The 67,644-nt window shown below is 61.6% G+C and overlaps 3 protein-coding genes and 1 long non-coding RNA gene across 12 annotated transcripts; 2 read left to right on the top strand and 2 right to left on the bottom strand.

Annotated features, from left to right (window-relative positions):
- Positions 1 to 4,492: 4,492 nt before the first annotated feature.
- On the bottom strand, positions 4,493 to 11,410 carry LOC120406354 (probable N-acetyltransferase camello). Of its 8 annotated transcripts, none has more exons than XM_039541094.1 (4): positions 11,278 to 11,307; positions 9,430 to 9,498; positions 8,204 to 8,280; positions 4,493 to 6,150 (listed from the first exon to the last, which is right to left on the bottom strand). In XM_039541094.1, the coding sequence occupies exon 4, from the start codon at positions 6,142 to 6,144 to the stop codon at positions 5,479 to 5,481; it is 666 nt and encodes a 221-aa protein (XP_039397028.1). In that variant the 5' UTR covers positions 6,145 to 6,150; positions 8,204 to 8,280; positions 9,430 to 9,498; positions 11,278 to 11,307; the 3' UTR covers positions 4,493 to 5,478. The 8 variants fall into 8 exon arrangements, with proteins under 8 accessions (XP_039397028.1, XP_039397029.1, XP_039397027.1 ...); XM_039541095.1 differs by lacking the exon at positions 11,278 to 11,307 and adding an exon at positions 10,247 to 10,615; XM_039541093.1 differs by lacking the exon at positions 9,430 to 9,498 and having other exon boundaries at positions 11,278 to 11,330.
- A 2,533-nt stretch (positions 11,411 to 13,943) lies between these two features.
- On the bottom strand, positions 13,944 to 35,330 carry CPXM1 (carboxypeptidase X, M14 family member 1). 2 transcript variants are annotated; one of them, XM_039541062.1, is made up of 14 exons: positions 35,093 to 35,330; positions 33,063 to 33,170; positions 28,112 to 28,221; positions 27,154 to 27,293; positions 26,866 to 26,950; positions 24,980 to 25,130; positions 23,702 to 23,790; positions 23,443 to 23,566; positions 22,083 to 22,279; positions 21,009 to 21,188; positions 20,231 to 20,528; positions 18,598 to 18,737; positions 16,526 to 16,628; positions 13,944 to 14,942 (listed from the first exon to the last, which is right to left on the bottom strand). In XM_039541062.1, exons 1-14 carry the CDS (start codon positions 35,307 to 35,309, stop codon positions 14,680 to 14,682), a joined length of 2,205 nt encoding a protein of 734 aa, XP_039396996.1. In that variant the 5' UTR covers positions 35,310 to 35,330; the 3' UTR covers positions 13,944 to 14,679. The 2 variants fall into 2 exon arrangements, with proteins under 2 accessions (XP_039396996.1, XP_039396997.1); XM_039541063.1 differs by lacking the exons at positions 18,598 to 18,737; positions 20,231 to 20,528.
- Positions 35,331 to 55,052: 19,722 nt separating this feature from the next.
- On the top strand, positions 55,053 to 56,730 carry LOC120406358. Its single transcript, XM_039541103.1, has 3 exons — positions 55,053 to 55,317; positions 55,713 to 55,949; positions 56,532 to 56,730. Exons 1-3 carry the CDS (start codon positions 55,058 to 55,060, stop codon positions 56,725 to 56,727), a joined length of 693 nt encoding a protein of 230 aa, XP_039397037.1. The 5' UTR covers positions 55,053 to 55,057; the 3' UTR covers positions 56,728 to 56,730.
- Positions 56,731 to 61,873: 5,143 nt separating this feature from the next.
- On the top strand, positions 61,874 to 65,083 carry LOC120406360. Its single transcript, XR_005599231.1, has 2 exons — positions 61,874 to 62,074; positions 64,688 to 65,083. It is a non-coding gene; the product is annotated as an uncharacterized LOC120406360 (long non-coding RNA).
- Positions 65,084 to 67,644: the final 2,561 nt, after the last annotated feature.

Raw genomic sequence — 67,644 nt, 5'->3', positions numbered from 1 at the left:
GCTCCGTGGGGAAGTGGAGCTGGGCCCGGGCGACCTGTCGAGGGCTCCGTGGGGGGGACGTGGAGCTGGGCCCGGGCGACCTGTCGAGGGCTCCGTGGGGGGGAAGTGGAGCTGGGCTCGGGCGACCTATCGAGGGCTCCGTGGGGGGGAAGTGGAGCTGGGCTCGGGCGACCTGTCGAGGGCTCCGTGGGGGGGAAGTGGGGCTGGGGCTGGGCCTGTGGGACCCATTGAGGGCTCAGCGCTTTCCCCTCCCTGCGTTCCCATTTCAAACAGTGGGCCACGTGGGGGGCAGAGGGTGCGAGTGGCACTGAGCCCTGCCCTCCCCCTTCTCCCCCCGTGTCGTGGTTGTTTGTACCTCAGAGGTGGCCTCTCTACTCCCTCCTCCCCCGCCCCCCCCCAGCCTGCCTGCTGTGTCGGTTTGGGACTCACCTGGACCCATCAGCATCACTGTGGGTGCTGTAATGCCAGGCTGCTGCGGCTCAGAGCCTGACACCCATGGCCAGCCCACAAGCATAACGGTCTCACCCTGGCTCCACAGCCTAATCAGGGTCCCAGCGTTTCAGGGGAGAGCTGGGACCCTGTTCACACCAGCGCTTTTCGGTGGTAAAACTTTTGTCGTCCAGGAAAGAGCTTTTTCCCCAAGCCCATAAATGACAAGTTTTACTGACGAAAGTCCAGTGTAGACAAAGCCAAAATATCAGCGTCTTATTCTGAGAACCTTTCTTTGCTGAAAAGGAGGTGGTTAGTTTTGCTCTGTCCTGATATGAGGGGCAGTGTCCGATCCTGTTCTCAGCCAGCCAGACACAAGAGACAAGATAGAAACAATGGGAGAAATATGCCTTTTGTGGATGTTTTTAGAACACTGGACCGCTGGTTAATTGAGTGGATGCTTTGGCTGGCAGATTGACTGAGAGACCTGCTGCTTGGACCCTGATTAGTTACAATCAGGTTGAATCTTTTCTCTGCAGACAAGGCAGGTTTGGCTGACTGCAGTAGAGTTGACTTCAGGACTTGACAAAAAGCCAAGAGTGAGATAGAACAGGAGGAAATACAGTGGGGCAGAAACCAACATCACAAGGGAAGGGAATACGATACAGGATCTGCCCTGCCTTTGCAGTGCTCAGCACTGGCAGACTGAGGACTGGATGTCATGATTGTGGTTAGATGTTGAGAGATGTTTGGCTGCATGTGTGTGTTCCCTCTGTGTGCTGCCCCAGCCCTGCACAGACAGCCGACCTGGTGTGAGCTGCCCAATAACCACAAGATCTGTTAAGGGACAAAGGCACCCAGCCAGGTTTATTGTCAACAAAGCGCAGTACTAGTATCCCACAGACTCTACCAGACCACTAATACACGTATGCCCGTAACAATGGACTGGCTCAGTGAACAGCAGGACTTTCCATGCCTACCTGGGCTAGACAGATACTCCCTCTGAGATATAACTTTATACCCCAATACAAACAAGTTAGTACTGCCCCTCTGACATAGTTACTTACGGCTCTCTGGCGTGGCTAGTTATCACTCATCACCTTGCACATGTTGGTTCAATCAAAACATCTTTACTACGTACTGTCATCCTGACTGTACCTTTTCGGAGGTGTCAGCATGGTCCCATTATCCTTGGGGAATGTTATTGTCCCATCCTTGATATGGGGATGTGTTTGCGTGAGCACTTGGTGATTAGCACTTCTTAGGAATGTACATTTCTGCAATAGCAGCCGGCTTCTTGCCAGATTCTGTCAGCAGGTCCTGCCTCAGACCAGGCCTCTGGTACAAGGGCTTATGGCTCAGGCTCTCTTCCTGCTACAAAGATAATGTGATGACTTCCCGCACGCACAGGGGAGAAGGAAGTTCCTCAAACAAGAGCGAGGCCAGACGGCCTCCTCTCAGGGCAAGTCCTGTCGCTGAGCTGAGACTCCTGGCAGGCGGACGGATGAAGACGCTTTTCTCCCCAAAGTCTGTTTTTAAGAATTCCCAACTGTAGTAAAAGTGGGTGGGATATTTTATCCTCCGTTGTTTGTCCCCCAGTCAAATCCATTTCCGTAAGGCCTGAGCTGGCAGAGGTAACGTTGTTCCCACCTTTTCTTGTTTACCAAGGATCATCTCACCCCAGCCCTGGATTTATACCCACAGGCCACTGTGCTTGGGCTAAGAGTTTCACGGGCGGTTTTCTTGCCTCTGTTACAACATTCATCACTAAAAACCACTCGACTGATTTTTCATGGTTAGGGCAACATCTTACAGACTTTCACAGGCTTTTTACAATTCAGTTTAGGGTGATTATTAGACCTACCACATTACACCACCTCCATGTCTCCAAGTACCCCCTCAGCTTCCCCCTGCCCCCAAATCCCTCTCTGCCCCCCCAGCCTCCACCCTGCCCCCAATCTGCCTCTGCTCCTCGCAGTGCCACTCGTGCGCCCTGCCCAGCCCCAAGGTGGCAGCCATGTTGCCAGGGGCCGGGTTTCAGTCCCATTACCATCTGTGGGACGTGGCCACCTCCCTCCCCCTGCAGACAGACCAGAGGCCATGGCGGCATCCTGCTGGCTCCAGCCCCACTGACAGTCATGGCCCACAGCGGCCTGTTTGGCTGAGGGAAAATTGGCGACTTGCACAATATTTTTCTCCTGTCTCATGAAACTAGCCCCCAAATGGGTGGAATGGGGAGAAAATCGTCCAGGTGGCCGTTCTACTGCTGGTGCCAGGGACCAGAGCTGGACCTTGAAGAACTGACCTGCGGGGGACACTGGACGAGAACCCCACCCCCCACTGCAGTCCCATGCTGCCCTCCAGCCCACCCAGGCACCTTGCCCTCTGTGCCCATGGGTGGGACACGCTGCTGCTCCGGGAAAGGGGGAGAGCAAATAGAGCCACTGGTGCTGGCCACCTCCTGCCCTACTGCCAGCCCCAAGGCTGACATATGATACCTAGGGGACCTGGGCCCCGTGCCAGGAGAATGGCTCCTCCCCCACCCCCAATGGAGCAGCAGGGCAAACCTTGCTCCCTCTCTGCAACCCTGTTTGCACGTGAGAGCGACAGCAGGGCCAGGCACAACCGCCAGTTCCTCCAGCCACCCTGGCAAGGCGAGGCAGCTTTGCAGCAAGTCTGTGCACAGCAAGAAGAGGGAGACCCTGCCACACGTCCCTCCGGCGCAGCGTGTCTGCCAGAGCTCAGCAGCTCACTCTGCAGGGGCTAAGCGTTCGCACGGGGCTAGAAGGGACACGCTCAATTTCCAAGTGCAACTCCAGGCTCGGGTGCTAGAGCGCAGTGCCGAGCAGGTGCAGGAAGCGGATACTTCCCCCCGAGGTGAGCACTATCCCTTAACTTCACCCCACTATCAGCAGATGAGCACGTTTGACTGCGATCCCACACGCCGCCATGAGTCGGGCCCCTTCGGCGTTTGTATCATCGCCCCACAAGGGCGGGAAAACGCTGCCGTTCTACTCAAGCAACTGAGCGGCACCTTCGTGTCTCCTGGCCAGGTCTGCAGGGCTGGCGTATCTCTCCTGCTTCCTGCCCCATCTAGCTCACTGCTTCTGTCGAGCAGAGGCTGCCATCTCCAGGCAGCTGGCTGGAGTAGACATTCCTCTGCAGGGTGGCAATCTGGGATCTTAGTCTTACTTGTAAAGTCAAGCCACCTTCACCTCTAAACTAAAGACAGAGGGTCACAGGAGGACAGGGGCAGCAGGAGTGTTAAAGGACAGCCCTGCACTACGCAGCTGGGTGCGTTCCCCTGGGGAGGGACAGGAGAGCTGTCTGCCCGCTGGGTAACACAAGGGCAGAAAATGCCAAAGGAGAGAAAGAGCAGGGGGGAAAAACCAGGGAAGAGCTAGACAGAGAAATTCCCAGCACCCGAGTCACTTGAGTTGGGGGAGAGTCTCGCACCAGGGGCTGAGAACCTGGCAGGACCAGGGGGTTTGAGTGCACCCATAGCTGGTTGTGGGGAGGGGACTTTGGGGCTGTGTGAAACATGCACAAGTTGCATCTCAGGCATCTCCAAACCTGCTGCATCTGGGGTTTCCTGCTGTAGCAGTAATGGGGAAGTGTCTCTGTCACAGCAGCGAGTGATATACAGATTGTCACACTGGCTGCTCTCCTTAGCCCTAATGATACCTGATGAGCCTGTGGCCTCAATGATACTCAGCTTCCTAGGGAGAGTCCAAGGCCAGAAGGGACCGTTCTGACCATCCAGTCTGACCTCCTGCGTGTATCCAGTGGCAATGAGTTCCACAGGCTAACTGCACACTAAGAGGAAATACTTTCCCAAGCAGATTTAACTGGGTTGCCTTTCCACGATAGGGGCTGTTCGCTTGTTTACATCCTATGACAAGGGGCTGTGCTATTCACCCTGTTGCCGCTTGTTGTGGTGTTACATATCGCACACACAACCCGATACAAGATGTTTCCACTCTCTGGGCTCTTCTTACACTTCACCCAAGGCAGAGGGGGTCAACAGTACCAGGGCGCAGAAGAGAGACGTTTGCATCAGAAAGCGATGTAGCAATTTCTTTATTCACCAAAGTGCCACAACACCAACACTACAGCAACGCAGCACTGGCCCAGAGCTGGGACTCCCAGCCCCTGGAACCGCTGCCTCGGCAGCATGCTGAGCTGAGTGCCGGATGGAGGGACTCCGGCCCACAGGCAGCCTGCTGGGGAGAACGACACAAATGCCTGTTCAGCTTTCTAGGTGGATTTGATGCTAGGAAGAAGGGCTGGATGAACCTTCTTCCAGCAGGGGTGGAGACAGGTTCTGCTTACAAAGAGGTTCCTCCAAACAGGAGGGGACTTCAGTCCCCACGGCCCACTCAGTCTAGGGCTTCTGACGGTGATGACGACACCCCATCCAGTTAGATCCAGGTGTGATACCCCACCCCAAGACCGCTTGGTGTCCTCAAAGGCCACTGAAAGAACACAATGCACGTGGATTCAACGCCATTCCCACCCACGTGAGCTGGGTTTGAACTAGTGATTTACCAGCATCTCACCACGACCCACCCCCCAGAGTCATCCCGTCCCAGTGGTGAGCATGGAAACCTCCCTGCCGAGCGAGTTTCCTGTGCACGCAGACTACACGGAGCCCAGCGCGCTCAGCCTGAGGAACCCGTCTGAACTGCGGCATCGAGGCAGCGGACTGAACAGGCCTCGAACGCACCGGGCCCAGCTCCGAGCCCTTGGTGCAGACAAGGCCGGAGGTCAGCGGGACAATGTCGGTGTGTCTGTCAGGCCAGCGCCCTGGGAAACACACCGTCTGCGTCTCGAGAAGGCAGCCAGGCAACAGGCCAAAGCGGATCCGGTCGGCTCTCCCCCACTGCACAGAGCAATCAGACATCGGTAGCATAGGCCAGTAAGAGCGAGACACCACTTCCTTCAGGGCAGCGCTCTGCAAGGTGACCAGTCAGCTGTGTCTCGCGCTCTGTATGCTCCGGGGCGAGGGAACAGGAGATACTGGTTCCAGCCCTTGGCAGCAGCGCGGAGTCAGCTCCTGCGGGGGACGCTGTACCTGTACTTGGAGATGGTGACGTTGGCCAGTCTCCCGTAGACGGTGGGCAGCACATCATCACGGTACTTCGCGAAGCCCACGCGCTCGTACATCAGGCGGGCCTCGTCCTGCACCATCAGGGTGTTCAGCACCACGGCGCGGCAGCCCTGCTGCTGGGCGAAGCAGATCACCGCCTGGCACAGCGCCCTGGCAACGCCCAGCCCCCGGTAGTCCTTCCGCACCGACATCCGCTTCAGCATCAGCTCCCCCTCCTGATCGTCAGACGGCCTGGCAGCCACGGTGCCCACCACACACTCATCCGCTTCTGCCACCCAGAAGCAGGAGCCCTTGCTACCCATGTAGGTTGTCCTGATGTCCAGCAGGTCCTCCTTCAAGCAGTGCTCGATATACATGGTCCAGAAGTAGCCGAGCAGCTGCCGCCCCGTAGCCAGGAGCAGCGTGATGGCCAGGATGGGCAGCAGGAGGGACTTGGAGCTGGTGAGCAGGATGCAGAAGGTGCAGGCCAGTACCAGGATCACCCAGGGCTGCTTTAGCACGTGCACACACAGGGCAGGGACGTACTCGCTCATCCCAGTGGCAAACAGCTCGCGCACCATCTCGTAGTCCTCGTCTCTGTACTCGCGGATCCGATAGTCCGCCATGGCGCCCTGGAGAGAGGAGAAAGCAGCTCAGCACAAGGCCGGGGGTCAGCAGAGCCGTAGCAGTGCAATGAGCACAGGCCTGCAAGCCATCAGCTCCCGCTCTGGCCTCAGGCAAGTCACTCCCCCCCTCTTGTGCCTCAGTTTCCCCAGCTAGAAGAAAGGTGCATGTAGTCACCTCTCCCTCAGCTATTTATTGGTAGCCCCTACAGCCCCATCTGAGAGCAGGGCCTCACACTGCTAAATGCTGGGCATGGACCATATTACGAGTCCCAAAGCGCGGACAGTTTAATCAGGCTCCGGGAAAGGGGGAGAGAGACCCAGAGAAGGGTCATGCTGCAGGTCAGCGTCAGGAGCAGGCCGAGATCCCTGGGGGCGGGATTCCCAGCCCGGTGCCATAGCACTGCACTGCCGTCTTCCAGGCTTCCCTCTGACCCATCTGCACAGCGCCCCACAGCCCCATCGCCTCCACCTCACAGACGGGGAAGCTGCGGTGACCGGGCCAGAGACAGTGGCAGAGCAGAGACAGGGACGCAGGACGCCAGCTCAGCTCCCACCCAGTACCAGCCTCCTTGTCACCCCCCACAGCAGCACCCCTAGCTGCCCGCTTCCCTGCCCACGGTCGCACACACCAAAGCAGGGGTCCTCAGTTAGTTTGTGTCAAGGTCCAGACTTCACACTGCCAACGCCCCTGTTCATAAACACATTCAGTGCTGGGTGAGGCAGCCTGGGGCTACTGCGTAGAGTTTTACCAACCCACGAGGGGGTCGGTGTACGGGGAGGGATTTTGTTTGGTCAACCCTGAGGGAAAACATTCAACCCGGCAGGCTGCTGAGGCGGTACACAGCGGGATAGTCAGTGACACTCCCGCTCACAACTACCCATCGGTGCATCTCTCTGCCTCAGCCCAGGGCTTCAAAGGACGGAAGAAGGGGAGTGGGGAGAAATCAGTGAAGGACGGGGAGCTAGGATAGACAATGGCCCTTATGCTGCAAAGATGCACACACTGCCGGTAGCTTCACCGAAGCAACGGGACTATTCAGCGTGTATAGATGAACCATATGCTTATGTCTTGGCAGGATTACGGCCAGTATTACGAAGTTAGCACCCAATTCTACAAACACTTTCGTGCTCAACTTTATTACTGGGAAGTTCCCTCGATTTCATGACAGTAAAGTTAAGCATGGGCAGAAGCATTTGCAGGATTGGGGCCCGAGGTAACAAGTGCTCCACCCGGTAATAAGTGTATTCAGGATCAGGCCTTTATTTAATATACTGTGTGTTACATTATTGTATCATAGGATTTTACTCCATTATTCTTTGTATTGTCATTTTATTATATTATTTCCAAATTATTATTTTATTTGGGGTTTTTGCTATTTTATTTGCTCAAGAGTTGGCTGACAATTTAAAAACAAAATTGGTAACAAAAAAACTCAAAGTTGTCTCCATTTCACCAGCTCTGAAATTGAACAATTTCTTGCTATTTTTGTGATTGGTTTAAAATCAAAACACGGCATGGAAACGTTTTCATTTAATGAAAAACTGGGGTTTTCAGTAAACAAACATTTTCCATAACCCCGTCATTAATGTTTATAACAAAATTTTTGAAAAAATAAATTGCAAAGTTGAAAAAAAATCAACTTTCACCGTTTTCATTTCCCAGAGAAGATCACTTTTCAATTAAAAAACCTTTGTTCAAAAACTTTTCTACCAGTTCAAATGTTTCCCTTCATTGTTCCCTGTTATTTATGATATTTCTATTTTATTTTCCTTTAGGACATTATTTTATCCGCTACGCAGCTATTAAAGCCCAGGCTGATCCCAGCTCCAGGCACAAGATCCAAATCATCTGAGCTAACTGCATCAACTCTGATCTGCCACCATTTATTCAGATGTGGTCACGCTCCTGTCAAAACAGAAGGTTTCACAGCACCCTACTCTGATCCGGCTCCCTCTAAAGTCCATGGAAAAACTCCCACAGACGTCACTGGTGCAAGATGAAGCTCTCAGTGAGGGCAGGGTTCTGGGCTACCAGTAACCGAAGAGCTTTCAGTTTTACCTGTTCTGCCCCCGATTTGTATCTCAGCTGGGAAAGGCAATGGATTGGAGCCTCAGTTCCTCTCCTCTCACATGGGGCTGGGGGAAAACAGACAGTGTGACCGTGACATAGAGAGAAACTCCCTGAAAGTGACAGTAACACAAACTCTCAGGCTATGGCTACACTTAGCGCTGCACAGTGCTGCTGCGGGAGCGCTCCCGTGGCAGCGCTTTGAAGCGCGAGTGTGGTCGGAGCGCCAGCGCTGGGAGAGAGCTCTCCCAGTGCTGTCCGTACTCCACCTCCCTATGGGGATTAACGTACAGCACTGGGAGCACGGCTGTAACGGGAGCGCTGGGGCTCTGATCACACTGGCGCTTTGCAGTGCCGCAACTTGCAGCGCTGGAGGGGGTGTTTTTTCACACCCTGCTGCAGCGCTGCAAATCTGCAAGTGTAGCCATGGCCTCACTGTCCCCACAAGAACAGAACAGAGTGGGGGACAGTGAGCTCGGGGGGCGAGGCCAATGAGCAGAGGGAATGGGAGGGTGATTGAAGTGACAGAGAAAAGCAGCTGCTCATTCCTCAGAGTCAGAGGCTTTGCCCATTGCAGGATCGAGACATCAGGAATATAACCCTCCCCCCCACTCGCCCCCCAGCTCCCCACCCAGAGAGGCTCCCGCTGCCCCACTCACTGGGCCCGGATGCCAGTGCCTGCGCTGCTGCTGGACGGTGGAGGAGAGAGCTGGTGGGGGCAGCCCCCTGGGGACACTGCACCCTGCAACCCGGCCCAGCTGCCTGCTCCATGCTGGGGGCGGACCCAGACCCGCACACGCAGCCCTGGCTCTGCTTCAGCCCATTTGATCTTTGTGGCCCATTCGGAAGCGTCTGGCAGTCCAGATTTGGCCTGCGGTCTGCTCTTGACTACCCCGCCCTAAAACGTCCTAATCCAGAACCCCCAGGTGGGCTACAGGCAGCGTGATCCCAATGGGGATCCCCATTCTCCAGGACCCGAGCTCATCCTTTGCTCTCTCGTTCGCCCCAGGGCTGAAAGTGCTGCAGGTGCAAGGAGGGTTATATCAGCACCTCCCATGGTTCGAGTGACAGCTGCCCTCTGGGACAGAGCTGGTGGGGTCACCTTGGGAGAGAGGGCACGCACAGCCACAGCACAGAGCCAGAGAACGAAGCCTGGGGAGGAGAGAGAGAAGGGGAACAATTCCAGAAGGCTCCTTGCCTCCCATAATAAACCCCACCTGATCAGCTAGAGCTCCATCCCCACTGCAGGGGCCTAGGTGGGGCAGCAACCAGTGCTCGAGTAGTGTCTAGAAGTAGAACATAAGCCAGGCTCAAACCTGCATTCTTATGAGGGGAGTGTGCAAGTATCACAGTTAAGGTTGCAAGACCTCCCCAAGAAAGAACCCCCCACCTCTGGATCTGACTCCCACGGGACTTCCTACGGGTCTCCACGCCTGAGCTCAGCCAACAGGGGAAGTGTCGGAAAGTTTCAGCCACACATCCCTTCCCCCACACTCTACAAAGCCGCCAGCGGCTTTCCACCCAGAGAAGTGAGAGCTGCACTGTGAAACCTGGCACAGAACGGGGGTTCGTACAGCCACCACCCAGGCTGGGGAACAAAAATACAGGAGATTCAAAATAACCTCCACATGCTCAGGAGGATCTGTCTGGAGCTGCACCCTGTGCGGCACAGTTCACTGACCATAAGATATCCAGGGGGCTCAGCCCTGACACTGCAGTTACAAGAAGCAGCTCACACTCCACTGAGGTGAGTAACTGGGATCAGTAACTGCTCTCTTTCCCCACCTCGTTAAAAAAACAGCCGTGAAATGCAAATAAGCAGCCCCCTCGTTAATGCAACAGTAAGGAAGGGGTTACATTTGAAAGGGAAGGATCCCACAGCATTTAGGCTTCAATCAGACCCATGAACCGATGCAGAGTTCCAGGGACCTCAGTCAGACTCACAAGGGTCTGCAATGCTGACCCCAGGGCCGGCTCAGCGCCTCAGCCCAGGAACCGGTCACCTGTTTCCCGTGACATGTCTGGCACACTTACGTGTGCTGCAGAAGAGAATGAATTGAGCCCCGGTGTTCTTAGCTGCTGGGCAAGTGTCTGGGTGTAGCCTGTTGTATTACCGAGGGGCAGGAGGGCAGGGAACGGGGCCCCGCCAGAGCGGGCAACGCCTCCCCCCGTGGCACAAAGCGCACAGCCGCAAGCAATGCCACTGCCTGCAACTCCGCTCCCTTCGTGGCTATTAGGAGTCGCCCCCGCACTGAGGGGCGGCTCCAGCGGGGTCCCAGCGTGGGTCGGGGCTGGCTGTTGGCAGCGCGGTACAGTCACACCCTGGGACGGGCACCCGTGGGCCCTGCCAAGCCCTTGGAGACACCTCAAGCCCCAGGACAGGCCATCACGGGAGCCTGCACCAGTGGCTGCAGTGTCCCGGGAGCGGGACCCCGGCTCCCCCCCCAGGCTGGGCTCTGCGGGAGGCGGCTGGGGTGACCCCCTGGCTGAAGGACACTGCACCAAGGAGCTACCAGCACGTGCCCCAGGGAACCCCCGTCACGGGGGCTGCTGCCACGGACAGCGGGGTCCGGGGAAGCTGGGTTTGGAAGCTGCAATCCCGCTACTGGAGCCCCCGGGTCCCAGCCCCCCAACCCCTGCTCCCCTCCACCCCCCCTAACGTGCACTTGGGCCCCCAGCAACCCCCCATGTCCCCCCAACCCCCACCGTCCCCCCAGCACCCCCCGGGCACCCCCCCGTATGTGCACTTGTGCCCCAGCCCCGCCCCCCATGCACCCCCAGCCCCGCCTCCAACCCAGCCCCTGCCCCGTGCACCCCCAGCCCTGCCTCCAACGCAGCCCCTGCCCCGCGCGCCCCCAGCCCCGCCTCCAACGCAGCCCCTGCCCCGCGCGCCCCCAGCCCCGCCTCCAACGCAGCCCCTGCCCCGCGCACCCCAGCCCCGCCTCCAACGCAGCCCCCTGCCCCCGCCTCCAACCCAGCCCCCTGCCCCCGTGCGCCCCCAGCCCCGCCTCCAACCCCGCCCCGCCCGGGAAGGCCCCGGGCCCGGCCCCAACGCTCCCACTCACCGTCCGCCCCGGGCTCCCTCGCTCAGCAAACAGCAACGCCACTTCCGGGGGGGGGGGGCACCCAGAGCGCCCACGTGATGTCGCCCGGACCCGTTGCTCATTGGACGCGCTCCTTCTGGGGACACGCCCACAAACTCTCCCCAGCCAATAGGCGGCCAGCGTGGCGCTGGGCGAGGCGGGAACGGCGTCCACGGGGGCGTGGCCTTACCCGAGGGGTCAGGACGCACGTTAGAGGGCGGGGCCTACTGTCACATGGTTTCACGTTGGGAAAGGGGGAGGAGCTCTGCTCTCAAGGGGTGGAGCATAATCCCCTAGACTAGCCCCTCCCACCGGTGGGCGTGGCCTAAAACCAGGGGCGTGGCCTAAGCACCAAAGAGGTCAGTCACCCGTTGGGGCAGGAGGGACAATGGAAACTGCCTGGAAGGTGCCATGGGGTCACCCACCCCCACCTGTTCCCCACCCCACCGGGCTGCCCCCTTGCGCCGGCTCCAGGGTCCAGCCCTGCTGTGAGTGGCCCATGCAAGGGGCTTTGCACACACCCAGTCTCTGCCCCCCGCAGTTCCCCACAGAATTAATAATGAAATCAATGAAATGAAGAGAAAAGAACCTACAGCCCCACGCTCTGGAAGGTAAAAGAGTGAAGGTTTATTGCTCCTGAGGATGTCACTTGCCTGGCAAGGACACCGAACACCTGCATTTTATCTTTAGCTCATCAGCTCCTCATGCTGAGTCCGAGTGCCACCCAAGCAGTGGTCCCTTCCTCGCCGCCCCCGTTAGGTCGGAGCCGCGAGCCATTGCTCCAATGCTATTTACACGCCCTGTTCCGGTCAGGTCCCGCCTGCAGAACGAAGCTCCCACTAGCCCTGGGTTTGCACACAGAAGAGCTGGAAGCTCTGAATAACATTTGAAGGCCCTCAGCAGCGGCTGTTCCTGGACACTCTCCTCTGTTCGCTGAGGGCCTGACCCTAGAGTGGTGCTGAGACCCACCCACAGCTCCTGGCGGATGCACTGTCACAGCTGCGTTTGCCCAGCAGCTGTCAGCGCCTGGCCCTGGGAGCCCGTCCGTTTTGCACAGTCTCAACCTCTGACTGTGACAGCACAGGCCAGTGCCAAGGAAACAATTGTGACATCTCATGCAGAGGAGGGTGACATCACCTGGGGCTCTAGGAGAACAAAGAGCTGAGGCTAAAGTCATCCCTAGGGTAACTCCAGTGTCTTTACCGGAGGCGCCCTGGGGAGGAACTGTATTCACACAAGCACCCCTGACAACAGAGGCTGAGGGGAAAGGAAGCTACAGGAACCATTCGCTGCACCAAGGGAGTCATCTCTGCCTAGGATCTGGTTCATGGCTCGGATGAGGTGCCAGCTGGCTCTTTAGTAACAGCCCTTTAATTGTAATGCCCAGGGAACCTGGAGCGAATACGAAATCCAGCCCTGTGTCCCCTTAACGTGCTTCTGCCCTGCCCTGGAGGGGCGCCTCACAGCTGAGAAGGTTGTTGGTATCTCTTGGGTTGGCCCTGAGGAGACTGCCAACGGGGGGACAATTGGTGCCAAAGGCGGTGGTTTCAGTGAGGGTGCCACGGCCACCCCTCTGGCCAGGAATTGGCTCCCCCCGATGTCTCCTGTGGTCCGGTGAAGTCAGATGCGGGAAGGCCAAACGAGCGGGTGCTGGCTATTCTACAGGGCCCATCCTTGGGAACTGTGATGTCATTACCAATGGGGAGGAACAAGGTTATCCCTGATGCACCAGGATCCCTCCCCGCAAGGGATCTGGGAATCCAGCCAGCGCACACCCTGCCATGGTTGGTACTGACTGACTGATGTATGTTTGCCCTGGCTTCCTGCCCAGCCAGACCCCGTGCCAGGCAATCCAAGCCCTGCTTGCGTCATGCCCATGGTGTGCCAGGAGCTATTTTTAGGGCCACGCTGGAGTCTCAGATGCAGACTCTGCGTGTTTCGAGGAATCAGTGGCGGCTGCTCGCTCATGCCCAGGAGACGCGAATGGACACCACTCAGGGCATGTCACGGGGCCAAACGCTGCTCTTGGGGATCGTCACAGGGCGCCCCCGTCGCTACCCAGTGTGCTGCACTGCCTGGCCTGTTTCCTGATCTCAACCAAACACACCCCGGTCTGTTCCCCTTTCACTACGTGTGCGATTCCTCCCCTACACCGCATCACAGAACCAGCGCAGGCTCACGGCAGAGATATCCCCGCAGCCGGATAGCCCCTCACCTACCGAGCCAACTGCTTTGTTAGCCCAGCGATTGCCACCCACGTGTCAGTAACCCCCCAACGGAACGGATTCACTGGTTTAAATTAAGGCAGTACAGCTGATTGAACCCCCTCGGCCGGGCGATTTCCCCCTCTTCTGATCTCACCCCATTCAGGTAGAGAGAGGACAAGACCCTTCCTTGCCCATCGCAGTCGGGAGCGGAGAGTCACAGCCCAGCTCACGGACCAGGGCCGCCCGGGGGGGGAGGGGGGAAGGGGTGCGAGTGGGGCAATTTGCCCCAGGCCCTGGGCCCCATAGGGGCCCTGCGAGCCCTGGCCCAGTGGTGGTCCGTGTCTTTGGCGGCATTTCGGCGGCGGGGGGCCCTTCAGTGCTGCCGAAGATGCGGAGCGACTCAAGGGCCCCCCGCCGCTGAAATGCCGCTGAAGACTCGGACTGCCGCCGGGTGAGTACAAGCACCGCAGCTCCCCTGCTTTGCCCCTGGCCCCCTGAATCCTCTGGGTGGCCCTGCCCAGGACCAGCTCACACTCCTGAGGCCCTTCCCTTTTCTGCACGCCCTGGGGCCTGCTGTCGAAATGCCTTGTGGTTACTGCTGCCTCCAGGCAGAGCAGAACGGAACCAGTTAGCAGACGCCTCTGTTGGGTGGCTGGACCGGGACCTGCAGGATCCCACTAAGCAGGGGTCTCCCTGGTCTGGCTTAGACGACAGCAGCCGTGCTGAGACCCTCCTGGGGGAAAGCTGCTCTCTGAGGTGTTATAAAGTCCTCTTCCGCTGGCAAAGCCCATCCCGGGTGCCTGTCGGCTGCTTGTGCCCCTAGGGAACACGCCTGCAGCTTTGTCTGCGCCACTGATTTCTGCTGTCTTCTTGCCACGCCCAGGCACCCCTCCCCCTGAACTGGGAGCATCTGGGTGCTCAGAAGCAGGGTCTTGAGGCTGCGGGCTGGAGAGCAGGAGGGTCAGGGCAGGAGGTAGGAAGGGACAGACGAGACCCCAAGAGGACACTGGGCCGGCAGTCACACCCCGCTGCAGACTCACGAGTCAGAGCCAGAAGTGAAACTCCTCAGAGGAGCAAGAAGCTGCTAGACTAGAGAGTGTGGGGGAGGGACTGCGAGCCGCACAGAGCACATCCCTCTTCTACGTCCCCACACAGTCCAGAAGGGGTTAATCCCCTCTCACCGGGCCTGCCGCTGGGCCCTCAGCTTGCGGAGCCGCAGCTGCCGGAGCCGCAGGATCAGGTCCTTGGGGATCTTGCCCCCCTTGGCCAGGATCTCACGCAGCCGCTGCTTGGGCGTCTTGGTGAGCTGGAAGTCGCAGAGGGTGGGGTTGTCCTCGTAGGAGACGCGGCAGGTCCTGGTGACGGGGTGGTAGCCTTCGGCCGCGGCGGTGACCTCGTACTCGCCCGGGTTCAGCAGGCGCCAGTAGTCGCCGTCGAAAGCTGCCGGGGTGACAATAAAGGCCGGGGTGAGGGCCGAGGGGCGGCAGGGTCACAGGGCCGGGTCTGTTAGCGCCTGTCTCTGCCGAGCCCTAGTCCACAGAGGGCTGGGCTTGTGCTGCCACCTCAGCGACTAGCAGCCCTGTGTAGACAAGGCCTGGGCCCTGCCCTCCCCAGGGCCAACACCGCGCTGCTCCCCCCAGTGCTGTCCGGGGCTGGGGTGACCGGTCCCATGGCACGGCTCCCACTGCTGGGGCCGGCCCCTGACTGTCAGCATCCATCTCCCTTTCCCTGCTTTCACACCATTCCTGCTATTTATACCCATCCAGAGCCCACGCCACCCAGCTCCTTTCCCCCTGGCGCCCTAGGTCCGTCCGTCACTGGCCACGGTCATCCCCCGTCCCCATGGGCTGAGCCACCCAGACAGATTTAGTTCATCGGGACATCCCTGGTGGGAGGTCAGTGGGACTGACTCCAGGACCTGCGTCTCTGAAGGCATGAGCCTCGCCCCAGCTCCGCAGGCTCGGAGCCAGCAGCGCCCTCGGAGCAGGAATCCCCAGCCCCACCGAAGCTGGGAGCTTTGCCACTGAGTCCATGGAGTGAGGACTCCACCCACAGGCCGCTGGCTGGTCCAGCCGCTAGACGGGGGAGAGCGCGGCCTTGTGCGAGCGCCGGTTACACAGACGCCTGCTCCCAGGGCTGCTCCCCTAACGTGGGCCACGGACCCCCACCCCCCCCGGGGCCGCTCCCCTAACGCGGACCATGAACCCCCCTCTCGGGGCCGCTCCCCTAACGTGGGCCACGGACCCCCCCCAGGGCCGCTCCCCTAACGCGGACCATGGACCCCCCCCCCGGGGCTGCTACCCTAACGTGGGCCACGGACCCCCCCCCTCCTGGGTCCGCTCCCCTAACGCGGACCATGAACCCCCCTCTCGGGGCCACTCCCCTAACGTGGACCATGGACCCTCTCCGGGTCCGCCTCTAACACAGACCACGAACCCCCTCTCGGGCCACTCCTAACGCGACCATGAACCCCCGGGCTGCTCCCCTAACAGGGGCCACGGACTCTTCCCCCCACCCCGGGCCGCTCCCCTAACGTGGGCCACAGACCACCCCCCCCTCCCAGGACCACTCTCCTAACGCGGGCCCCGGGCCCCCCCGTGCCCCGGGGCCGCTCCCCTAATGCAAGCCATGGACACCCCCCCCTTCCAGGGCCGCTCTGCACGGACCCAGCTCCTCCCACCAGGGCTGCTCCCCTAATGTAGGCCAGGGACCCAGCTCCTTGGGGCCACTCCCCTAACATGGGCCACAGACCTGGCCTCCCCCACCCCCGGGGCTGCTCCAGTAACGCAGGCCATGGACCCGGCTCCCCGTGGGGCTGCTCCCCTAATGTCTCCCCACAGCTGTCCAGTAGAGGCTAGCGCTGCCTGGCTCACTGGTCACCCCGTGCCATACAGCTGGGGCTGGCACTGCCCTCCCCCCCCGTCCCTCTGCCCCGCAGCCCTGGCAGGTCAGACGCCATGTTCTGCTCTGGCTGCAGTGCGAGGGGCGTCACTGGGACTAAGAGGCTGCAGCGCCTGCGATACCTGTTCTGACGTCGTGGTTGATGCCGTCCACGGCAATGATGGCGTCTGCAATTCCCTGCTCGGTGTCCTTGTCCCGAACGACCCCTTTAATGCCCCGGCGGACCTGGGCAAACACAGGACAGAGCACACCTCAGAGGGGGCTCCCAGGCCCACATGGTCCACAAGGCACCGCCCCTCCCTGGGTACAGCGGGGAGAGTGAGCCGGCCCCCCAGCCCAGGGTTATGGGGCACCACCGTCCACGTGCCGCCTGCTGGGCGGCTCCCTGCAGTTTGTCCAGACTCGGGTTAAACATCCAGAGCGCTGGGGGTTGTGCTCCTTGGCTGGGGCGGCTGCCTGTCCCGCAGCCGAACGCCCTGGTGGGGATCCTGGATCTCCCTTTGCTCCATCGCTGCTCAGCGCCCCAGCAGGCCCCAACACCTCCCCTCCTCCCAGGGCGTTCACCCTCGGCCAGTCACACGGCGCCGCGCTCACGGACTAACCCCGCGGAGAGGGCTCAGCGTCACCACCCCCGGTTCCGGAGGAGGTGCGGTTCACCCAAGGCCGCGCGGTGAGCCAGTGGCAGAGATAGGGTTAGAACCCAGGCGTCCTGAGCTCGCCCCACAGCTCCACACAGCCTCTTGTATCAGCTACGGCGGCTGTTTCATTCGTCACCCAGCGGCTCTCCTGTCCGTGTGCGCAGAGCCCAGCTAGACGGGGAGTTTTCAGCCTCTCCCCAGAGAGCGGTGCCTTCAGCCGCTGGCCACCCTCGCTGCCCTGGGGCTCCCTTCCCTTTGCCATTCTCTGAGCCGCCCAGCGCTGAGCCCCAGGGCACCAGCTGTGAGAGCCCAGAGATTAACAAGCCAGCCCCTTACACGGCCCGGCCAAGCCCCTGTAGGAGAAGGGTGTGAAACGCGTGGGCTGCCCACACTGGTGAGAGGAGAGCCGAGGCTGGGCCCCCCGAGGCACACGCCGCCCAAGGGACCGAGCTGGCACGGAGAGCTGACCCCAATTACCCGCTATTCCCCCCGGCGGGTCATTGCCCCACGGTGACCTCTGCAGCCCCCAGCAGCTGCTGGTTTACGGGCCGTGCGTGTTTCCAACGTGCGCTCAGCGAATCTCGGCAAGCGCCCGGCCCCGGGGACGTGGGACGGTGTCAGGACTCGTCTACCCTGGGGTTTGAGCCACTGGTGTAATTTGAAACAAGGCTCAATGGGGGGGAGGGATAGCTCAGTGGTTTGAGCATTGGCCTGCTAAGCCAGGGATGTGAGTTCAATCCCTGAGGGGACCATTTAGGGATCTGGGGCAAAAATTGGTCCTGCTAGTGAAGGCAGGGGCTGGACTCAATGACCTTTCAAGGTCCCTTCCAGTTCTAGGGGGTTGGTATATCTCCAATTATTATTATTATTTTAAACTGCACAGGTGCAAATCACACTGCACCGTACGAGTAGTGTCTACACTAGGCAGTGCACACAGGCTGCTGCGTGGGCAGGGGTGAAAGTCCCAGTGTAGACAAGGGCGAATGTCCCTTAGGATGGCGTCGCTCGCCCCCGCCGGCCCCCCAGAAGCCGGATATCACTATTTATTGTTTGGGGGCCTCCCTCATCTCAATCTTCCATGATCTTCTGACTAGCCTTTAAAAAACTGTCATCAAGCCCTGTGTACTTGTGCATGCATGTGCATATTGCCCTCTGCTGGCTGGATTCAGAAATGCTCTGTGTCATTGCCCCTACACTGCTATCAGCTAATGGTGAGTCTCCTTTAGCTCAAGGGGTAGGGGATTGGGTTTTGTCCTGAGTGACACCAGTTCCATACTCTAACCACTGGGTCTCCCTCCATCCCAGGTGGGTAAGTGCTGCCCCATGTCTCTCCAGCCTTGGCGCCGTGACGGGTTCAGCGCCAGCACCAGCACCCAGCCAGAACCTGCCTTGGCCAGAGCAGCCGCTCCTGGGGCCTTGCCCAGCTCCCACAGGGCCACGTGACCTCTGCGGAGAAGCTCCAGGAGGCGCTGCCCTAGATACCCACGTGCAAGAGCCAGGCAAGGCTCCGGGACGGCCCTGGCCCCGGAGCGCCCCCCTTAGGCCAGAACATGCACCTGCTCCATGAAGACCAGCAGGGACTCCTTGTTGTTCTCCCACTCCCTGGGCAGCTCGGACTCGTGCGGGAATTTGTCGCAGGACAGCTCTACAGTGACCTCAAAGCAGTTCGTGTGCAGGTAGCTGAAGTCGTTCATACCTGCACCGGGAGACAAGCACGGGGCGATCTGGTGCCACGCCAGAGAAGGGAGCTGAGCTCCTCACGGCAGCCTGCACTTGGAATGGGAAATACAGCAGGGTCTTGGGCCCTGCAGCTGGTTTGTTATTGTAGGGTCACTCGGCAGCGACAGGCCCCGCGCCCGGGTTGGTTATTGTAGGGTCACTCGGCAGCGACAGGCCCCGCGCCCGGGTTGGTTATTGTAGGGTCACTCGGCAGCGACAGGCCCCGCGCCCGGGTTGGTTATTGGAGGGTCACTCGGCAGCGACAGGCCCCGCGCCCGGGTTGGTTATTGGAGGGTCACTCGGCAGCGACAGGCCCCGCGGCCCGGTTGGTTATTGGAGGGTCACTCGGCAGCGACAGGCCCCGCGACCCGGTTGGTTATTGTAGGGTCACTCGGCAGCGACAGGCCCCGCGCCCGGGTTGGTTATTGGAGGGTCACTCGGCAGCGACAGGCCCCGCGCCCGGGTTGGTTATTGTAGGGTCACTCGGCAGCGACAGGCCCCGCGCCCGGGTTGGTTATTGGAGGGTCGCGTGGCAGTGACAGGCCCCGCGCCCGGGTTTGTTATTGGAGGGTCACTCGGCCGCGACAGGCCCCGCGCCCGGGTTGGTTATTGGAGGGTCACTCGGCCGCGACAGGCCCCGCGCCCGGGTTGGTTATTGGAGGGTCACTCGGCAGCGACAGGCCCCGCGCCCTGGTTTGTTATTGTAGGGTCACTCGGCAGCGACAGGCCCCGCGCCCGGGTTGGTTATTGTAGGGTCACTCGGCAGCGACAGGCCCCGCGCCCGGGTTGGTTATTGGAGGGTCACTCGGCAGCGACAGGCCCCGCGCCCGGGTTTGTTATTGTAGGGTCACTCGGCAGCGACAGGCCCCGCGCCCGGGTTTGTTATTGTAGGGTCGCGTGGCAGTGACAGGCCCCGCGCCCGGGTTGGTTATTGGAGGGTCACTCGGCAGCGACAGGCCCCGCGCCCTGGTTTGTTATTGTAGGGTCACTCAGCAGCGACAGGCCCCGCGCCCTGGTTTGTTATTGTAGGGTCACTTGGCAGCGACAGGCCCCGCGCCCGGGTTTGTTATTGTAGGGTCACTCGGCAGCGACAGGCCCCGTGCTCCGGTTGGTTATTGGAGGGTCACTCGGCACCGACAGGCCCTGCGTGCAGGGTCACTCCTGAGTGATGGACACAGCGACAGAAGCTGTTTCAGCCGGGTCTGGCCAGAGGGCAGCTGGGCAAGGCCTGTCTGTGTCCTGAGCCAAGAAGCTCCGTCCCAAACACAGTGAGGCCTCCCCACCCCCTAGTGCCAGCCAGTGCAATGCACAGCCGGGATCGCTCCCAGCTCGGGGGCCTCGGGACACGATGGGGCTGCAACCCAGAGACCCCACTCCCTGTCCAGCGCAGGGCACGTGGGCTGCCAGGACCTCCCTGCCCCAGAGGATCCAACAGCCCTTCCCCCCGGGCTCCGGAGCGGGGCCACCTACTTCCTGGCACCGTGTGCCAGTTGGCGCCGTTGATGATGTTGCCCTCCCTGGTGAAGTCCTCGTAGTGGCAGAGGCGGCGCTCGGAGTCCACCATGGCCAGGTTGGTGGTGGCATAGACGGTGGCGAGCCAGCGGAAGACGGCGTCGTCGGGCGTGGGCGTCAGCTCCTGGGCCTTCCAGTAGGTGCGGGTCATGTCATAGGGGTAGGTCACCACGAGCTCCCCGCCGTGCAGGTTGGCGCTCAGCACAAAGGGGAGCTTCTGCATCCAGTTGATGACGGCGCGGGTCTCCGGGGCCACCTGGGCAGGGACAGGCCTCGGCCTCAGAGCGCTGGGGGGACAAGTGCCCCCAGGCGCAGAGGGCAGGGATGGGGCGTGAAGCACGCGGCCTGACCCTCGGCTGGGACTGGCTCCCGTGCGAGGTGCTGCTGTTCTGCCCGGGCAGCATCTCGCACCCGCTTGGCCCTGGGGGGAAGGGCTGCAGGAGGAGCAGGGTGCGCATGGTGTCTGCAGGCCCCTGGCCTGAACCCCGGCTCCCCCTCGGGGCCTGGATCGTCCCACTGCCACTGCTGGCACGTGAGAGCCGCTGGGCAGCAGGCCCAGAACACCCCGGTTCGCATCCGTCACCCCAGCCCCTGCCCCTCTGCCTGACAGCAAGGAGAATCCCCAGGCCTCCCAGCCCCATCCATCCCTGCACCCCAATGCGCCCCCTGCCCCTGCACCTCACAGCGCCCCTATGTCACCCCCCGCTCCCCCCACGGCGTGGCCGGCAGGGCTCACCGTGGCGTTGGCGAAGGTGTAGTACTCCGGGATGGGGAGATAGTGGTTGGGGAACTTGTGAGGAACCAGCTCGTTGTCTTCGGCGTCCCACAGGGCCGTGTTGAGGTCGGCGAAGTTGTGGTTGAGGTCGATGCCTTCGTAGGTCCAGCGGCCCACGGCCCAGCCCGCCAGCTCCGAGCCCTGTGGGGAGGAGGGGCTGCAGGAGAGCTCAGCTCCCCCTCCCCCGCTGCCCCCCACTCTCTGGGGCTCATTCAGAGCATGTGGGGCTCAGAGCCCCCCACAGGTCAGAGCCCCCCAATAACGGCTGGGCCGCCGTGACATCCCCTGGCCTGCCACGGCCCTCCCACCCCCGTCTGCCTCCCTCCCTCCCGGACAGCCCAGCCCACACCCGCCAGAGGGGCCCCCACACTCCCTTCCGGCCCCCTGCCCCCCCTCCCGTCTCGCTCCCCACTTCCTCCCTGTGCGTCTGGGTTGCAAGAGAGCACGACGACGTGAGGCTGACGGCCCGGGATCCCCATCGCCCTCACTGCCCTCAGCCAGGGCGCTCCACGGCCAGCCCCTAGCGCAGTTCGTGGGGCCGTCCCCCTAGAGCCCGCCAGGCCCCTCTGGCCCACTCCCTGCCGGGCCCCTGCCGCTTAGCTGCCTCACCGCAGGAGCGAGCTGGGCTAAACCTCCCGAGAGCTCTGCCCGTGTTCCCGCCTGGGGCTGGCCTCTGCCGTGCCAGCAGCACTGAACAGTGCCGGCCGGGCGTGCTGAGAGCGCCTCCTGCTGGCTGCATGGGAGTGGAGGGTGCGGGCGTTCAGCAGCCGCCCGGCCCTGCATCAGCAGGGTGCAGAGAGGGACCCAGCCCCACCGCCAGGCCGGGATTCCTAGGCTGCCCCACTCGGAGCCAACCTGGCTGGTGCCCGGTGCAGCTGTACTGCCTGCTTCCCTGAGCCCGTCAGCGGTGCCGCCCTGCGTCCGCAGGGGCCCCTGAGTGGCGGTGAGATGATGCCCATGGGTCCCCCGGGCCCTGCAGTGGCGACGCCCGGCCGGAGCTGCCCTCCCTTGGGCGCGGGCCCCCGCGGTCCCTACCAGCTTGTAGGCCGTCTCGTAGCCGTCGGGGTTCATGGAGGGCAGCAGGTGGATGCGGGTCTCGCTCACCAGCCGGACGACGCGGGGGTTGCCCCGGGTGTACTCGCCGCACAGGTACTGCATCAGGTTGAGCAGGAGCTCGCGGCCCAGCACCTCGTTCCCGTGCATCCCGGCCACGTAGCGGAACTCCGGCTCCCCTGCCGGCGACACGCAGCCAGCTGCCCACGGAGCCTGCTGCCTGCCCACCCGGTGCCACCCTCCAGGCACCAGGCTGAGAGCGCAGCCAACCCCGCCCGCTCCCCGGGGCAGGCTCAGCGGGTGCCCTAGACTGGAGGTGCCTGGGGGCAGACCCAGTGGGCGCCCTACACTGGGGGAAGCAGCAAAGAATCCTGTGGCACCTTATAGACTAACAGATGTTTTGCAGCATGAGCTTTCGTGGGTGAATACCCACTTCTTCGGATGCAAGCAGTGGGGGGCGTCTGGGGGCAGACCCAGTGGGCGCCCTGGCTCTAGGGGGTGTTTGGGGGCAGACCCAGCGGGCGCCCTGGCTCTGGAGGGAGGGAGGTGTTTGGGGGCAGACCCAGTGGGCACCCTAGACTGGGGGGTGTTTGGGGGCAGACCCAGCGGGCGGCCTGGCTCTAGGGGGCGTCGGGGGGCAGACCCAGCGGGCGCCCGAGCCTGGGGGGGGTCTGGGGGCAGACCCAGCGGGTGCCCTGGCTCTGGAGGGGGGAGGTGTTTGGGGGCAGGCTCAGCGGGTGCCCTAGACTGGGGGGTGTTTGGGGGCAGACCCAGTGGGTGCCCTGGCTCTGGAGGGAGGGAGGTGTTTGGGGGCAGACCCAGTGGGCACCCTAGACTGGGGGGTGTTTGGGGGCAGACCCAGCGGGCGCCCTGGCTCTAGGGGGCATCTGGGGGCAGACCCAGTGGGCGCCCTAGACTGGGGGGTGTCTGGGGGCAGACCCAGCGGGCGCCCTGGCTCTGGAGGGGGGAGGTGTTTGGGGGCAGGCTCAGCGGGTGCCCTAGACTGGGGGGTGTTTGGGGGCAGACCCAGTGGGCGCCCTGGCTCTGGAGGGGGGAGGTGTTTGGGGGCAGGCTCAGTGGGTGCCCTAGACTGGGGGGTGTTTGGGGGCAGACTCAGAGGGGCGCCCTGGCTCAGGGTGGAGTTGAGCCAGGCCAGCCTTGTTGCACATGGGGCAGCAGAGCAGCGGTGCAGATGGACGTCCCCCCAACCAAAATGGGACTCTCTGCGCGTGGCACGAGAGGCAGGAAACCGAGCTCCCCCCTCCATCCGCCAGCGCCAGGGGTGCGACCGGGAAGCCGTGCCGGTGGCGTCTCTCCTCGGCCCCGTGCTGCGGGGACTCACCCAGCTCATGCTGCCCGGGGTTGTCCGAGATCTCCATCACGTACATCTTCAGGCCCTGGTAGCTCTTGCCGATGCTGTAGACCCGGGTGATGTTGGGGCACTCCTCGTTCACCTCCTTCATCAGCTGTGAAGGGCAAGGGGCACGGCTAGCCGCTCCTGCCGGGGCTGGCCGACGCGTGCCTGCCTTCCCTGCCGGCGGCGGGCACCGCGAGGGGCGGGCACCGCGAGGGGCGGGAGGCAGGGAGCGAAGGGAACGTACCTTTCTCATCTCCTTGTAGTTGTGATGCCTGAAGTCCAGCTTGTCGGTCGGCACCGGCTCGTTCTCCCAGGAGTAGATGTTGTTGGGGTCTGCAGGGAGAGACGGGCGTGAAGTTCGGGGCTGGCATCAGGTCCAGGCACCAAGCGTTCCCATGTTCGCTCGCGGGCCGCCGGCCCCCATTCTCCCCAGCTGGGGCCATGGGACGCTGCCCTCAGCAGCTGGATGAAGGCAGCGGCCATCTTGGCTAAGGGCAGCCCGCTGCCTCTTTCCGGTCTGAGAAGGCCCTTTGCGGAGAACGGCTTGCGTCCCCTTTAGAACAAGGGGAGGTGGCCGCCATTTTGGAAAGAGGACAGTTCTCCCCGAGCGTCGCTAACGGAGATTATTGTGCAGCCTCCCGCTTATGGCGAATAACGGGGAAAAAATGACCAGTCAGCCTAGAAAGTTATGTACAAATCTATCCCTTGCTCCAGATCCACCTCTCAGCCGCTCGGTGTGTAAACAGCCAATACCTGAGCTGAGATCAACAGGGACAAAACGGGTCTGACGCTGCAGGCTGCGTTGACCCATTTGCAGAATTAAATTTTGTTCACAACCTAATTCCCGGATCGACGTGCAACCCCTCAGCCCGTGCGTGCTGGGCTCAGAGTCTGGGCTGCCCGGCGAGGGACGATACACAGTCTTTTTCCTACGTAACAGAGGCTGTATCCCTGCTCCAAGTGCAAAACTCACCCTGAACTACAGGGCATGGCCAGCACCTCCAGGAGACATCCCAGAATTATACCAGTAAATATGTAAAAATACCCGAGCACGCCGGGAGGGACAGAAATGTTCATGCTTCAGGGCTTGACCTGGCCTATAGCTCCTGGGGGGTCAGGAGGGAACGCTGCCATCGGCAGGTTAACCCTTCCCCAGGGACTCTCTCAAGCAGCTGGTACAGGTCACTGCCAGAGCCCGGGTTAAAAGGACGTGGGTCTCATCTGGCCCAGCGGTTCCTGTGTTGCTGTGCACGACCCGGCAGGGCTGTTGGGTGAGAGGCATTTCTCGGACAGCCGCGTCCCAGGCCATTTGGGGTTTATGCTCACAGTGCCAGCCCGGCCCGGGGACCAGGTGCTGCTAGCGCGACAGAGGGTTGCGGAGGAGACAGGCCGGAGGGACTGAGAGCAAAGGGGCCCGGCTTGATGCCACACAACAGAACGAAGGGGAAGATGGACGGGCCTGGCCAGACGCCCTCTCGGAGGGAGAGCGCAGGGACAAGCCCACCCCAGCAGCGCGTCCTACCTGGCAAGGGGCAGCCCAGGATCTCCGCCCTCAGGCAGATGGTGCCGTTCTCAAACCAGGTCTGGGGGTTGATGCGGATGTAGCGCGCCACCACCGGGGTGGGGAGTGCATTGAGCACGGGCGTCTCGGGGTCCTTGTTCCCCAGGAACACCTAGAGACAGACAGACGGACACGGCCCTGGCCTTCGGCTGCTTGCGAGGCTCATTCTCATCCCCGTTAGAAATACTCGTCCTTCTGGGGGAGGTGGGTGCTGGTGACAGGGGCTGGCGTGCCAGGCCTGGGGCCTCCAGCCCTGCACGCCCCTAGCAGCCGGAGCAGGGCTCCCCCCTGCTGCCCCCTGCCCTTGGAGTCACTGAGCTCCCGCCTGCGCCCCAGACCGGATCTCCCCCTGCTCTGAGCAGTACAGCGCCCACTCGCCTCGCGGCCTGCTGCCGCCATTGCCCAGAGCGCTCTCCAGCCACACGCCCAGCCCTCCTCCTGGGGCAGGAGGCTGAGTCCGTCTTCGAACACAAGCCAGGGTTCTCCCAGGCTCCCGGGACTCTGGGAACCAGGGCTCTTGGACTGCCAGGCAGTGAGAGCCGCCCTGTGTCGCCTGGCACTAGAGAAGCAGCAGCTGGGTCCAGTGTCCGCATTGCCCGGCTGGCAGCTCGGAGGGCCCGGGATCAGAACCCAAAGGGTTACATCCGACCCAGCCCCCGCCTGCTCCCCCTGGCTCCCATTCAACCCGAGCTGCTTGCGTGAGGCTGGAACCTGCCACCAGACCCAGGCTTGTGCCAAACCCCAGGGAAAGCAACAGCTGCTCTGCCCCGGGCCATCAGGGCTCGAGGCGCCCGCCGGGACCCGTGCCAGCTCCGAGCTCCCCAGGGAGAGCGCTGCAGAGTGCAGTGTGGGACTCTCACAGAGACCCACTCACCGCCCGGCCACAAGCCCACCCCCACTGCCCTCCCCAGGGGGGCCTGGCTCCCTCTCGGGGGCGCCAGTGAGATGGGACGAGCCTTTCCCCCTAGTGCAGAGGGGGCTGGGAGCTGCCGGTTCCTCCCCCACGCTGACTGCTTTCTGCCTGTTCACGAACTCAGTTCTTTCCCAAAAGATTGGGCAGGAGGGACAGGGAGAGGTCAGAGCAGAGCTAATTCTATAGCGCAGACACACACACACACACTGCACGGCCGTACACACGCACGGCACTGATTTATTTACACACACCCCCCCCACACTTCTGTACACACGCGCAGACACACCATGTATTCACACACACACACACACACACACACACACACACACACACACGGAGGCAGGACTTTGGCCTGGGGCTGGGGGCTGCCAGGGGAAGCAGAGCTGTCCTGGGGCTCTGGCCATCCCCCCACCCCCCCAAACAGAAACTCTTTGTGCTGAGGATGGATGGAGCCCAGCTGATGCTGGGGGGGGGGGGCACAGGATGAGCTACAAACCAGCCCAGCCCACGCAGCTATATTAACCCTCCGCAGACTGGCTGGCGCCAGGAGAGGGCTGTGGGGAGCAGGGAGGGGTCAGGTCCCGTTGGGGGGCTGTTGTGGCTCCTGCTGCTGGGGGAAAGGCCCCCGAGGTGGGTGAGTGAGAGGCGCCCTCAGGCTGGGGGTCTGGCCTGGCACAGCCTGACCCCAGGCTCCAGGGCAGCAAATGTAGCTTAAAGCATCCAGTGCCCTGCCCCTGCCCGTGGGGGGCCGCGCAGAGCTCAGCGAAATCCAGAGGCTCTGACCCCGCACCTCTGTCCCTAAGTCCTCGAGGCCCAGGCAGGCCCTGCCACCCACAGCCACCCACTGTAAAAGAGCCCATTGGCCCCGGTGCTGGCCCATCGCCCTGGCCGCCTGCCCCACCAGCCTCCCGGCCCCATGAGCGCCCCCACTCACCACCTCCTCCGTCCCGTTCCTGCCTGGCTGCCAGGTGTGTGTGTCGTTACTGAACTGGACTTTGTAGGAGGTCACCCAGTCGTACCTACATGGGGAAGAGAGAATCAGCTGTGGGGTCAGTCACCAGCACTGGGGGGTTTATAGGGACCCTGGTCCCCTTCACTGATAGCCCCACAAGAGCTGTCCGAGAGCCTAGATACCACAGCGATGGGCTCGCTGACCCAGCCAGTGGCTGCGGCCCTGGATCCATCACCCCGCGCTCTCTCCTTCCTTGCACTCGCTGCTTACGTCCAGATGGAGTTCAGTCCCTGCGTGATGACGCCGGTGAAACGGGTCGGCCGCCGGGCATCAATCTCCAGCCACTGGTCCCGGTCCTTGTGGCCAGCACACCAGCCTCCATCGTAGAAGTCACCGTCGTGAATCCCGGACTGCGGCGGGGAGGGGAGGGACAGAGAGAGCGGCGGGAGGTCACCGTGGAGCGTCCGTGCAGCGCGTGAAGCTGTGCACTGGGAGTTCCCATGCCAGCGCCCTGGGGTGCTGGACTCCTTGGGGCTCCTCGCGGCAGGGACTGTCCCTCCCGAGATAGCGAGTGCTACTGCGAACAGGTAACCCTGCCCGAGCCGACCCTGGGCTCATCGCCCCCCCAGAACTGCGGGGAAATTCACCAGCTCTGCACAGATCTGACTATTCTGAGCAACTTGGGCCAGAGGTCACGAGCGCTCCCCCCACGTCCGGGGCGCAGGCCAGCGGGACCCACTGTGCTACCGGGAACGGGGCAGCTTCCCACCCAAAATCCCCACATCCTGGCTGGAAAACAGAGCCCTGGTTTCAGTGGGGAAATCCACGGAGCTGTGCAAAACTGCCCCCAACCCTCCCCGCAGAACCGGGCCGAGTTCTCCGGCTCTGAACGAAAGGGAAGGGCGCGGGGGGCTGCCGGGTCGTTATGTACATTTCAGTGCCTGATGGCGGCGCCCCCTACTGGGGAGGGGAAATGCTCAGCAGGACCCTTTAGCCAGCTGCCGCGGGAGGTTTCTCGCCCTCCAGTGGAAGACGGTGCAGTGAAGAGGCTAGTGTGGGGGATGGATGGGTTGAGGGGGCTGGGGCTGCAGCCAGGAGCCGACAGGATGGCACCCCACAGCCCCTGGAGGGAGACGATGCCCAGCTGGTGGCCAGGTAACTGCCATGTGGGCCAGGAGAGGCCTCGCTCTGAAGGAAAGGGCTCCCCCCTCCCCCCGGCACAGCAGACCTGGATATTGAGGCGTCCCCGGTGGGCACCCAGTCCGTAGCGCTTGATGCTGGAGGCTCGTAGCTGCGAGTCCGACACCCTCAGAGACTCCAGCCCCAGCGGGGGACATTCTGGTGGGAGGCCGAAGGGGGAAAGGAAAGAAAATCAGCTTAAAGAAAAGCCAGAGGGGCCAAAGGCATCCTTGGTGCAACTGCAAACAAACCTCTCCTCCCTGGAGCCTTGGCCAGCGACAGGGGCAGGAGGAGAGGGAGGCCAGGCCAGGAGCCGCTCCCCCTGGAATCCCATCCCCGAACAATGGGGAGACCCCACCCGGGGCAGACCAGCCAGGCTGAGCACCCTGGGGCGTCAGGGACCATCTCTCTCCTTCACTCACTGGCTGGTGTCAAGTGGGCTGTGATGTCCGGGGGCCCATGGTCTGGGTGACGGCCAGTACCAAATCTGGCTGGACCCTGCCACCCCCTGCACTTAGCATCACCTGGGCCCCAGTGAGCCCTGCTCAGAGCCTTCAATCTCCAGAGCCCTCCCCAGCACTGACTGCAAACTCCCCCAGCTGTACCCGCGGGGCAGAGCTCCGCACTCCTAGCTCCCTGTCCTCGGCGCTGGCCCTAGACCCGGGCAGTACGGGTACCCCCTGCGGCCTATTCCCAGCGCCGTAGTGGGTCAGGGGGTAAGTGCTGAGCGATGGGGGTTACCCCGCGGCATGAGATGGGAGTATTTCCTCCTCTTTCCCTTTGCTTGGTTTCAGTGTGTTAGATGAGCTCTTTCTCGGAGCCGATACAGAGCCCAGGGCCCAGCTGGCTGCTACGGGGCGCTGGGCTGCTGGCTTGGAGACCTCACGTCTTGGCTGTCACAGAGGCACAGACAGTGCCACCATCAGCAGGGAATGCGCCTAGGGGCTCACATGTCTATCCCCAGAGCCAGAGCAGAGCGACCGGAGCCAGCCGTGCAGGGACACACCGTAACGCCGTCCGGCCGTCGCTAACGGCCCTGGGCTAACCCCAGCATTCCAGCCTGGCCGCTTACATGCAGCTTTCCTGAGTCCCCCAGCAGTTTAAACCGCATCCGGCATTCCTCCTCGCTGCCTGTCCTACATTGCTGCAGGGTTACTCTGCCTATTAAACAGCGGCCGGGCTCCCCCCCAGAGGTGGCTGCAGCATTTCACGGCTGGGGGGAGTGCGGGCACGGCTGTTTGCAACACCCACAACACCACGTTAGTGCTGGGGCCGGGGATTATTTATTGTCACACTGGGCACAAAGCCCGTGGGGATCCCCTGCATCCAGGGGCTGCACACAGCCGCGAGGCCAGCCTGATTCAGTTCTCCCCCGGCCAGGACGCAGAACGAGCTCCCGGGAGGTGTCTAGCTTTGCACACTTCCCCCGCTCCCCGCCCCAGGAAGAGCGCAGCGCACTCAGCCCAGCCTGGAGCCAAACACACTGCTGGAGACACAAGCGCTGCCGGAGATCAGGCCAGCGGATACCAGAGAACAACAGGGGCTGCTGAAACCACAACCACAGCCTGTGAGGCTGAGTCAAAGACCCATCATATCCTGCCCAGCCGGCGCGATCCCAGGGGGTCTGTGCGGGGGGTGGGGCCAGGCCGCTCGCAGCTGTTCCCCTGTGGAACCTCCCGCTGCAGGCTGCGCTTGGCCCTGCGGGGGAGGCAGGTAACTGTACAGCTCTGGGGCGCCCCCTCTGGTCCTTGCTCAGAGGGCAGGAGAGTGAAAGGGGAAGTCCTGGGAACTCCCTGGCACCCAGACTCGGAGACGCGGGGAAGAGAGGGGATCTCGCAGGGTGACTCGGACACAAACCCTCCTCCTCCCCCCAGTGCTACAGCCCAAGCATGGGAACCAGCAGGCCCCGCGACGGGAGAGCCGTGCCGGGCCAGCCACAGGCTGGGAGTGGCTCTCACGAGGTCTTTGCCCAGTGGAGTCATACACCCTCCCTCCCCCGCAGCTGTGGCAGGGCCAACGCCACCCTGGGGCTGCCCTGGGCACGTGTGGAGACGCAGGGATGAGCCAGGGGAACTGGGCTTCTCCAACCCGCTGCGGGGCGGGCAGTCTCCCTCCTGCCTCTGCAGCCCGACGCAGCCCCCAAGCCCCGTTTCTCCCGGGAACGCCCGAGCCTGAATCCCAGCAGCCTGGAGCGGAGCCTTCGGCTTCCTCTTCCTCCCAGCCACGGCCCCCCGATCTCGTCTTCTCTACTCCCCGGCCACGCGCTCAGACCTACGGCGCGAGCCCGCCCTGCGGTTCAGCTGCCCGGCCAGGGACGCAGGTGGGTTCCCTGCCCCCTGCTGCTGTATGTCTCCCCGGGGACCCGCTTGGGAGACACCCCCTCTCTGGGGGACAGTGAGAACAGGAACCATTAGGTAACGCTGCTCCCAGGCCCTGGAGCAATCACAAGGTTAGGATTTGCCTCACAGAACAGCCCAGTGCCCATCTCACCCTGGCGTTGCCAACTTTCTAATTGCACCAAACCGAACACCCTTGCCCTGCTCCCTTCCCGCCTCTTCCATGAGGCCCCACCCCTTCTCCGAGGCCCCGCCCCCACTCACTCCATCCCCCTCCCTCTGTCGCTCGCTCTCCCCCACCCTCACTCACTCATTTTCACCGGGCTGGGGCAGGGGGTTGGAGGCGGTGAGGGCATTGGCTGGGGCTGTGGGCTCTGGGGTGGGGCCAGGGATGAGGGGTCTGGGGTGCAGGAGGGGGCTCTGGGTTGGGATCGAGGGGTTCAGAGGCAGGAGGGGGATCAGAGTTGGGGCTGGGGTGAGGGCTCTGGGGTGGGACTGGGGATGAGAGATTTGGGGTACAGGAGGGGGCTCTGGGCTGGGATCGAGGGGTTCGAAGGATGGGAGGGGGATATGGGCTGGAACGGGGGTTGGGGTTCAGGAGAGGGGTTGGGGTGCAGGCTCTGGGCGGCACTTACCTCAAGCAGCTCCCAGAAGCATGTTCTCCTCCGGCTCCTACACGGAGGTGCAGCCAGGCAGCTCTGCGTGCTGCCCTGTCTGCAGGCACTGCCCCCACAGCTCCCATCGGCTGTGGCTCCTGGCCAATGGGAGCTGCAAAGCCGGTGCTTGGGGATGGGGCAGCGTGCAGAGCCCCCTGGCTGCCTCTACGCCTAGGAGCCACATGGGGCACATGCTGCTGCTTCCGAGAGCTACGCAGAGCCAAGGCAGGTAGGGAGCCTGCCTTAGCCCTACTGTGCCGCCCACTGGACTTTTAACAGCCGGGGTCCCTTTTCGACTGGGCGTTCCGGTTGACTGGACACCTGGCAACCTTGTCTCATCCCCAGTACCTCCTTTCTTCCAGGCAGAACAGCCCAGAGACCCCTCATCTCCTCCAGTGCCCCACTCTCCTCTCAAACCTGCCCATCTCTCTGGCTGGTTCCCAGGGAAGCACAATCCTCAGAGCCCAGGGACAGTGGCTCCCCACTGCACCCTGCAGGGGAATGTCCTCCGGCCCCATGCTAGTGATCAGCTCCCACTGTGAGGAGGGAAATTGCCCAGATCTTGCTCTGTGCCACTCGCAGACATGCCCAGCCCCAGACTAGCGCCCTAGACTCGGCGTCTCCTGCTGGGATGCTGCCAAAGGCTCCTGGCCGGGCTTTGCTCCATGTTTGGTTGTCGGAGGCTGCGTCTACACTAGATGTTCCCTGGAAATCTCCCCAGTACAGCTCCTCAGGGGCTTGCGCGAGCGGGCGCCCTGCTGCCCTGGCATCGCTGCCTCACGAGGCCGTCCCAGTGAGCAGCGGGCTCCTGCCAACGTTCCACCCGGCTGCACCGGAGCTGAGCAGGAAACGCTCCTCAGTGCTGCTTGAAGCCTCAAAAGCCCAAGGAAAAACAGCGCCAGCTTTCCAAGAATAACCCGCGGGAGCCCGGGCTGGCCCCTTCTGCGGAAAGGTTCAGAGGCACTGCCCGGGGGCACACAGGGGGTATCTGTATGTGCATGCAGGAGCTCGTGGGAGGGGGGAGAGTTCATGTGGGGGCATGAGTGCGTGGGGGATACATGGGGGGGTTCAGGCCCAGGCATGTGGGGGCAGGCGCACAAGGCTGTTTGTCAGTGCACAGGGCAGGGGGGTGGGTACATTTAGATGGGTATGTGAGCCCGTGGCAGTCCCTGCCGGGGTGCCCAGGGCGGGGGGGGGGTGCAGCCAAGGGGCAGGAGCAATGGGGTGTTAACGCTGATCTAATGACAGCTGTAACTGCATTTCTGCGGACACCCCTAGCTACGGCAGGTCCTGGGGGCTGGCTGCAGTGGCAGGCACCGGGGACCAGGCTGCTGACAAGGTTTGCTGAGGTGCGTGGGGGGGGTTAAGACTCCAACCCTGCTCCCCCACAATGGAAAGTCACCTCTGCCCCAAAGGGAAAAGGAAGGAGCTGACTCCCCTTCGCAGTGTCATCTGCCTCCCAAGCGGGACACCGTTAGCTTTGCCAGCTCGGAGGTACAAAAATACCAGGACATCCGGGCTGCTCCCGAGCCAGCGACCGTGTGTACGCAGCAGCCCGACAGCTCTCCCAGGACAAGGGACGCTCCCGGGAAAACCTGAGCAGGTGGCAACTGCTTCCAAGCCCCCGCTGGCCCTGCCCATCTCTGCAAGGCAGGTAAGCGTCGGGCAACGGAGCAGCGCGCTGGCAATGTACAGGGGCCCAGGGGCAGCGTATAGTCAATGGAATTTGGGATCAGACCCAACCCCACCAGGAATCCCGTGCTGCTGCCTTGGCCGGGCGGCCATGGTGGGGCGGGGGAGGGGGAGCCGCAGGATTCTGGGGTCTCTGCTGCGTAGGACCGATGTGCCGCATAGGACGCAGGCCCTCGACTGTGTGTGCATGTGGGAGCTGGAGAAGAGACCGGCGCTGGCCAAGTGGGACTGTGTGGAGCGGCCGGGATTGCTTTCCTGCAGCCTGGGAGCGCGGCATGGGGCTCAGCGGGGATACCCGGGCGGCGTCAGTACGTACGTGGCTGCTGCTCGGTGGCTGCTCCCTGCGCCGAAGCCTTGGGTTTCTTCTTCAAGACTTTTTTCTTCACTACTTTAACCCGCACGGATTTTTTCGTGGTGCCCCTGGCTGGAGAACGGCAAACCAGACACACAGTCACCCTGCTCCTCCTTGGGGAGGGGGCACCCGGAGCAGCCAGCACAGCAGCGAGCTCCGGACCGAGCAGCCGGGCCGGGGGACGTGGGGGCTGCGATTCAGGGCGCTGCCGGCCGCCAGGCCTGCCATGGGGGGTGGCTGTGAGGATTGTGCTGCTCCCAAGGCTCCTTTGTGAACCACTGGGGACTGGTGTTTCCTGCTGCCCCAGACCTCAGCCCCATAGCAAGGGGCCCAGCTATGCTGGAACCACCTGTGGGTCCTGTCCGCTGTGACACACACAGTGCCCCCAAGCAGCTCCATTGCTGTCTCTGTGCTGCATGTCCCGGCTGCTGGGAGCAGCACAGCTGCAGCAGGGCCAGAAGTCGGTCTCCAGCGGCTGTGGCTAGAGGAGGTCACGAGGGCCTGAGACACGGACTGGAGCTGCTCGGCCCGGTCTCACGAAGGCAGTTGGTGCCCGGCGCCCTAGTGAGTTTGTTAGTAGGTTTGCGGCAGAGCAGGGAGGCACCCAGGGCTGTTGGATAGTGGGGGATCCCCTGACCACAGATTTGCTAGTTCCCCCCGGCCTGGAGGAGCCTGGGGAGCGCCCGGAGACCTGGCAGTGGAGGGGAGGGCTGGGGCTAGCGGGTGTGGATGGGTTCACTCTGCTCCACTCCCCGACTCCTCTCCCTGGGCCCCCGGCTCAGAGATCCCATTGTCGCTTCTCCACCCCCTTAGCCAAGCCCAGCTCACGCGGGAGGCCAGGGGCCTGGCTGTGCTGGGGTCTGGGAGCAGCGAGGCTCAGGGGCATCCTGTGCATCACCCTGGGCCAGGATCCGCCAGTCCCAGCCTCGCCCACTGACTGCTCAGCAGAAAGCTGCTGCCAAGCGTGGGACAGGCCAGCTGGCAGCCAGCCGGCACTCGGGGAGAGCAGCCCGGCCAGCCGATCCCTCTGCGGGCAAAGGGAAGGGAAGAAATCCTGGGAGGGGAGCCGGGCTGCTCCGGGGGAAGGATCCCCCCAGCCCAGTGCCCAGCAGCTGAGCGAGTCCCCTGCCCCGCCCCAGCGCGGCTTCTCAGCAACTTCGCACAGCTTGTGTGTTCCTGCAGAGACGGGCAGTGGGAGCAGCCGGGGTGCCCAGCTTGGGGGATGCTGTGTAGTGAGAGATCCGTGCCCCCGAGCCACACAACGAGCACACAACACGCCCCACAGAGCGCACACAACACCCCGGCACCACACAACACGCCCCACAGAGCGCACACAACACCCCGGCACAGCTCAACACGCCCCACAGAGCGCACACAACACCCCGGCACCACTCAACACGCCCCACAGAGCGCACACAACACCCCGGCACCGCTCAACACGCCCCACAGAGCGCACACAACACCCCGGCACCACTCAACACACCCCACAGAGCGCACACAACACCCCGGAACCACACAACACGCCCCACTGAGCGCACACAACACGCTGGCACCACACAACACGCCCCGCAGAGCGCACACAACACCCCGGCACCGCACAACACGCCCCACAGAGCGCACACAACACACCCCACACCCCACAACACACCCCACAGAGCGCACACGCCAGGCCACAGACCACAGCCCACAAGGCCACAGGAAAGAAAACGGGACGCAGCAGGCTCCACAACAGGACACACCATGCCTCAACACAACCCCCGAGAGCCCCATGGGGAAGCCAAGCCGAGCGCACCCAGCCAAGGACCCACAACACACCCCAGCAGCGCAGACACCCCACAACACACCCTGAGCAGAGAACTGGCACCGCCCAGTGCACGGACCCAACGCAGCCACAGGAGGCTGGAGCACCCTGCCCGAACCCACCCCACCTCTGACCCCCCTCCCCCAAACACCCAGCCCAGCCCCCCGGTGCCAGGCTGGGCTCCGGCCCCTACCTTCACCACCCGCTGCCTTCCCCTCGGCCAGCCGCAGCCTCTCGCCCTCGGAGACGGGCTCCCCCAGCTGCCCCGGGGTGCTCGGCGCTGCGGGTGCCGCCGTCACCTCCCGCTCGCCGCCCGGGCGGAGGGTGGCGGGGGCAGGGGCCCCGTGCGCGCCGGGCAGGCGGGCTGCGGGGGCCGGGGCGAGGAGCAGCAGCAGGGGCAGCGCCAGCATGGCGAGGGGCGCAGGGGCCAGGCGGGGCGCAGCGGACGCGGACGCGGGACGCGCTGCTCTGGCTCAGTGCTCTCAGCCCGCAGCGCGGCTGGTCCCTCCCCCGGCCCGGCTCCACGCAGCTACCGCATTGCGCGGAGTAGCGGGACCCTCCAAAAGCGCCTGGGCTCCCGGCTGGAGGGGCGGTTCCTGCCGCGCCTGGGCCCCGGAGTCCCCAAAGCCGGGGCAGGGGCCCGGCCCGCTGCTCCCTGGGGCGAGCCAGCTGCTGTTTGCTGCCCTGCTCCGCCAGCAAAGCTCCCGGGAGCTGCCCGTGCCCGTGGCACCAGGGCTGTGGGCGAAGCGTGCCCACATACAGCCCCGGCGACAGTCCAAGGCCGGCAGGGCCCGCGGGGATCAGCTGACCCCCTGGATGGCACAGGCCAGAGACGGCCCCACAATCGTTCCTGGGGCTGGCTTTGGGCGCTGGCTCTGGCCAGGAGTCTACGGGCCTTTGCTGCCCCCACTGAAAAGGTGCCAGGGGATCTGCCTTCTAGTCCTGACTCCTGGGCCTGCCATCCCACCCCCCGGCTTTGGGCCAGTCATTTCACAGCTCTGAGCCTCAGTTTCCTTGTCTGTAAAATGGGGCTTCCCGCTGCGAAGATCTCCCTCGCCACAGCGACCGAGCGGCACCTGCTTATTAATGCGTTTCTCCTCCTCGCCCCGGGCAGCAGGGCAGGGCTGTGAGCCGCACTGGACAGATGGGAATTGAGCCAGACAGACTTTGGATCAAGAAGGTCCTACGGACCTGAGTCTATGTGACTTGTCCAAGGCCATGCCAGGGGCGGTAGCAGAGGAGCCAGGGACACCCAGGCCTGTGCCCAAGCCACTGGGCCAACCTTCCTCCTCTGCCTCCTAGGAGAGGGTGTTAATCAATTAGTGCTCGGGAGGCGCTTTGGGCTTCTTGGATGGAAGGTGCTAAACCAGCATTGGAGTGAAAGTCCTGCAGGAGGGGACCCTTGTGGCTCTCACTGTGTCCTCAACCCCATGGGGTGCATGTGCCTCCACAGCACCATGCACACTCTGAGGCCGTGCAACACTGAGAGTTAAGCATCGCTATTAATACGGTATCTTCAGTGGAGCCTGCACCAGGGCGCCTGAGGACAGAAATCGACCGGGCACGCTCTGTCTCGGTTCCAGAAAAATGCGAACAAAAATTGGCAATCTTGTAAGAACACTTTACTGGATGCCCCAAAAGCCAACATCAAGACAGAAGGTTATATTGGTTAAAAAGCCAGCCTGGTTTAGAGGGGAAGTGCAAAATATATATCGCTAGTGGAAGAAAGGGGAAGTTGATAGTAATGAATATAAATCAGAAGTTAGGAACTGAAGAACATTGATAAGAGAAGCCAAGGGACACAAGGAGAACTCTATGGCCAGCAGAGTTAAGGACAATAAGTTCTTTAAATATATTAGGAACAAAAAGAATCCTGACAATGGTATTGGTCTATTACTAGATGGAAATGGCAGAACTATCAATATTAATGCAGAAAAGGGAGAAGTGCTCAATAAATATTTCTGTTCTGTATTTGGGGAAAAAACAGAGGAAGCAGTCTCATCATATGGTGTTAACACTCTTTCTATTCCAGTATCTCTGCAGGACGTTAAACAGCAGCTGCTAAAGTCTGACATTTTAAAGCAGCAAGTCCAAGAGTTTTAAAAGAGCTGGCTGGACCATTAATGTTGATTTTCATCAAGTCTTGGAGCACTGGGGAAGTTCCAGAAGACTGGAAGAAAGCTAATGTTGTGCCAATTTTTAAAAAGGGTAAAGGGGATGACCAGAGTAATTATAGGCCTGTCATCCTGACAATGATTCTGGGCAAAATAATGGAGCAGCTGATATGGGAGTAGATTAATAACGAATTAAAGGAGAGAGATGCAGTTAATGCCAGGCAACATGGGTTTATGAAAAATAGATGCTGTTAAACTAACTTGTAAACTCATCAGAAAAAGATACCGAGTTTGGTTGATAAAGGTAATAGCACTGATGTAATATACGTAGCCTGTGTAAGGTGTTTGACTTGGTATCATACGGCATTTTGATTAAAAAACAAGACCAATATAAAATGACCATTGCACACACGAAATGCATTAAAAGCTGGCTGACCGATAGGTCTCGAAATGTAACAGTAAATGGGGAATTGTGAGAGAGCGGGTGTATTTCCAGGGGGGTCCCCCAGGAATCGGTTCTTGGCCCTAGGCTATTTAACATGTTTATCAATGACCTGGAAGAATTTTGAGTAGGAGTCGAGAAGTGATTTTCCCGCCGTATTTGACACTGGTGCGACCACTGCTGGAAATTGTGTCCAGTTCTGGGGTTCACACATCAAGAAGGATGTTGATAACTTGGAGCGGGTTCAGAGAAGAGCTGTGCAAACAAGTCCGTGGTGGTCTCCCCCAGACTGCTCCTATCTATGACTGACAACCAGGGGTGAAAGTAGCTTACAGGACTTACTGGTACTGACGGAGTCCTGAGGGGTGTGTGGCCTCATCCGGAAGAGGCGTGGCCTCAATCAGAAGGGGTGGGGCCTCTCAAGATTTAAAGGCCCTGAGGCACCAGCTGTGGCTGGGAGCCCCAGGGCCTTTAAATCAACCAGGGGCTCCCAGCTGCAGAGGTGGCTGCGAGCGCCCCGGGGCTCAGGGCACATTAAAGGGCCCGGGGCTCCGGCTGCCACGGGGAACCCCGAGCTTTGCCAGGCTGGGGCCGGGATTTAAAGAGCCCAGAGCTCCTGCTGCTGCGGGGAGCCCCGAGCCCTTTAAATCCCGGCCCCAGCCTGGCTGCCGGAGCCACGGGCCGGATTTAAAGGGCTCTGGGCTTAGGCTACCCGCAGTGGCAGGCAGCCCAGAGCCCTTTCAATCCCTGCCGTGGAAGCCGGTGCGGTCCGGCACGGCGTACTGGCTCTTGCCCATACACCGGACCGGACCGGACCAGCTTACTTTTGCCTCTGCTGACAATGCAGCAATGGCTGGGAGATGGGGATGCCTCATGACACTCCTGGGCCAGACGGGATCCTAGGACCCCAAAAGACACCCAGGAGCGGAGACTGGGCCTGGGACAAGGAGCCTGGGCTGGGGAAGAGGCAGGACAGGGACAGGCTGAAGGGGAAGGGATAGAAGGGACGACTGGGAAACACCCCAGACCGGCCCTCCTGGGAGATTTCAACACTCAGCCCCAGAACTCCTCTCCTCCCGCGGACTCTCGCAGGTCGTCTCTGGTCCAGCCCACCAGCCGGTCACGCCTGGGCCCTGCTCTGCGGTTCAGCTGTCAGGGTGGAGCCCAGCCACTGCCCAGCGCAAACCATCCCCTCCCTAGGGCATGGCCAGAGCTCTCCCAGCTCCCCAGCAACGAGAGACCCGGGGGACAGACCTCCCCTCCCCACAGGACAAGGAGTCGAGAACTTGGTGAACCACCATTACTGCATGGTAGCCTCCTCCGTCGGCACCCTGGCCCCAGCAGCCCCTCCCTCCCCATCGCCCGCATCATCACGGTTCCCGACTCCCAGCGCTGGATGGAGAAGGGCTGGAAACTCGAGCGCCGATGGCAGAACACAAAGGCTGCTAAACACAGGATGAAACCGAACGGATCCCGCCAAGCCTACACTGAGGCTGGATTACAGCCAAGAGAACCTGCCTAGCAGGCTCCACTGAAGCGGACGTGTCCTGCCCCGAGGAGCTAGCCAGGGTGGTGAACCCTTCACCAATCCTGCGTCTCCAGCCTGCACCAGAACAGAGCACCAAGCGCTGCGCAGAGCGATCATCCGACTGCACTGAAACGATCACGCATGTTCGGGAAGGCCTCTCCAACGCAGACCATCCCCTCCCCACGACCCCGTCCTCGCCCTCTGTATTTCCACCCGCTGAGCACCCAGGACTCCAGCTCAGCACCTCAGCATGCGGCGGGTGAGCTCGCAGGGCTGGCAAGTGAAGCTGGCAAGGCCTGTGCTTCACGCAGCGGAGCCAGGAGGCGTAGTTCCCACTGGGAAAGCGCTCTGCGCCCCTTGTCTGAAGGCGCTCTACGCTTGGGCAGAAAAGGGTTACAGATCCGTCTCCCCAAGCCAAGTGGCTGGATAAGAAATGCTGGAATTTCTCTCCACCAGCTTTTCCTGTTTTCTTTCCCTCCCTTTGCAGCGAAAACACACACACTCCTTATGTAACTGCGCTCCAGATTCCCCCCTCTGGCACGTGTCTTAACCCCTTCAGGTTTGCTCTGGTTTTCCCTTTCCACGGGCTGGCTGGAGACTGCCTTCTGCTCCTTGAGCACTGGCTTTGCCAGTTGAATACTGAGCCCCAGCAGAGCGCCTCAGAAATACCCGAGCAATTCTGTTCCTGGGCTCCGACTGGCCTAGGACGACCTCAGCCCCACCCCCATAGGCCCTTGCAAACTCAATTCTTATTTTATTTCAATTATTTCATTTTTGTTAGGTGTTTCCTAGTCCCTGCACAGACAATGAGGGTCAAGAGGCTGGGGGAAAGCATATGAACTTGCTAGCATATATGTGTGACACTGTTTCCCCCTGTTGGTCAGAATCAGAACTGCTCATCTGTGTGTCATATGCTCTGTATGGCTAATCACTAATGAAGATTCCCCTTTAGCTCAGTTAGTAAGGTCCTGAGCTCTAGCTGAGCCCATTTGTACTGTGACATTCTGAGCACACTCAGTGAGGACGGCTGTACCGTGAAGTCCACAGTGGTTCCGTGCGTATGATGGTCTATTTCATGGCACACGAGCCCAGAAAAGAGAGAGGATTTGAGCGGACTGAAGTAAGCGAGGAGCAGCGTCTGTGGTATGTGCCAAGGGGCTGGGAGGCCCTGCCCTGCTCAGGGAGATGGGAGGCAGAGAGTACTGCCTGTCTCACCCGGGTGCCGTTCCCAGCTCTGGAGCTGGGAGAGCAGCTCACCCAGGCGGGGGAGCCGGGCACGGGCAGCGCCCCCCGTGAGCTGTGCAGGGTGCGTGTGCTCAGTCCCTAGGGAATGTCTCCCCAAGGGCAAGACTCTGTGGAGCAGCCCAGCCCGAAGGGAGCCTTTGAGAAGTGCCCCAAGATGACTCAGGTTGGCCCACTGAAAATGCTAGCAGCAGCAGCAGCATTCAGGGCCCCCTGCTTTGAAGCCCCAACTGCCTTGGATAGGGAGAATCTCTAACTATTACAGTACGGGTACTAGGCCACACAGTTGGGTAGCCCCCTTTCCACCCAGTAGAGGGCAGTGGGCCACAGAAACACCAGCCAGTCAGCTCTAGTGACATCTAGAGGACTCCAGGGGCAACACCTCCCAACCAGAGCCAAAGTACGGTGGTTATCACCACGCCCGTTGGCACAAGGGAGGCTAGAAATCCTGAGCAAGTGCTCAGTCTTGGGAGATGGCTGGCCGGGTTTGTAGCCTGGAGAGGGCTGGCAAAGGAGCCTTTGATGGGGTCCTTTTAACTTCCCAGCTGATAAGACAGAGAGAACAAAAGCTGCTTGTGATGCACTGGGAATGTTCTTGCTGTGGCCTGTGAATGCTGAGTGGGGAGCGTTGGCCTGGGAAGGTTGCAGGGCAGTTTTGCTGGGACTGTCTGCATTGGGGATGGGAGACTTTCCTTGAGGGAGGATACCTGAGCACGTAACATGAGAACCCAGGAAGGGGGTTGGAGGCCAGGTGACACCTCTGCCCGGGAACCTGGACAAAGGTTGGGGAGGAGCCGGGGGGAGGCTGAGTGAGAGGCTGGAGGGAGTTTCAGTTTGGAGCTGGCTGGGAGAATGGAGGGGAGCCCAGATGGGCTCTGGCCTCCCAGTGCGGCTCTGGCCTCCCTGGCCCCCCAGATGGACCTGACTGAGGGCTCCTGGTGTCTGTACCTGCAAGGCCTGTCTTGGACTGTGCTCCTGTCGTCTAAATAAACCTGCTGTTTACTGGCTGGCTGCGAGTCCCGGTGAATTGCAGGAAGCCGGGGGTGCAGGGCCTTGACTCCCCCACACGCCGTGACACTGCTGTTTGCTAATCCTCCCAGCTCAGCCTGGGCTCTCCTGGAGTAACAGGAGCGGCAGGGGCAGTTGCCCAGTGGGTGGGAACAAGGCCAGGGTGGCCGAGGACAGGCCAGGGGGTCGACATTGCTTTGCTGGCTAGCTGGCTCCAGCCGCTGCTCACCCCTGGAGAAGAGGGGGTGGGGAGCTGGAGGGCTCCTTGTTGGTGGTGGAGCCAGTCCGGAGTCAGGGCTTGCTGGGGGCTGTAGAAGCAGGATTTGGCACCATAGGCAGAAGCCGAGGCCAATGCACGTGGCTCTCATCCGCTCGTGGGTTGGTTTAGCCTGACTCAGCACAGCCAGAGCTTCTATTCATTCCCCCAGAGCACCGGGAAGAGATTCAAGCTCAGGCCACATCTGTGCAGCTTGTGCCGCTTCCTGTGCCCCTTCCTGCAGCCCAACAGGGCAGGGAATTGTCCTTAAAGGAGCAGCATCGCTGGGCCTTGTGGTGCAGGGCAGTAGCCCCCATCTGTGCAGCACTGGGGTTCCAGTTGGGGCTGCTGCTCCTTCCAAGGGGCTGCTGTGTCCAAACTCGCTGGGTCTGGCTTGAACCCGGCGCGGATGCTGAGGCCTGACGTGTGGAGAGCCAGGCTGCAGCATGCAGGCTATTCCATTAATCTCTGGCCTCCCCGGATGCCACAGCCGGCGCTCCACTGCACCACAGGGCATGAACTTCCCAGCGGCAGCCGGGATAGCACCTAAGTCTTCCTTCTAAAGCCCAGGGCCTTTGCATTTGAGCTAAAGGAGAATCCCCACCAGTTGGTAGCAGTATAGGGCCTTTGATACACAGCTGGCCAATTCTTATTATGTCCTGGCCAGAGGTGCACATGTAACCCAGGAGATGTGTGGGATACACACACATACCCACTAGCCAGGGCTTTGCCTATTCCTGCTGGCTGCCACCTGCAAGTGCTTCTCTAGCCCTTGGCATGTGGGGAGCCCTCGCAGCCCCCCGGAGAGACAGGCCAGCACCCGAGGGGGTGATTGCCCCGGGGACACTGGCACTCAGATCGGGGGTGGGGGTGGGGCTGGCCCATCAGGCCTGGCCAGTGTCCTTGGTTTGGGAGACGGCAGGAGGTGGTGCCAGACCAGGCAGGAGGGGCAGCCTGTGTGTGGGGACAGGGCGGAGGAGGGGGGCTGTCACTGGCAGAGCAGCCGCAGGGCCCCCCAAGCTCCTCCCCCCTTGGCCACTCCCTGGGCCCTTCTTGGGGCTCTTGGTGGCCGGGGTGGAGGGCATAGCCCCCCCGCCAGGTACGGGGCTCCCCTCTGGCCCATGGAGAGCAGGGGTTCCCACCCACTGCACCCCCATCTACTGGCTGTTTGCCACTGAGCCGAGACAGCCTCACCTTAAACCGCCCAGGTCCCGGCCCCTGCCTGCCACGCTGGCACTGCCCTGGCTCGTGGGTCTGCCCCACGGCTTGGCCCCAGCCTCCTTAGCCCCTGCAGGACCCACGGGAGCAGGGCTGCCCGTTCCTTTGGCCAGGCCCCAGGTCCCCATGGCTGAGGCTGCCGGCCCCTTTCCAAGGCAAACACTGGTGGCAGCCCGATGGCCACATGGCCCCTGCCCAAACCAGCTGCACTTCAGCTCTCCTCTGCACGGGCCCCGGAGCCACAGCGACGACAGAGGAGCAGCAGCCGCACCTGACCCCGCGCCAGGGCCCCGAGGGGCGCCGATTTGCGCCGGGCACCAGGAGGGCAGGGCAAAGAGCGCTTGGCTTGCAGAGCTGCTGGCATCTGCACGTCCCTGGGAAGGGGGGGGGGTGTCACCCCCCCCATTGCAGCATCAGGAACAACGGGATCTGGGCATCTGACACCATTACAATAGGGGTTTGATGGAACCTGCAGGACCTTTCAGAGATTCCCCTCCCCTAGGGCAAATGGGCACATTGTGTGGGTTAGCGTTGTGACACTGGCAGGCCAGGTGCCAGTCCATGCCAAGGTCCCCCTTCTCAGCTGAGCGCTGGCAGACATGCTGGGAGCAGCCTGGCTCCCCTGGGTGCTAGGGTTGTTAAAACAGCTGGGTTATCCGGCACTGTATCAGCCAGAAAGCTCTATTAACTGGCATTTCTGGTATCTCCCAGTACAAAGCTTCAGTCTAGTAACCGGGACCAGTATTCTGCCCAGGAGGCTATGCACTTGCACATTCTGCACTCCACTTTTATGCAAAAAAGGCAGAAGACAAGCAAGCAGGCTGACATCTGGGATTTATTCAAAAAAGCAGCTTCCAGGGTGTGTCATCGGGTCAGTACAGATTCAGCCCAATCTCCTACACCTGCTACATCTACAATGATAAGTGATGTTGATAATAATGATCCTGAGGCACTGCAAGATCCTGACGTGCCTTCTGAATCATCAGAGACAGATTCAGTTATGTTCAGTACAGTTTTAGTGTTGAGTATTTTTAGTGATCTGGGTGTACGCATGCGTACTGGGTGCACTGCCCATAGTGATATGAACTGTCATCGGAGAACCTACTGTATAGAAAACTCTCCTGTATACACCTAAGTGCTTCAAGAAACCAACCGGTGAGCGCCTGTAAACTATTTTATACTTGATTCATTTTATTGTATTCTTGTTCTTTGAAAATTGGTAAGTAGAACTCTTAGTGAACCGGAATTTTTGTTACCCCCCCCCCATTCCCTCAACATCCTGGATAACAAAGGTTTTACTGTCCTCGGATAATAAGAATGTGGTTGGTGTTCAGCCTTTATGGAATGCTGGTGAGTTGCTGCAGGCATTAATCTCACTTATCCCATCTGTATCGCATCTTGTAAGGTAATACTGAAGCATTTGTACTGTGACATTGTAACAGCAGAGGGGAGGGAGACAGTAACTGTGTGAACTGCTGGTCTCCAACAGAAGATGTTACTCCTCGCCACCAGGGCAGGCCCGTCGACAGCAGATGGACTATTGTGGGACATTAAAGAGGACAAAAGACTTTGTTGTCCCGCCCCCCCCCCCGAAGAGGAGTCATGCCAAGTAGATTCCTTCTGTCAGCTGAGTTCACAGCTTGGCGCACACGGGAGGTGGGGGAAGGGAATAGAAACCCCTCACAAGAAGGAACAGGGTCTCGGTGCTGCTTGAACTGTGGGGGGTGAGGTGTCTAGGCAGAAACCAGGGACCCCAGCTGCTTAGTCCTAAAGGACATACAGCGTTTGCTCATCATAAAAGCTTGTTACCTTGTGAAACGTAAGATGGGAACGTGTTTGTGTATCTATGTTGACCTGCTTTAACCTTGTAAATAACGCTCCTTTTCTCTCCCTAGTCACTACATCCGTAGACAGTTTGTTGTAGGGCTGGAGACATCTTTGGTAGGAGCTCTACGGTGCAATGGAGCTGGGGTAAGTGACTGGGAGTAACCGGACAAGGGCGGTGAGTCTTGGTGTCAGTCAGGAAGGGACCATGTGTCACACAGGCAGGCTCAGCTGGGCGGCGAGATGGTGAAATCGAAGCACAGAACTCCCGGTCAGCGTGGGCTTTGTGCCCTGGTTCCAAACAGCCTGCCTGAGGTTGGGCCTCACGCTCCTGAGCCCCTGCAGGGCACCCTGACCCGCAGGCCCCTCACCACGCACCTAATACAGCCAGAGGGGGCTGGCTGTGGGAAGCTAACTGTGAAACTTTTGGCTCTAGTGTGTTATATGCAGGGGGACACGGACACTGACCTCCAACACCTGACGGACCGGCTGTGGTGCAGTCACCACATCTCCCTGACCTCCAGCACCAGACAGACCAGGTGCCATACATCACTGTATCACACTCTGATGAGCCTCAATTCCCCATCTGTGAAATGGGACTAATACACCTTCCTTTCTCCCACCTTTTGCCTTGTCATCTCTTCAGAGCAGGGCCTGGTTCTCATTCTACATACGTACAGCACCGAGCACCGAGCTCCGGGCGGGGCGCCTGGGAGGGGCCGTAACACAAGCAGTAACAGCACTAGATCGGCTCTGTCACATACGCTTTGTACATGGTGGGTGGCAGGGCTGCTACTAGCACCTCAGGGTCTTGTGCCAGAGCTGGGCTGGCCCCAGAGACATACACACCAGGTGTGTCCCCCACAAGCTCCTCCTGTAATGCCTGGCCAGGTCCAGCTGTTGTATGTGTGTAGACCAGATGTGGGTTGCATGGCGCCAACTAGTGGCCGAACTGTGTAATACAGCTTAACAGTCCATTCGGTCTCCCGGGGCAAGTTCTGCATCCCGGCCAGGCACAGGAGTCGCACTGTCACCCTGTCTGGGAGGCTCAGCACCTAACAGCTGGTTCAGGGTCTGAGTCGCGCTGGTTTTCCAATCACACGACCCGACCGCGTAACAACTCGGCCACCAGGCTGCCCCTTAACTGCACCGACCGGCTGGGGTCGGGCTGGAACTTTGTGTCTCCCTCGCCTTGGCCAGCATCGGCCCCCGCAGCGCTTGCGCCGCCGCTTGTTCCTTCGCAGGAACGAGCTGTAGATGCCGATGGTTTCTGCTGAACTCTCCGCTCTGGGTCCGGATCACACAGGAAGGTTCCAGGCCGGGCAGTTCTCCACACTTAGTGCTTTAAGGGAGATGCTCTGCGCGGGCGGGAGAGGCTCCCCCACTTCCCCCCGAGAGCCCGCGGCCCCGCCCGCGGGAGAGACCCGCCCAGCTCCCCCCCGAGAGACCGCGGCCCCGCCCGCGGGAGAGACCCGCCCACCTCCGAGAGACCGCGGCCCCGCCCGCGGGAGAGACCCGCCCACCTCCGAGAGACCGCGGCCCTGCCCGCGGGAGAGACCCGCCCACCTCCCCCGAGAGACCGCGGCCCCGCCCACCTCCCCACGACAGACCGCGGCCCCGCCCGCGGGAGAGACCCGCCCACCTCCCAGAGAGACCGCGGCCCCGCCCGCGGGAGAGACCCGCCCACCTCCCAGAGAGACCGCGGCCCCGCCCGCGGGAGAGACCCGCCCACCTCCGAGAGACCGCGGCCCTGCCCGCGGGAGAGACCCGCCCACCTCCCCGAGAGACCGCGGCCCTGCCCGCGGGAGAGACCCGCCCACCTCCCCCGAGAGACCGCGGCCCCGCCCGCGGAGAGACCCGCCCACCTCCCAGAGAGACCGCGGCCCCGCCCGCGGGAGAGACACGCCCACCTCCCCCCGAGAGACCGCGGCCCCGCCCGCGGGAGAGACCCGCCCAGCTCCCCCCCGAGAGACCGCGGCCCCCCCCGCGGGACCGACCCCCCCACCTCCCAGAGAGAGACCGCGGCCCTGCCCGCGGAGAGACCCGCCCACCTCCCAGAGAGAGACCGCGGCCCCGCCCGCGGGAGAGACCCGCCCACCTCCCAGAGAGACCGCGGCCCCGCCTTCCGGAGAGACCCGCCCACCTCCCCCCGTGAGTCCGCGGCCCCGCCCACGGGAGAGGCCCCGCCCACCCCCCACGAGTCCGCGGAGACCCGCCCAGCTCCCCGAGAGACCGCGGCGCCGCCCGCGGGAGAGACCCGCCCAGCTCCCCCCCGAGAGACCGCGGCCCCGCCCGCGGGAGAGACCCGCCCACCTCCCAGAGAGACCGCGGCCCTGCCCGCGGGAGAGACACGCCCACCTCCCAGAGAGACCGCGGCCCCGCCTTCAGGAGAGAGCCGCCCACCTCCCCGTGAGTCCGCGGCCCCGCCCACGGGAGGCCCCGCCCACCCCCCACGAGTCCGCGGCCCCGCCCGCGGGAGAGACCCGCCCATCTCCCCGAGGGACAGCGGCCCCGCCCCCAGGAGCGGCTCTCCTGGTAACATAGCGCTGTCTGTGGGGGAGAAATTAGGTTGGTTTAGCTAAGTCACTCAGGTATGGATTTTTCACACCCCAAGCGACGCAGTTATACCGATGTAAGTCTGTAGTGTAGACCTGCACTAAGGGACGTCTGGCCACTTTGGAGAGTGGAAGTTGGAACAGCAGTTCTGAGTTGTCTTCTCATAAGGAGCTGTGCTGGACTGTATCCAGTAGCTGTTCTCAGAGATGATCTGTACCCCGGAAGAGCAAGGAATGGATCTTCCAGCTGTAGAATTTTCTTAGCTGTCTGTACAGCTCCCTCAGCCTCTCCATTCGCTTCTGGGTAACGTGGGCTGCTAGGAATAGGATCAAAATCATATTTCATTTGGAACGACAAATTCTGCTGCAGTGCAGTGAATCGAGGTCCATTGTCCATCACTAGTTGTCCTGGAATACCAAATACTTCAGTTTCTCAGTAACACTGCTCCATGTTATGACTTTCAAGTACATTTGTGACAGTTTGGATCACAGAAACCCCCTTGGGAACTGCCAAGTGATGTGCCAAGACTACTTCTACCCCTGCTTTCCCTGCCAGCTCAGGACCCCAGCACCCTGTCTTGCTGAGCCAGACACTCCCGTCTGCTCCAACACAGACCCAGGGTCTGAATTACCTGCCCCAAAGCTGCAGGTTTACCTGAAAGCAGCTCACAGACGTGTGCTTGTCTTTAGCACCCAGATGCCCAACTCCCAATGGGGTCTAAACCCAAATAAATCCCACCAGCACTCTCTGCCCCGTTCCTTTGCCTTTCTCCAGGGCCCGAGTGTCCAGGCCACCCCGTGGAGGGTCACCAGTCTCGTGCCTCTTCTACTGCGACCCCGTGTTAGGTCTCCCGCCAGAGAGCCCCCTGCAGTGTCCCATTGCCCAGGACCCTGCCTGCGAGCCCCACCTCGCCCTGGGGCCTTCCCTCGGGGACCTGCCCCCTGTTCCTGGCCTCTTCCTGCAGCCGTCTGACAGCTCCCCACCTGCAGCGCTGTGCTACCAGACCTCCCTGCCTGCGAGTCCTGCCCCAGGGGACCTGCCCTCCAGCACCACCAGCCCTCCTGCCTCGGCTTCCCCTGCCCTGGCTGAATCACCCCCTTTTCCTCTAGGCCCTCCCGAGCCTTCTGCTCGTCAGGGCCCAGCTTTGGGCAGCTCCAACCACCCGGGCTCTCCCTCCCGTGCAGGGGTGGCTGATGACCTGGCTACTGGGGGAGGCTAACTCCCGGTCCCTCCCCTTGTGCCCGAGGCCCCGGCCCTCCCCTGCTGTCTCCCCTCCCCCACAGGAGCCTGCCCAGAGCACCCCCAGCCCCGGTACACCGGGCATGGCCCCAGTGCAGCCACCCCAAGCCCCTGCATCAGACAGGCTGGCCAGCCCCAGCCTGGGCCAGGGCAGAGCACCGGGAACTGCAGGAGGGGGCCGCAGGGCAGAGCATGGTGTAACGATGCTGGGTCTGGCGGGACCCAACTGAGAGTGCCAATTCAGGACCAATTGCTCAAACAGGGCAGTCACAGCCCTAGGCTGGGGTTTTCCACCTCTAAGGCAAACCAAACCAGCCAGACAAAAAGGACTTTGGTCTCACCCCACTGGCTAACCACAAGTCACACAAGCAGTTCCCTTAGACCAGAGGTCGGCAAGCTTCAGAAGTGCTGTGCTGAGTCTTCATTTATTCACTCTAATTTAAGGTTCCGCGTGCCAGTCATACATTGTAACGTTTTTAGAAGGGCTCTGTCTATAAGTCTATAATATAGAACTAAACTATTGTTATTAAAGTAAATAAGGTTTTTAAAATGTTTAAGAAGCTTCATTTAAAATTAAATTAAAATGCAGAGCCCCCCGGACCGGGGGCCAGGACCCGGGTAGTGTGAGCACCACTGAAAATCAGCTCACGTGCCGCCTTCAGCACTCGTGCCATAGGTTGCCCACCCCTCCCTTAGACACTCCAGTTTCCCAGTATCACCACCAGTGCCACTTGTTATGGGGATGAATGGTTATGAAAACCAACACCCCAGTAAAAGAAGAAAGGTTCTCTCGATCCCAGAGGACCAAGCCCCAGACCCAGGTCAATGTACACATCAGATCTTACCCACAAATCACGCTGTTGCCAATCCTTTAGAATCTAAAATCTAAAGGTTTATTCATAAAGGGAAAAAGGTAGAGCTGAGAGCTAGAATTGGTTAAATTGAATCAATTACACACAGTAATAGCAAAGTTCTTGGTACATACAGAGCATAATTATACCCAGCAAATCATAACTTTGTGATAGACACCTCCAGGGCCGGCTCCGGCTTTTTTGCTGCCCCAAGTGGTAAAGAAAAAAAGAAAAGAAAAAGACAAACCTGATTGAGCTGCCGCCGATGTGCTGCTGAAGAGGAACAGAGGGACTGAAGGACCCGCCGCTGAATTGCCGCCGAAGAGCCGGACGTGCTGCCCCAGTAACGGACGGACGTGCCGTCCCTTTCCACTGGCTGCCCCAAGCACCCGTTTCCTTTGCTGGTGCCTGGAGCCAGCCCTGGACACCTCACACGACAACCTTTGTACAATATTTGCCGCAAATATAGAACAGTGGTGGCAACAATGATCTACACGGTCACAGTTTATGTCAATAACGTCACACAGCCCTGCTCCCCCCAGCTCTGCTGGTGCCCCTCACTCCCGACCCGCAGCCCCCCATCCCCTCCGCCCCCTGCTTGCCCACAGCAAATCCACCTCCCTCACGGACATGATCCAGCTCCCACCCATCCACGCACCCCCGGGAAGCCGCCTCTTGCTTTGGGACCCGTGAAGTTGAACTGACCCCACTCCTCAGCTCAGTTTATGACGTCAGAAGCAGCCAGTGTGGCCAGGGGTAGCAGCTGCCTCGTGGGGCGGACAAGCTGTGGGGCAGGTGGGGGCAGAGGCCAGCAGGGGAGCTGAATGGGGCATTTCCACCCCGCCGGACCTGGCACCCAGGGGAGCCCCAACGAGAGGGGAACGTAAGTGCAGGGCCGGGAACGTTGCCCAGGCGGCCTGGGCCAGCTGCCGCATTCGTGGCAACCGGAAGCTGCTCCTGTTTGGTGGCGGCTGCACGAAATGAGGTTGGTGGGTCTTAGCCTGGCTCCCTATGGACGGGCGTCAGCACCAGCTCTCACGTGGGCAGCCTCAGCAGAGCGGCCCTGGGCCGAACAGGCCCAGCCGGGATCCCCCTCTGCAAATCCAGCCTTGTGGCCAGTGCTGCGGGTGTCTCGGGCTCGGCATGGCCCAGACACAGCCCCATGGGATGGGACAATGACCAGCGCTGGGAGAGACCCTGCCGAGGGGAAGGAGTGGGCTGGCGCGCCAGGCAGGGGCAGGACTCTGGGGAGGCTCAGCCCGGTCTCTATTAATCCATATCGGCTTGGGAGGCGCAGGCAGAGGTAAGGTGGCTGGGAGGGAGGAGGCAGACAGACAGACAGACAAGGGTTTGACCCTGGGGAAGGGGAGTGGAGGCAAGTCTGGGAGGAGGCCGGTGGGGAGGTTGTCTGCAGCTCACAGAAGCTGGTTTGGAGCCTGTGGGGTGGGAGCAGGGTCCTTCTGGGGCAGTGGAGGGGTGGGGAGGCCAGTCTGAGAGTGGGAGGAAGCTGGGACCCAGGCATCAGAGACGGGAAAGACTCAGCTCAGCACTTCATCTGGGTCAGCGGGGGGCTGCTCCCTCCCCCAGTGCCTCCAGCCTGGCTGCCCGTGTGTTTCCACCGCTGCCTGTGGGCACAGTACCCCATGGCTAGCGCAGCCTCCCTGGGACCCAGCCTGCTCCCCTCTCGAGCCGCCGCCCAGCCCGGGCCCCGGCTTTCCGAACCAGGCATGGAAGCGGGGTCTGTTGAGCTCGATGCTAACGTCCCTCCAGCTGCACTGAGCCCCACCTGCTGCCCCTCGGGCCCACGAACTGGGCCTGGATCCCTGTGGCAGGGCAATGACTCACCGGCGGCGCCTCCTGCTGGTTGCCCAGGGAATTAGCTCTTCCAGCCCAGAGCGCCCTCTGATGCCTCGCCTGCCGCTGGCCCCCGGGTCCCTCCCGGACCCCGGTGCCCTTTGACCAGGGGTTGTGCCCCCTGCAGCAACCCACAATCTGGGTCTCCCCACCCAGGGGAGCCCCCAACCCTCTATCCCCACCTCGCCTCAGTGGCTACTGCCAGTCACCATCCAGCCCCCGCTCCCTGGGGCAGCTGGCAGCCTGTGAACCACTCATCATCGGGAGGGGGGGTTGGACCAGCCGCCTCTGCCTGGCTCTGGGCTGCCCCTCTGCAGCCCCAGCACCCCTGTGGGCCCTTAACTCGGCCTGCAGCCTGGGGCTTTGCTCCCCAGCTCCCTCTGCCCTTCCCCAGCCCTGCTCCACCCTAGGTTCCCTCCTCGGCTCCCAGGCAGCCAGGCCCCTCCCTCTCAAGGAGCTAGAGAGAGTGTTTTCTGGCCTCTAGCCTGCAGCCCTTATAAGGGGCAGCTGGGCCCTGATTGCACTGGCCACACCTGTGGCTGCTTCTCCAATCAGCCCAGCTTTTCCCCCACCCCAGCCCTCTCCCATGCTGCTTTAACCCCTTCAGGGCCGGAGCGGGGCAACCACCCCGCTACAATCCCCAACAGCTACGAGCCCCAAAGGTGCTGTTAGCAATGTGCCATTGCAATAGCCAGTCAGAGCCTTGCTGCGTCTAGCCGGGTATCCCGTCTCCTGCCCAACCCCAGCAGACCAACGGCCACCTGGCCTCGTCTCCCGTCTCCTGCCCGACTGGATTCCACCTCAGTCTGGGATCCTTCCTCCTGCCGTACCTCGGCCTGGCCGAGAGCATCCTGCTTCTGAATGCTTCAGAGGTGGATGAAAGACCCAAGGTGTGGAGGAGGGGAAATCCCTTCCTGACCATTGCAGTGACCAGCCCCCTGGAGCATGAGAGCTGCTGTCCTGTCCCTGCACAGAATGATGCATGTGGAGGGGCAGGAATGGGTGTTTCTCGGCCTGCCTTCACCGCAGACTCTGTTCAGTCTCTGCCCCATTCCTCAGTGTGGGCCCCTCCCCACCTCCCCTCTCTCCCTGCACAGGGCCGGCTCCGGAGAGGCTGAGTCCAGCAGCGGGTCCCTGTGCCGAGGGCAGGCAGCTGATGGATCTCTCCCGGGAATCTGAGACAGTCCTGGACGCCGCGGTGTGCCTGGCAGTGCTCTACTTCCTGTACCACGGAGCCCTCTTCTTCTTGTACCTCCTGCTCATCCTGCCCCTCAGCCTCTTTGAGGAGCCCGCCCGAGGCTAGGGAGGCGCCAGCAGCTGCAGCTCCCTACAGAGCCCTGCCGCTGGCGGGCTGGGAGTACGGAAAGGCAGAGCGGGGGGTGCGTGGGAGGAGTTCCCCAGAACCCCCCTGAACAGTGGGGCTGCGTCATCCCCAGACACTGGGTGGTGCTTGGAGCTCCCCCAGGCTGTGCAGCGCCTGCTGCACCCTCCCCCAGGCCTGGCTCTCCCCCAGGTCCCCCCGCTGCTCCCCCTGCACTGTCCTCCCCCCTCCCCTGCCTAGCCCCCATGGCTCCAGAGAGCTCCCACTCCCCGCAGGGGAGACCCTCATTTCATTCCATGTGGTCTCAGTGCAGCATCTCTGGCTCCAAGGGTGGCCCCTTGATCGCTCCCACGTGGGCCCTGCTGATTCCCCAGAGCCGCAGCTCCCCACAGGCCTTCAGACACACCGTGCGCTCCTGCACCGACTGTCCGAGGGGCTGGCTGAGACTCCTGGGCTCTATCCCAGCGCAGTGTGACCTGGAGCAAACCTCTCGCTCCAGTGCTTAATGTGTGCCAGGTCAGAGCCCCGGCGCCTCCGGGCCCGGCGGTTCAGAGTCCCCGGCGCCTCCGGGCCCGGCCGTTCAGAGCCCCGGCACCTCCGGGTCCGGCCGTTCAGAGCCCCGGCGCCTCCGGGCCCGGCCGTTCAGAGCCCCCGGCGCCTCCGGGCCCGGCCGTTCAGAGCCCCCGGCGCCTCCGGGCTTGCCTCATCAGTTATGAAAGTAAAAAATTTGCTTGAGTCCTGGCACCTCTTTCATTACAAATTAAGCTCTGTTTCACTCTCGCACACTCTCTCCCTCCCCTTCTGTGCCTCAGTTTCCCCACCCTTATCCTAGGGCTGATGATCTTTGTTCCCCTCGCACTCTGGGACAAAGGGCTCTGAAAAACAGAGAAGAGCTACACAGGGCACGATGATTGATGGGCCCCAACTGCGCAGGGACATCTCCCCTGACCCTCACCCCGATGCCATGAGCACAGGGCGGTAAACTGGGTGCACGCAAGCGAGAAGCGTGTTAATACGGCTCACAGTAAATGTGTACCCCTAGGAACAGAGACCACAGGCCATACTTACAGGCTGGGGGCTCCATCCTGGCAAGCCGCGTCTGAGAACGAATCTGGGGGGCGGGCTGGATAATCAGCAGAACATGCGCTCCCTGCGAGACGCCGCGGCCCAAGGAGCTAAGCCGATCCTGCGGGGCAGGGAGGGGGGTGAAGAGGGAATCTGGAGTTGGAGCAGCGAGGCGATTTCCCCTCTCTGTGGGCACCGTGTGTCCAGTTCCGGTGCCCACAATTCAAGAAGGATGTTGCTAGGCTGGATAGGGTTGTGGTGGTGGTGACTCCCGGAGCTCCGTCTACAGTGACTCGATCCCTGTCTGTCACCTCCATGGGGAACAAGTATTTGGTACCAGGCTCTTCTGCCTGGCAGAGGAGGGTCGAACATGGTCCAATGGCGAAAGCTGAAGCTAGACAAATTCAGGCTAGAAATCCGGTGGCCGTTTGTAACAGGCGGGACAATTAACCATTAGAACAATTTACCCAGGGGAGTGGTCGATTCCCCATCCCCAAGACGGGCTGTTTCCCTCCAAGCTCTGCTCTAGGGATTCTTGTGGGGCCGGTCTCTGGCCTGGGCTACACGGGGGGATCAGACTGGATGATCACAATGGGCCCTTCTGGCCTGGGAATCGAGGCACGCTACAGGTCTCCTGTTTGCAGAAAGTTTCCCCATCACCACAGAGCTCCACGTGTCCCCCTCCTCCCTGGCCTGCGTTTGCCTGGCTCTGCGATGCTCGGGGCATCTTGTCCCCCTTTTGCCAGGAGCTGGGGGCGGCTACCACACTGGACACTGGGTCAGGCTAAGGCAATGAGGGAAAGGGGGTGGGGGCGTGGGGAGGGGCGCTGGCTACATGTCCAACCAAGCCAGGACCAAACCTACCTGAGTTTGCCCTGAATCCCTCCCCCAGCCCCTTGCCGCAAGAATGCAGCCGTGCATGCTGGGGTCTGGAGCTCCCGCCACCCAGGCCTCTCCGGGGGGGTGTGTGTGTGTGTGTGTGCTGGGAGAGGGGTTTGGCGGCAGGTGCTCAGGAGCGGCTCAGTCAGACCCAAGTGATCCCGGTGCCCCACGAGTGCTCTGTCTTACTGTGCCCCCATCTCGGGGAGCGGCCGGACACTGACATTTGGAGGGGGAAGAACCAGGTTTGGGTGGAAGGCGATGGGGAGAATGTGACAGGCCCAGCTCCCCCAGCAGGTTTGTTCCTTGCTCTGCCATTGCCATCCAGCACAGAGCCCGGTTCACAGCTGCCGGTGCCCCTCTGCACTGTGGGGCTGTGCCGGGGCACAGTGCAGGACAGTCGCAGGGCTAGGGCGATTCTGCACCCATGGGGTCATTGCGGGCAGGGTGTGAGGGCGGGAGCCCAGACACCATTGTCAGGAATTCTCCAGAGGAAACCCAGTCCCCCCTGGGAAGCCGTGTGCCCGACTGAGCCTCCTGGTATGTGTGTGTGTGTGTGTGTGTGTGTGTGTGGGTGGGTGGGTGTGAATGCTTGTCCCAAGTCCTAGCTCTGATCAGGCGTAGCGCTCACAAAGCACTTCACAAATGGCAGGATCATCATCCCTATTCTAGGGAGGGAGAAACTGAGGCACGGAGCAGCCACGTGACCGGCCCAGGCTCACCCAGCGGGGCCGTGGCACACTGGCTCGTCATGTATGCAAATGACCCAGCATGTTTGTGACATCAGGAGCAGGCAGTGGGCGCCCAGGGAGAGCGCTGACAGGCTGAGTGCTCCCTGGCCGGCCGGCCGGCGGGGCTCGGGGGTGCCAGGCCCAGCTGCAGGGGCACAGCGAGCCAGGGCAGAGCCGCGTGTGCCTGGCCGGCCGGCGGGGCTCGGGGGTGCCAGGCCCAGCTGCGGGGGCACAGCGAGCCAGGGCAGAGCCGCGTGTGCCTGGCTGAGAGGAGGCGAGTCCCGGCTCTGGTGACAGCGCTTGGGCAGCGCTTGGGAGCCGGCTGGAGGCCGGGTTATTCCTGTCTGACGCTGTGTGGCGAGGAGGGTGCTGGACACAGAAACACCCCCCCCCCCCACACACAGCCTGAGCAGAGAGACCAAGGAGCAGCCTGTGGAACCGAACACCCCTCCGGGCCCAGGGTCGAGGCAGGCTGGCAGGGGGAGCCGGTAGAGCTGTGGCTGGGATAAGCAGGGGACTCCAGTCTCCAGGGCTGGCACCTTCCCATCACGGCTCTGTCTGGGCCAGAGCCGGACACCGCTGAGCTTTCACTGGCCCTGCCGGCACTGGCTGATGCTCTTGGCTTGGGATGGTCACATGTCCCATCGGCTGAGGTCTCACCCAGCTCCATCTCTCTTCCTCGCAGCGACGGAGAGATGCTTCAGGAGAAGGCTCCCCAGCCCAGCCTGGCCCAAGGAGCAGGGAAGGGTCCCTCTGACGAGGGGAGTCTCCTCCCAGCAGACGTCCTTGCCAGCACGGAGTGGGTCCTGGACACCCTGCTGCTCCTGGCAGCTCTTCACATCCTCTCTCAGGCGGCAGCCACCTTCTCCTGCCTCTTCCTCGTACTGCCCTTGAGCTTCTTCTTCTTGGAAATTCATGGCAGGTACATTTAACACAAAAGGAGGGAAATACAGATCCACACAGAGATGGCAGCGACCGGTGGAACTCACTGCTGCAGGATTTTCAACAGATGGAATACTGTCAGCCAGATCCCCTGCTGGTGTGAATCAGCCCCACTCCACAGGAGTCAATGGGGCCAGATCCCCAGCTGGTGTCATTTGGGGTTGCTCTGTTAACGTCAGCGGAGCTACGTCGATCTATGCCAGCAGAGGATCTGTCCCAGCCATGACCGCGGGGGATATGTGCACTGGGGGTTCTTTTCCTCTTTTTGATTGGCTCATACGTGGTTACTGACAGATTTGTGAGGGAGAAGCCGATGAGCCCAGACGTTTAGGGAGAGGAAGGAGGAGGGTCGGTGCAATGGTGAGAGCACAGCGTGGTGCTCTGGAGACCTGGGTTCTAGTCCCCGCTCTGCCACTGACCCCCAGAGGGCCTGGGGCAAGTCCCTGACCCTCTGTGCCTGTTCTCTCAGTGGGGTAGGCCTGGCATGGCTGTACTCCCCCCAACAGGGCTCCTGGCCCCCTCCCACGCTGGGCACCTGGCTTCTCCGCTCTGTTCCTGGCAGGGGGAGCCCAGCGTCTGAGGAGACGCGGCAGCCGGACACAAGCCTGGGGCGCAGAGCAGGCGAGCGGCCCCCAGACAAGGGGCTTCTCCGGGGGGGACGTCCTCCAGTGTCTGCGGGGCACCCTGGACGTGCTGGGTTCGCTGGTGGCCGTTTACTTCCTGATTCGCACTGGCCTCGTCGTCTGGGCCCTGGCTGACCCCGCCGGAGGTGATGGGCTGAATACAGAGTTTCCACGGTTGTGCGGCTTGGCCTCTTCATTCTTCTCCTGGGTGCCCGGGCCGGGCGGCTGTGGGAGGGGGGGGGCACCTGGGGCCCTTCTCGCCCCATCCCCGAAGAGCCGTGGGCAGGGGGACCCCTGTCACTAGGGAATACAATTCAGTGCAGGCAGCCCCCGGCTCGCTGTCCCCCCCATCCAGGCCTAGACGCCGGCTCCCTCAGCACCCACAAGCAGAGCACTCGTGGGGCACCGGGATCACTGGGGTCTGACCTAGGGCGTCTGTGGCAGCCCTAGGGGTGCATGACACTTGCATTTGGGGAGGCGGGAGCACTGGAAGTGCGGGGGGGGGGCACAGGCACCTGGACCATGGCTCCGCCCCCACTCTGCCCTGTGGCCCTACCCCCGCTCGGCCTCCTCCCCCGAGGCTTCACCTCCTCCCGCCCCCACTCCGCCTCTTCCCCCGAGGTGCCCCCTGCTCGCTCCTCTCCGCCCCCTCCTCTGAGGCTGCCCCCCACCCACGAAGGTACCAATGGGGGACACATACTCAGTAACTAGCATAGGAAAGAAGTGTACAAATATGCTGAAAATAGCCCCAGCCCCCAAGCTGGCAGAGCTCCCCCCCAACACACACCCCTCTTCCAAAGCACCCACCAGCAAAAACAAGCCCCCCCAACCAGCCCCTTTTGTGCCCCTGCCGTGCCCCCAGCTCCTCCTGCTGCACCTAGCACTCGAGGGGGTCTCTGCACAGGCCTCTGGGCTGCACCCCGTGCGGGTTCTCCCAGCCCAGCCCCGTGCCCGTCACTGCCAGCAGGGTGCTTGGTTCAGCCCCCCGAGGCTCAGCACACCAGGCCTTGGCACAGCAGGCGCCAGCTGGTGCAGCGAGTCGGCTAATGCACCTTTGCGGGCCAGCGCGGGCGGACACGGGCCATGCACTGCTGCTGGCTCTGAGGTCCATTGCCCCAGGGGCAGGCGAGAATCTGTGCCAGCTCCAGAGCTGGCAGGGAAAGGCAGATCCCCTGCTCGGGAAAGTAATTACCCCCCCCCGCCCCACCTCCCAGTGGCGAAGGCAGGCCGGGCTCCCACGGGCTCGAGGAGCTTAATAAATATGCCTTGAAGAGGCAGCGAAGTGCTGAGCAGCTCAGTAGGCTCCAGGTGCCCGATTAACTCCACATCACCCAATGAAAACATCTCCTCCGAGCTGTGGCCCAGCCCCCTCTGCTTGTTCCCTTTGGGCACAGGGGTCACCGGCCCGAGCCTGGCACCCCATCCCTGCTCTCGGCTTTGGAGCAGGCGCCCTGAAGCTGCCCCCAGCGGAGGTGGGAAGCAGAGTGGAGGGAGCTGCGTGCAGACATACGGAGGGTTGGAGTGGCTTGGGTGGCAAGGGGTGTTTGCAAACCACATTTGGCCCAAGTTTGGGGTCACTGCGCAGTATGGCCAGGAGGCTGGATTCTGTGGGGTACTAGACTGTAAGTGAACGTGGCTTCCCTCCAACTGCCCCCCAAGCCACCAGCCCAAGAAAGCCCCCTCAGCCTCCAACTTTACCCCAAACAGCCCCAGCTGTGACCCAGCCCCCCAACCAGCTCCACTGTCCCCTCGATACCCAGCCTCAAGCTTACCCTCAGACACTCACCCCCGAAAGCCCCCAAACCCTCAGCTTAGCCTCAGATGAGCTCCCCTTTTTATACTCCTGTAACCCTTCTGCCAGGCTGAGTTGATAGCAGCAAAGGCCGGGTTCAGTACATAGGGGTCCCCTCCCTACAACGTAATGCAGAACCAGCTCGAGCCCCCACCCAGCGACCTGGGAAAATCTTACACACACCCCTGGGCGCCTCGAGGAGGCAATACTGCCCCTCTCGCAAGCACAGAGTCTCGGTGTAGCAGAAAAGGTTTAATTACATGAGATAAACAACAAGCATTAAATTGGGAAAATACCTCAACTAGAGTTCATAGACCAAACCGTGAGCAAAGACCCACCCCAGCAAACTGGGCCGTGTCCTTCTCCCTGGGCTCTTGAGTCCAGCAACCCCCAAATCACCCCAAGGCTCCAAAGTCCAATACCCCAAATGTCCCAAAAGTCCCGCAACCCAAAAGTCTCTGTCCCGGGTCAGTGCAGCCCCAGAGTTCGAGAGTCTCTCTGCAGAGGTTTTCCCTCCACCAGCCTGGGTAGAAAGGGGAACCTTACGTGGTCCGGGGCCGACTGCCCTGCCTCTCCGTGGGATTCTGCTTCCGCCTTCCCCACGAACTGCTCAGCTCCGCTCTGCCAGCTGCTTTGCTCCACCAGCCGTCCCTCGATCCGCTCCAGCCATCCCCACAAACTGCTCGGCTCCGCTCGCTCCGCGGGCAGCTCCAACCGTCCCACAAACCACACCGCTCTGCCAGCTGCTCTGCTCCGCAATATAGCTTCAGGCTCCCCCACTAGTTAGCACAGCTCTTTAGTGATTTCAGCTCAGTAACCTGTAAGTTAGATTCTTAAGGGAATCAAAAATCAGCTTTGATATTCAAGAGTAGAGAGAGGAGGAGATGGAATTGGTGCTTCTGGTTCACACAAGGAGCCCACTCCCTTGTCTGGTGAGTGCCACTCAATTGATGGTGAGACTCCCTGTCACAAAGCAGTTTCACAGTTCCTCATCCACACAATCAGGGTGACAAACACTCCACTCCTCCTGCCCCAACAACAAAGAAACTGTGGATTCCACAGCTACCAAAGCTACCATCGCAGGCTGCCGTGGGCTGTGCCAGGTGGGGTGGGTGTGCCTATGCAAACACGATCAGCCCCTGAAATTCTTTTCCACGCTTGCCATAATTCACCACCAGATGTCAGGGTAGAGCTCAGCCTGACTCTGTTTACACTCCCGTCATCCACCCCCTGGGCCCCAGCTTCCCCCTGCCTCCACTTACCCACCAGCCAGCCATCCCCTGCCCCGGCCAGCCGTCAGCTTCCCACCTGTCCCCATGTTAGAAACCCGGAGATGCCAGCCCCATTCCCCTCTCACCAACCCCTGGCTCTGCTCTGTGACCCACGTGCCCTGCCAGCCCGCCCAGCCCCACCTGCCAGTGTTGTGTGGCACCATGTCCTGCCCCCTCTGCTCAGGGCAAGGTGCTTTGCCCACAAGCTGAATGCCCATTTCCAAATGCGCCACAAGCATGTTGTCTAATTCCCATGCACCACAGTCCCACTGCAGCTCAGCTCTGCACCTCTGGCCCTCCCGCATTCCCCCCGAGCCTCAGACTGTCCCGTCCAGCCCCCTCGCTGAGAGGCGGCCGCCATCTTCCCTCGGAGCCGCCGCCTGGATTTGGTCTGGCTGAGAACTATGGGAGCCGGCGGCCATCTTTGCTGGGGCGGCGACTGTAGGGACACAGCCTGGGGCACCGTGGCTGCAGCTCCATTCAAAGCAATGGGCCCAGGTGGCCGTTCCGAATAGGGCAGAATTCATGAGTTTGCCACCAGCACGTGTGCGGTGCCAGGGGCGCAGGAGAGGAGACCCCCGGGGCCAACTGCTCCCCTGGGAAGGGGACGCAGAGCGAGGGGCTGGGGGAGCACAGAGCACCTAGAAATCTATCCCCATCCCAAGGTCAGGGTGGGGGCCAGGCCCGAGGCCCAGTTCAGTGTCAGGGGGTTGCACCCACGGAGATGCACTGGAGCCATTGCTTGTGCCCTGTGCTAGGTGGCAGGGGCCTGCCCTCCCCCAGGCCGGGGGAGCACTGGCTCGGCCAAACCCCAGCGCAGGAGAATGAGGGGAGAACGAGCTCTGAGCGGCCATAACCCAGCGCCGGGCGATAGGCAGGGTATGGGCAGGTGCACAGGCTCTCCTTGCCCACCCTGCCCTGGCGCTCGCCTCGGGGCTGTGCTGGGGAGACAGGAGCTCCCCCAGAGAGACCCTCTTCCCCAGCTGCCCGTCACGCAGGCTGACCCGGGCAGCACCAAGCCTGCCCCGTGGGTGCTGGTTTCTCTGCAGGGAGGTTGTAACCATGCTGGTTCTGGCGGGACCCAACTGAGGTGCCAATTCAGGACCAATTGCTTAAACAGGGCAGTCACAGCCCTAGGCCGGGGTTTTTCCACCTCTAAGGCAAACCAAACCAGCCAGACAGAGAAGACTTTGGCCTCACCCCACTGGCTAACCACAAGTCACATGAGCAATTTCCTTAGACACTCCAGTTTCCCAGTATCCCCACCAGTGCACTCGTCCTGGGGATGAATGGTTATGAAAACCAACACCCCAGTAAAAGAAAAAGGTTCTCTCGATCCCAAAGGACCAAGCCCCAGACCCAGGTCAATATACAGATCAGATCTTACCCACAAATCACACTGTTGCCAATCCTTTAGAATCTAAAATCTAAAGGTTTACTCATAAAAGGAAAAAGGTAGAGATGAGAGCTAGAATTGGTTAAATGGAATCGATTACATACAGCAATGGCAAAGTTCTTAGTTCAGGCTTGTAGCAGTGATGGAGTAAACTGCAGGTTCAAATCAAGTCTCTGGAACATCCCCCGCTGGGATCATCAGTCCTTTGTTCAGAGCTTCAGGGCTTGTCTACATTTACATTTTATAAAAAGAACAGGAGTATCTGAGGCACCTTAGAGACTAACAAATTTATCTGAAAGCTTTCGTGGGCTACAGCCCACTTCATGGGATGCTCAGAAAGGAATATATAGTAAGGAACTATATACACATACAGAGAACATGAAAAGGTGGGGGTTGTCCTACCCACTCTAAGAGGCTAATTAATTAAGATGAGCTATAATCAGCAGGAGGAAAAAAAAACCCTTTGAGGTGATAATCAAGATAGCCCATTTCAGACACTTTGACAACCAGGTGTGAGGATACTTAACATGGGGAAATAGATTCAATGTGTGTAATGGCTCAACTTTAAATACAAAAATGATCCATGCACCCAGATAGCATAACCAGAACCAGAACCCCACAACCTGGTCTTAGACACCTTATTTGACCCCCTTTATACAAGATTTGGTGCCACTACAGGACCATGGTTGCAACAATGATCTCCACTGTCCCAGTTCCCGACAGTAACGTCACAGAGGTTACCCAGCCAGCGGCATTATGACCTCAGGCAGGAAGCTGCTCTGCTTGCTGTGTCACAATGGGGGACTGCCGGGTCAGAGCCCCAGGGTGGGGCGGGTGCTCTCCTGTGTGGGGCCCGGGCAGGCCAGTCGCAGAGCGAGGCTGGGTCCCGTTTGGTGGCCCAGGCAGGCTCGGTGAGGCCAGAGAAGGGAGGCAGGCCTGGAGTTGGTGGAGGCTGCTCCCAGCACATGCCTGGGGGGCCCGGTGCCCAGGGGGAGCGGGGAGCTCAGACATTACTCTCCAGTGGTGAGTTGGGAACTGTTTCCTGGGAAACCTGCCCTCCTACCTCCTCTCTCTTCCTGGGGAGAATCCTGCACCTTCCCCTAGCGCCCCCACCCCCGGATCCTGCACCCATCCCCCCCTGCGCTGCCCCCCCAGATCCTGCATCATCCTCTCTGCCCCCCGCAGGATCCTGCACCCATCCCCTGCGCTGCCCCCGGATCCTGCACCCATCCCCTGCGCTGCCCCCGGATCCTGCACCCATCCCCTGCACTGCCCCCGCGGGATCCTGCAGCCATCCCCTGCTCTGCCCCCCAGATCCTGCACCCATCCCCTGCACTGCCCTCCTGGATCCTGCACCCATCCCCTGCACTGCCCCCAGATCCTGCACCATCCCCTCTGCCCCGCGGGATCCTGCACCCATCCCCTGCACTGCCCCCTGGATCCTGCACCCATCCCCCTGCGCTGCGCTGCCCCGGATCCTGCACCCATCCCCTGCACTGCCCCCGTGGATCCTGCACCCATCCCCTGCTCTGCCCCTGCCAGATCCTGCACCCATCCCCTGCACTGCCCTCCCTGGATCCTGCACCCATCCCCTGCACTGCCCCCAGATCCTGCACCATCCCCTCTGCCTCCCCAGATCCTGCACCCATCCCCTGCACTGCCCCTGGATCCTGCACCCATTCCCACCCCTACACTGTCCCCCCTGGATCCTGCACCCATTCCCCTGCACTGCCCCCTGGATCCTGCACTCATCCCCTGCACTGCCCCTGGATACTGCACCATTCCCCTCTGCCCCCCGCGGGATCCTGCACCCATTCCCCTCCCTACACTGCCCCCCCTGGATCCTGCAGCCATCTCCCCATGCACCACCCCTGCCCGGATCCTGCACCATCTCCTCTGCCCTCCCTGGATCCTGCACCATCCATCCCCATGCACTGCCCCTGGATCCTACATCATCCATCCCTTCTGTCCCCATGGGATCCTGCACCCATCCCCTGCATGGCCCCATGCCCCTGCCCCCTGTGACGAGGTGGTTCTGGCGGGACCCAACTGAGGTGCCAATTCAGGACCAATTGCTCAAACAGGGCAGTCACAGCCCTAGGCTGGGGTTTTCCACCTCTAAGGCAAACAAAACCAGCCAGACAAAGAGGACTTTGGTTTCACCCCACTGGCAAACCACAAGTCACACAAGCAATTTCCTTAGACACTCCAGTCTCCCAGTATCCCCACCAGTGCCACTCGTCCTGGGGATGAATGGTTATGAAAACCAACACCCCAATAAAAGAAAAAGGTTCTCTCGATCCCAAAGGACCAAGCCCCAGACCCAGGTCAATATACACATCAGATCTTACCCACAAATCATGCTGTTGCCAATCCTTTAGAATCTAAAATCTAAAGGTTTATTCATAAAGGGAAAAAGGTAGAGATGAGAGGTAGAATTGGTTAAATGGAATCAATTACATCCAGTAATGGCAAAGTTCTTAGTTCAGGCTTGCAGCAGTGATGGAGTAAACTGCAGGTTCAAATCAAGTCTCTGGAACATCCCCCGCTGGGATGGGTCCTCAGTCCTTTGTTCAGAGCTTCAGTTTGTAGCAAAGTCCCTCCAGAGGTAAGAAGCAGGACTGAAGACCAGATGGAGATGAGGCATCAGCCTTATATAGGCTTTTCCAGGTGTAAGAACCTCTTTGTCCTTACTGTGGAAAATTACAGCAAAATGGAATCTGGAGTCACATGGGCCAGTCCCTGCACTTTGCTGAGTTACAAGGCGTATCTGCCTTCTCTCCATGGGTCAGTTGTGTAGCTGATGGTCCTTAATGGGCCATCAAGCAGGCTAGGCAGAGCTAACACCAACTTGTCTGGGATGTCACCCAGAAGCACATCACCAACTTGAAATACAGACAGTATAGAGCCAATATTCATAACTTCAACTAAAAATGACACATGCACACAGACAGCATAATCATAACCAGCCACCCATAACCTGGTCTTAGACACCTTATATGACCCCCTTTACCTAAGATTTGGTGCCACTAGAGGACCTTGGTTGCAACCCATGTTCTATATGGTCCCAATTTATATCAATAACGTCACACCCGGATCCTGCACCATCCCCTCTGCCTCCCCCCGGGATCCTGCACCCATCACCCCTGGAGCATGTGCCCAACACCCCTGAACTGCCCCTCACCCCAGATCTTGCACCTATCACCCCTGCACCACCCCCATCCCTATGCATGTGTCCCCTCTGCACTGCCCCACTCCAGTCCCCAGGAATGCTGCACCCCTCCCTGGGAACTTTACCTTCTCCCCTTCCCCCCAGACCTGTGTCCTCTCACCCCGGGCTGTGCCAGACCCTGCTCTGTGGAGCCAGAGGCACCGTGGGGGCAGGGAGGTGCCATAAAGGATGCTGCTGAGGGGCTCGGTCCAGGCTGCATCTTGCCAGCTGCAGGGACGGCCTTGTGCTGGCGCATTGCTGCTCGTGGGTGCATTGCCGCAGGCTGCCCCACCCCTTGCTCGTGCCGAGGGAGCTGCAGCGGGAGGCAGGGCAGCAGGGACGGGGCACCATCTCCTGGCTCGGTGAAGAGGGGAGCAGCACATCCCCTTCTCCCCCCTCCTACGGTGTCTCCTGTCCCCTGGCAGGGCGAGGGCCCGGACGTCGCAGGAGATGCTGCAGCCCGTGCCACGTGTAGGTGGCGGGGCGCTGGGGTGGACGCCAGCTCCGCTCTCCACTGGCTCGTGCAGATCACGCTCTTCCTGGCGCTCGGCCAGTGCCTGGCGTGCGCCGGGATCCTTGAGGCCACCATCCAGTCCCCAGCTGCGCGCCTCTTCTTCGGCCCCATGGTCCCGGTGCTATCGGACGCGCTCGGCACCTTCCGCCGCGTGGTCCCGGCCTTGCTTGTCTTCTCCATGTCCGTGTTAGCAGCCTCGCTCCTCTACGCCGGCATCCCGGGGCTGCGGGCTCTGCTCCCCGGCGCCCTCCCGCCTGGCTGGTGAGCGCCCGGCAAAGCCCCGGCTCAATACAGCCGCAGACAGAGACGTGGCTCGGGGGCTTTGTGTTCGCTCTGGTGTGCGGGCTGGACAGCGGGCGTGGGGACACCCCTTGGTCACCGTGCTGCCAGGTTTGGGGGAGAGCCGGGGGTGCCCGGCGTCCGGGGCTGGCACATGGGCCCAGGCTCCCCTAGCACTGAACCCCACACAATGCCGAGGCCCCTTTGTGAAGCTAGGCCGTAGTTCCCAGTGTAGCCGGGCACTGGGCGTTGTGCCTTAGCACAGCCAGGCCCAGAGGGTGCAGTGACCCTGCTGCTACCCCTTTCCATTCCACCAGAGCGGGCATGGGAGCGGTGTCACGGAGTGTGGGGGAGTCCGGGCCCGGCACTCCCGGCTTCCTGCGATTCACCAGGGCTCTCAGCCAGCCAGTAACACAGAGGTTTATTTGGATGACAGGAGCACAGTCCAAGTCAGGTCTTGCCGGTACAGACAACAGGACCCCCTTTAGTTAGGTCCATCTGTGGGCCCCAAGGAGGCCACAGCCCCGTTGGGAATCCCAAGCCCCGTCGGGCTCCCCTCCATTTCCCAGCCAGCTCCCAAACTGAAACTCCCCCCAGCCTCTCACTCAGCCTCCCCCTGGCTCCTCCCCCAGCCTCTGTCCTTTTTCCAGTGTCCCGGGCAGAGGTGTCACCTGGCCTCCAACCCCCCTCCTGGGGTCTCAGGTTACATGCTCAGGTGTCCTCCCTTCCCCAGTGCAGCCGTCCCAGCACAACTCCCCTGCACCCTCCCCAGGTCAATACTCCCCACTCAGCATTCACATCACACAGCCGGAACATTCCCACTTCCTCACAAGCGGGCACTGTTCCTGCCCCGGGGCAGGCGAGAGGCCGTGCCAGTCCCAGCGCTGCCAGGGAGAGGCAGATCCCCTGCTCAGGAATGACCACAAACCTGGCCAGGGCTCCAGAGCGGGTGAACGGCTCAGAAAGAGGCAGCGCAGATGGAATGTGGCACCGTTTCAAAGGGAGCCAGGTGCTCGGATCGCTCCCTGCTGCCTAATGAACGTGTCTCTTCTGTGCTGAGAGCAGCATCTCAGCCCCGGCCCGGCAGCCCCTCCCTGCCCCGTTCCCAGACCGGCTCTCGCCTGCGGGTCCTACTTGGGACTGATCACGGGCCAGGCCGGGCGGCACCTCTTGTGGAGCGACAAGCCCCCTGGACAGAGTCCGAGAGCTGGACGGAGCTGCAGCTGAGGGCAGGGGGTTTGTCCAACCTCCTTTCCTGAGTGCCAGCAACCCTAACCCTGCCCCCCACCTGCCAGCCTACCCGCTGTGCCCAGCATAGGGGGCCCAAAGCTACCACAAGCCGAGGAGGGACAACCAGTCATCCAGGACCCCGCGCCAGCCAGACTCCAAAGCCGGGTGTTCTGGGCGGAGGCAGGAGGGACGGTCTGGTCAGTGGCTTGGCCAGGTACAAGAGGCAGCATGTTAGAAGATCAGCCATTGGGCCCCTGTGAGAGGGCTACAGACTGCTGGAAAAGGGTCCTTACTCCAGACTGACTGCTATGCCCCCAACGCTGCCCCTCTGGTATGGCTACCCCCCTGGTGCCTGGCTGGGGGCACGGAGCCCTGGCACTTCCCCGGCCCGGCGACGGGCACAGAACCCTGGCACTTCCCCGGCCTGGCAGCGGGCACGGAACCCTGGCACTTCCCGGCCCGGCGACAGGCACGGAACCCTGGCACTTCCCCAGCCCGGCGACAGGCACGGAACCCTGGCACTTCCCCGGCCCGGCAGCGGGCATGGAACCCTGGCACTTCCCCGGCCCGGTGGTGGGCACAGAACCCTGGCACTTCCCAGCCCGGCTGCGGGCGCGGAACCCTGGCACTTCCCAGCCCGGCTGCGGGCACAGAACCCTGGCACTTCCCCGGCCTGGCGATAGGCATGGAACCCTGGCACTTCCTGGCCCGGCTGTGGGCGCGGAACCCTGGCACTTCCCCGGCCCGGCTGCGGGCACGGAACCCTGGCACTTCCCCGGCCCGGCAGCGGGCATGGAACCCTGGCACTTCCCCGGCCCGGCTGCGGGCACGGAACCCTGGCACTTCCCCGGCCTGGTGACGGGCACGGAACCCTGGCACTTCCCCGGCCTGGCGACGGGCATGGAACCCTGGCACTTCCCAGGCCTGGCGGCGGGCACGGAACCCTGGCACTTCCCCGGCCCGGCTGCGGGCACGGAACCCTGGCACTTCCCAGCCCGGCTGCGGGCACGGAACCCTGGCACTTCCCAGCCCGGCTGCGGGCACGGAACCCTGGCACTTCCCGGCCCGGCAACAGGCACGGAACCCTGGCACTTCCCCGGCCTGGCGACGGGCGCGGAACCCTGGCACTTCACGGCCCGGCTGCGGGCACGGAACCCTGGCACTTCCCCGGCCCAGCAGCGAGCACGGAACCCTGGCACTTCCCCGGCCTGGCAGCGGGCACGGAACCCTGGCACTTCCCAGCCCGGCTGCGGGCGCGGAACCCTGGCACTTCCCCGGCCCGGTGGCAGGCACGGAACCCTGGCACTTCCCCGGCCTGGCGGCGGGCACAGAACCCTGGCACTTCCTGGCCCGGCTGCG

Source organism: Mauremys reevesii, linkage group 5 (assembly GCF_016161935.1).
Source record: "Mauremys reevesii isolate NIE-2019 linkage group 5, ASM1616193v1, whole genome shotgun sequence".
NCBI lineage: Eukaryota > Metazoa > Chordata > Testudines > Geoemydidae > Mauremys > Mauremys reevesii.
This window is presented reverse-complemented; position numbering and strand designations above follow the sequence as displayed.

What these genes read in the sequence shown, in the direction of transcription:
- LOC120406354 (XM_039541089.1), bottom strand. Translation starts at nt 8,983, where the DNA reads ATGGAGCAGGCAGCTGGGCCGGGTTGCAGGGTGCAGTGTCCCCAGGGG. An exon ending in GGCACTGGCATCCGGGCCCA is followed by an intron (nt 8,326 to 8,871) that starts GTGAGTGGGGCA and finishes TGTCACTTTCAG; the next exon opens with GGAGTTTCTCTCTATGTCAC. An exon ending in ACAAATCGGGGGCAGAACAG is followed by an intron (nt 6,151 to 8,203) that starts GTAAAACTGAAA and finishes TCCTCTCTCCAG; the next exon opens with GGCGCCATGGCGGACTATCG.
- CPXM1 (XM_039541062.1), bottom strand. Translation starts at nt 35,309, where the DNA reads ATGCTGGCGCTGCCCCTGCTGCTGCTCCTCGCCCCGGCCCCCGCAGCC. An exon ending in ACGAGACGGCCTACAAGCTG is followed by an intron (nt 21,189 to 22,082) that starts GTAGGGACCGCG and finishes TCCTCCCCACAG; the next exon opens with GGCTCGGAGCTGGCGGGCTG. An exon ending in CAACCACGACGTCAGAACAG is followed by an intron (nt 14,943 to 16,525) that starts GTATCGCAGGCG and finishes TCACCCCGGCAG; the next exon opens with CTTTCGACGGCGACTACTGG.
- LOC120406358 (XM_039541103.1), top strand. Translation starts at nt 55,058, where the DNA reads ATGACCCAGCATGTTTGTGACATCAGGAGCAGGCAGTGGGCGCCCAGG. An exon ending in GGAGGCGAGTCCCGGCTCTG is followed by an intron (nt 55,318 to 55,712) that starts GTGACAGCGCTT and finishes TCTTCCTCGCAG; the next exon opens with CGACGGAGAGATGCTTCAGG. An exon ending in TTCTTGGAAATTCATGGCAG is followed by an intron (nt 55,950 to 56,531) that starts GTACATTTAACA and finishes TGTTCCTGGCAG; the next exon opens with GGGGAGCCCAGCGTCTGAGG.